General features: G+C 44.7%; 2 protein-coding genes and 1 long non-coding RNA gene across 6 annotated transcripts; all 3 read left to right on the forward strand.

Moving 5' to 3' along the window:
* The first annotated feature begins 1,453 nt into the window (after nucleotides 1-1,453).
* On the forward strand, nucleotides 1,454-13,223 carry LOC113425258 (uncharacterized). Of its 2 annotated transcripts, none has more exons than XM_087952961.1 (5): nucleotides 1,454-1,622; nucleotides 2,408-2,599; nucleotides 3,616-4,380; nucleotides 5,659-5,788; nucleotides 9,913-13,223. In XM_087952961.1, the coding sequence occupies exons 3-5, from the start codon at nucleotides 3,637-3,639 to the stop codon at nucleotides 11,286-11,288; spliced, it is 2,250 nt and encodes a 749-aa protein (XP_087809087.1). In that variant the 5' UTR covers nucleotides 1,454-1,622; nucleotides 2,408-2,599; nucleotides 3,616-3,636; the 3' UTR covers nucleotides 11,289-13,223. The 2 variants fall into 2 exon arrangements, with proteins under 2 accessions (XP_087809087.1, XP_087809088.1); XM_087952962.1 differs by having other exon boundaries at nucleotides 1,454-1,574.
* A 3,486-nt stretch (nucleotides 13,224-16,709) lies between these two features.
* Nucleotides 16,710-28,149, forward strand: LOC148131636 (uncharacterized). 2 transcript variants are annotated; one of them, XM_026687322.2, is made up of 4 exons: nucleotides 16,710-17,010; nucleotides 21,324-22,069; nucleotides 25,254-25,368; nucleotides 26,892-28,149. In XM_026687322.2, exons 1-4 carry the CDS (start codon nucleotides 16,914-16,916, stop codon nucleotides 28,007-28,009), a joined length of 2,076 nt encoding a protein of 691 aa, XP_026543107.2. In that variant the 5' UTR covers nucleotides 16,710-16,913; the 3' UTR covers nucleotides 28,010-28,149. The 2 variants fall into 2 exon arrangements, with proteins under 2 accessions (XP_026543107.2, XP_087809141.1); XM_087953015.1 differs by lacking the exon at nucleotides 16,710-17,010 and adding an exon at nucleotides 18,180-18,377.
* Nucleotides 28,150-53,820: 25,671 nt separating this feature from the next.
* On the forward strand, nucleotides 53,821-63,930 carry LOC113425268 (uncharacterized). Of its 2 annotated transcripts, none has more exons than XR_015747105.1 (3): nucleotides 53,821-53,945; nucleotides 60,522-60,647; nucleotides 62,193-63,930. It is a non-coding gene; the product is annotated as an uncharacterized LOC113425268 (long non-coding RNA). The 2 variants fall into 2 exon arrangements; XR_015747106.1 differs by lacking the exon at nucleotides 53,821-53,945 and adding an exon at nucleotides 55,523-55,594.
* Nucleotides 63,931-70,811: the final 6,881 nt, after the last annotated feature.

The raw sequence follows: 70,811 nt of genomic DNA on the forward strand, positions 1-70,811 counted from the left end.
TCCAACCCCCTGCCCAAGCGGGAGACCCTACAAATGGCAGTCCAATCTCTTCTTGAAAATCTCAAGTGATGACGGTCCCACAACTTCCGAGGGCAAACTGTTCTATTGGTTGATTGTTCTCACTGTCAGAAAGTTTCTCCTTATTTCCAGATTAAATCTCTCCTTGTTCAGTTAACATCCATTATTCCTTGTCTGGCTTTTGAGTGCTTTGGAAAATCGCTTGACCCCTTCCTCTCTGTGGCAGCCCCTCAAATATTGGAAGACCGCTATCATGTCTCCCCTGGTCCTTCTCTTCTCTTCACTAGACTAGTCAAGCCCAGTTCCTGTAACCGTTCTTCATATGTTTTAGTCTCCAGTCCCCTAATCATCCTGGTTGCTCTTCTCTGCATTCTTTTTCTAAAGTCTCAACGCCTTTTTTCTAAGTGTGGTGACCAAAAGTGGATGCACTGCTCTGGTGTAGTCTTACTAAGGCCTTAATTAGTGCCCTTTTTGGCTGCAAGTTGGAATCCACAACCGCTGAAATATTTAACCAGGCTGCTAGATGGACTTGACCTCAGCCCACTCAAGATAGTTGTTTTGGCTAGGGATTTGTGAGGTGTGAAACCCAAATTATTATTATATTAATCCTCACAACATGAAGACAAGTCTCTGGTTCACAATTTCAAAGGTTTATTGTAGGAAAGAAAAAGCGGTTGCAAGTGTGGCCTCCAAGACCCTTCCCCAATTGGATTGAGTACAAGGAGAGCAAATTTCACTACTTTAACAATACATTTTATATCCCTGCACAGAACACGCCACGCCTAAAAAGCCCTCCCGTTACACCTCCTTATTTTCTATATGCTAAACTACCAACTTGTTTCCTGGGCCTCAATGTTTTTTTATCTTCCTAGGCTGCCAAGTTTTACCTTTGATGTATGTTCTTATCTTATTTACCCTCCCTAGCCCGGTCAGATCTTCCTGTTGTTCTAATAATGTATCATGTCTTTGTGGAATGTATCGTCTATATGTGAATGACCAGGGCCAGGATGTTAGCTGCTTCTTTGCCTTGGCTGAGAACTTCTTTCAGTAGAAACAACAAAAAGGGAGGGTGTGTGTGTGTTTCATGCAAAGATAAAGGAAGCTAGCAAGGGCACATCAAAAAGGAACGAAAGAAAAGAATATTCTAGTTTATTTCACATACAAAATGAACCAAAGAGTTTTCTAATCTTGCTATATAATGTTCATTATAAAAGAGTAACTTATAATTTTCTCTCAGATTCACGAGAAAGAAACGAAGCCCGACCTGCTAAACTAAAGTCTGGCAATTTCAATCTTTGTTACATTCTTCCCCCCTCCCCTTTATCTCAGAGATTGAAGGGGTTAAAATGACAGAGCTCTGCTTCCTAGATGGAGCCAAAAAAAATTTTTTTTTCTTTCCCTCCAAAGCTGCAGCTGAATTCCTCTTCCTGTCTTTTCCTCCTGGATGGCTGGTTTGAAAGGAGACACCACCTTTCTCCTGTTTTTCTTTCTCTCTCCTCTCCTTTTGGCATTTTTATATTGCAGGTTTGCAAGACTGCGGAAGCGCAGCTGTGGAAGTGAGTCAAGGAAAAAGACGGAGAATTTATGGGGGAAAAGGCAATCAGGTGGGAAGGTGAGGCTCACAAAAGCAAAATAAAGAGGCACTGGGGAGGGGGATGTTACAAAGATTCTGTAAAGCTGATTAGGACGCACCCATCCTGCTTTCCTTTTGGATATTCGGACGATGCAAGAAAAATGCGGCAGCATCGAAGTGAGAGAGAGCTGAAGTTAGCAGGAAAAGCGGAAAGCTTTATTTAAAAAAAAAAATGGCAATGCAATTTTTTTTTTAAATAATCCAAACTCAAAAATTCTGCTGCAACTAATAGTCCTCTGTGCAATGCACTCAGCATTTCAAAGCACAAGGAGCCTTCAAAAGGGGTGGGGGCGGGTTGCACACTTCTTTGCATAGCTTTTCCCCAAACCAGGTTTCTCCAGTTGGACTTCAGCTCCTGTAATTCCTAGAGAGCAGCAGAAGGAAAATACTATACGCCTTTAAGGCTAAGGACTGCAAGAGTAGAAGGCTGCCTTTCTTTTATTTGAATGAGATCTCTGGTCCAGCTAAGCTCTTTTCTCTTACACCAGTCTTTCTTAACTTGGCAATCTTAAAAAGCGTGGACTTCAACTCCCAGAATTCTCACAGCTAGTGGAATTCTGGGAGTTGAAGTACAGACATCTTAAAATGGCCAAGATTCCAGAGACGGGTCTCTTGTACCTTTTCCAACCTGCTATTCTGCAAGCAGGCTAGGATAGAGCTCCCATCATCCCCAACCAGCTATTGCTGAGAATTGTAGTCCAACTCTCTGGGATGAGAATAATTATCCAAGAAGTTTTTTTGTTGTTGTTGTTTTAGCTGTTTTAGGAACGAGGACTGAACATTCACCAAGGATCTCCTGTTGCAGAGGGAACAGAAGTCCGTCTACAGTTTCAGTCTATCTGAAGTTTCTGAGAAGAACTGAGCTAATGTATCTTTAAGAAGGCCACAAATGAGGATCAGCATCAACAGTGGAGCTACATAGGAGCCCCATCCTGCAAAGCTGAACAAGTATGCCCTTTACGTTTGCGTGGTTCTTTGTTTTGTTTTCTTTGCCTTTCATTTCGGCCTCTGGCAAGGACAGCCTCCTTCTCCAGCACCTCCTGGGTTAGCTAGAAAGAAGGAAGCCCTGGTTGTGGGCTCATCCTGCCCATGATAATATAACAGATAATCAGAATTGGAAGGGACCTTGTAGGTCATCTAGTCCAACCACCTGCCCTATAACATTTCTGACAGATGGGAGTCCAATCTCTTCTTGAAAGTCTCAAGGGATGAAGCTCCCACAACTTCCCAAGGCAAAGTTGTTCCATTGGTTGATGGCTCTCCCTGTCAGAAAGTTTCTCTTTATTTCCAGGTTAAATCTCTCCTTGTTCAGTTACCATCCATTATTCCTTGTCCGGCCTTCAGGAGCTTTGGAAAATAGCTTGACCCTTTCCTTTCTGTGGCAGCACCTCAAATATTTCAAGACTGCTATCATGTCTCCCCTGGTCCTTCTCTTCACTGTAATTGTTCTTTATATGTTTTGGTCTCATCTGGTTGCTCTTCTCTGCACACTTTCTAGAGTCCCAGCATCTTTTTTATAGTGTGGTGACCAAAACTGGATACAGTACTCTAGGTGTGATCTTACTAAGGCTTTATAGAGTGGTAGTAGTACCTCACTTGATCTTGATTGTATCCCTCTGTTAATGCAACTTAGGATTGTGTTAGCTTTTTTGGCTGCTGCTGCACACTGCTGGCTCTTATTTAGCTGGTTGTCCACTAAGACTCCAAGATCCCTCTCACAGTTACTGCTATTGAGTCTGGTTTCAGCCAGTCTATATATGTACTTTTGATTGATAAGTTTCTTCCCAAATTTGGGCTCTGCCTTCAACAAGTACTTAGCTTTCCTAATGAATTTGAAGAAAATGTTACCCTAGACAAGAAAAAACGGTATTTCACCTACTCTAATGGGCTGGTGGAGCATAGTTGAGAAATTGTGCTGCATCGTGGTTATTAACCCTGGTTGTGTATATATTTTTCTCCCTGAGGGCCAACCAAAACTTTAAAAAATGGAAGAAAAAGACTGGGCAGGATCCAGAGAACCTGAGAAGAGATTGGAAGAAGTAGGAAGAGGCCAGGATATCTGTGTAGAGACCAGTGTGAAACCTGTGGCTAAGGCAACACCATCATTTCTGAAACAGAACCTAGCAGATGGACGCCAACAGGACTGGGAAGGCCAGTGGCCAAACTTCTTGACTTGCCCGCCATTTCCTTATCCAAGATGGAAGAATCGAATATCAAAGCCTGGCGGTCAAGAACACCCATCCTCCTTGGAAGGAGTGGAGGAAGGGTATCAGTGGCCTAGAAAAGAATATGCTCCTCAAACCAGGGCAGCGTTCTGTGAGAAGGCCCACGAGGCCTGTGCAAACCTGAACTTTTCTGTGAACACGAAGGAGGAGATTCTGGAGGGCATCCCTGATTCAGAGAGGCAGCGCCAATGGTTCAGGCGGTTCTGCTACCAGCAGGCTGAGGGCCCTCGAGAGGCCGCTAGCCAACTCCGGGAGCTCTGCCACCGGTGGCTGAAACCAGAGGAGCACACTAAGGAACAGATCCTGGAGCTGCTGGTTCTGGAGCAGTTTGTGAGCATCCTGCCCATGGAGATCCAGAGTTGGGTCCAGGAAAGCAGCCCCGAGACCTGTTCTGAGGCGGTGGCCCTGGCTGAGGACTTCTTAGAAAGACAACCAGAGGAACGCCTGCCGAGCTCTCCAGGGAGGGACCAAGGACGCAAAAGCTGCCGATCTCCTTGGAATAATGTTTGTGTGGGGACTGGATTTGACAAATCTAATATGATTTGTTGGTGGGAAGGAAATGGGGAGATCACTCGGGTTCAAATTCTGACTTATCTAACGGCTTGGGAAAGACTTTTGGAGATCTGTTGCCAGACACAGCAATTGGATTATTGGGCTGACATCACATAAAGCAAGAGCCTTCCTATAGCTTTCTCCTACCCTGGGCCTTTGTAGGACACTCCCGGCATTGTTGCTATTTATAACGTTTGCTGCAACGGAAGAGCAAATTTGTTAAACCCACGGGAAATGCCCATGGTTGTGTTTTAATCTGAAGTAATTTTGAATACATCAGCCATGTGCAGGGTTTTGTTCTATTCCCACCCATTTTGTGTAGCGAGTTCCTTGTGTACGCTTCTCCAAATGGGGGTTTGGCCCAAGGAAGGTTGGTGGCTGCTCTGGTTTAGATGCTGTGGATATCTCTATGATTGATGGGAACTGCAGTGCCCGGCAGCCAGGAGCACCCAGGAAAAGAAAGGGGCTTTTATGGTTGTTAGCTCACTTCCTGCTAAGAGGAGAGAGGCCTAAGTTAGAGAGTGGAAATATCTGCCCCATTGCTGGGCAACTTGCAATACTGGTAGTGCTCGACTTACAACCAAAATTAGCAATAACAGTAGCACTTAGACTTATATACCACTTTATAGTGCTTTACAGCCCTATCTAAGCGGTTTTACAGAATCAGCATATTGCCCCCAACAATCTGGGTCCTCATTTTACCCACCTCAGAAGGATGGAAGGCTGAGTCAGCCATGAGCCTGGTGGGATATGAACTGCCAAATTGCAGATAGTCAGCAGAAGTAGCCTGCAGTACTGCACTCTAACCACTGCGCCACCGAGGCTGAGTCAGCCTTGAGCCTGGCTGGATATCAACTGCCAAATTGCAGATAGTCAGCAGAAGTAGCCTGCAGTACTGCACTCTAACCACCGCGCCACCGAGGCTCTTTAAGCCAAAATTGGTTGCTAAGCGAGATAATTGTTAAATGAATTTTGCCCCATTTTATATCCTTTCTTGCCACAGGTGCTAAGTGAATGAGTACAGTTAATTTAAATTTAAGTATTCCCATTGTGATGGCTAATGGCTTTGTGTGTGGTTACCCAAAGAGAAACCACGGTTAATCCAATTTGAGGTAATTTATCCAGGTTTAGGAAGAATAGGAAGACGTCACATTTTCACAGGAAGCTCTGGCTTCATCTTGACCAGGGTCCTGTTTGAATCTTCCTTTGATGTCCTTATTTTGCTTCCAGGTGCCAGAGTCTTTGGGAAACCTGCCTGCTAAAAGCCCCACCTCAGAGCAGTTGCTGTCTGATGATCCAGGAAAGGGGCAACTAGTCAGCAGTGGCAAGTCAAAAAGTGATAAGGAAACCTTCTTACTGGGTAGGTCATAGCTTCTAAAGACAACAACGTGTGAAATAATAGAAAATACTTGTAGCTCGGGTTTTAGACTTCGGCAGTGGCTTGTTCTCTGACCTTGTTTTCCATTTTGTTCCCAAACGTACCGCTTTAGCTTAGATATGTCTTGTGTGCCACGTGGTCAGGTGGCCATGTGATTGGTTGTTCATTTGGAGCTACCGTGTTTCTCATATAATAAGGCCGGGTCTTATGTTTTTTTTTGAGCCCCCCAAAAATGGCTAGGCCGTCTTTTCAGGGGTGACTTAATTTTCCCCCCCCTTGCATCTTCGGGCAGGTGGGCGGTGACGGCTTGGATGTTGACCTCGGCATTGGTGGGGCACTTCGTATCGGGGTCAACGCAGGCAGCACCATATCCGGGTGTGCCACAAGAGTACTTCCTAATGGCGAGCCCCCCCACCATTCCCTCCCATTTCACATGTTTTAATATAGGCCTTAATTTGGGGAGAGGGGCTTAATTTCATTTCATGCCTATAAAACATGCTGGGACTTCCTATTGGGGGAGGCCGTATTGTTGGAGAAACAGGGTATATTTAAATGTGGACTATATCCCAACATATCTCTAATCCTAATCGTAACCATAGTGTTCCAACTGCCTTTTGTTATATGGTTTTTTGTTAGACTCCTTAAAAGAATAAGAGAGTTGGAAGGGACTTTGGAGGTCTTCTAGTCCAACCCTCTGCTCAAGACAGGAGATCCTATAGTACCATTTCAAACAAGGGGCTGCCCCCACAACCTCTGAAGGCAAAGCTGTTCCACTGGTTAATTGTCCTCCCTGTCGGGAAATTTCTCCTTAGTTCTAGGTTGCTTCTCTCCTTGATTAGTTTCCACCCATGGCTTTTTGTCCTGCCTTCAGATGCTTTGGAGAATAGCTGGACTCCCTCTTCTTTGTGGCAGCCCCTGAGATACTGGAACACTGTTATCCTGTCTCCCCTAGTCCTTGTTTCTGTTAAACCAGACCAATTCCAGCAACCATTCTTTATATGTTTACTTGACTAGGATTGGTCGTGTACAGATCATGGAGAAGGTGTTGTCCTTCTCCATGATGAAAATAAGGAGAAAAAGACGCCGTTTCCCAAGATAATAGGAAAAACAGTGAAGGATGTGGCTGGATCTTGACATACTGTCTGAAGCAGAAGAATGATGAAAGAATGGTCACAGCCTGTCTGAAGTTCAAAGTAAGCCAGTTCAGGAAACAAACTCTCATGCCCCTGTGGGAATCTGATTCCAAGGGAGAGGTGGAACAGCTGACAGGGAGTGGGAGTGTGGCTTCAGTGGCTGTGGAGGAAACTGGCGAAGGGCACAGTCAGGCTGGGCATTCAGAGGAAGACCCAGGCCCACCCCCTCTTCATCCTAGGGCATGCAGGGAGGAACGGATAAGGGAGCAACGTGAGTTGCGTGGTTTACAGGGGAGGAAAGGGCCCTGATCCCCTTCATTGGCTGCAGCTGGGAAGACTATTTAAAAGTACAAACTGCTCACGGCAAAGTTGCTGGAAGCAAAGCGTGAAATTATTCTGGTTTGTCAAGTCTTATCTGAGTTCTGGCGTCCTCCCAAGTGTGTGTGTGTTTCGTTATCTTTTGACGTCTTCAATCCCTTATCCTGCCCTGTCTTGTTATTGCTGCAGTGTGGATTGTGTTGGTTTTTATTTATAATTTATATGTACTTTGAGTTCGGACAGAATTTCTTCCTTTTAAAAACTGTTCTTGGGGGAGTTTTTTTCTCCAGCCAATGATAACTGGACATTGGGAACCAAGTTGGAGGAATTAAAGGGACTTTACCTATTTTTGTGACTTTGTTGCTTTTGTGCCACGCCCTGGGTCATCACACAAACTATGGAACTTCGGTGAGACAGGCTAGACTTTTCCCTTCCTCTTATACTCTAGTGCAATGTTTCCCAATCTTGGCAACCTGAGGAAGTGTGGACTTCAGTTCCCAGAATTCCCCAGCCAGTTATGCTCCCATCACCTGTGTTGAGTTATTTCAAAGTCATCTCCATGACTCTCTACACCAGTGGCCCCCAACCTTTTTTGTGCCACGGCCCGGTACCGGCATCACAAAATGATCCGCGGCCCGGTACCGGCATCAGCACGCATGACAAGGCAAGGCGAGCCGAGCGACCGGCCAGCCAGCCGTCCCCGCTTCTCCCCGCCACCTTCAACTCCTCCTTTGTACCTTTGTCGATGGGCTTCGCTTGGGACGGCTTCGGGATGGTCGCTTGCTCGCCTTGCCTTGGGTGCTGAAAGAATCCTCGCGCCTTAGTTTCGTTCAAGCCCCCCCTTCGATGAAAGTAAGGCGAGATTCCTTCAGGACCCAAACGCCGCTTTCCAACCGGAAAAGCTCACCCGGAAGCACTTTCTCGTCAAACAAGATGGCGGGGCCCGCAAACCGGCGGCCCGGTAGGAAATGTTCCACGGACCGGTACCGGTCCGCGGCCCAGTGGTTGGGGACCCCTGCTCTACACAACCATTGAAATGGGCCTTACGTATAGTCCTCCTGAAGATAACAAATTTTCACGTGTTTGTTTGCATGTACCTTTGAGTCTTAAAATTTTACTCTGACTTGTATTGTAAACCTGAGAATCTTTTTGATAGATATAGAACATTTTAGATCTTAAGTAAAGGTTCCCCTCGCACATACGTGCTAGTCGTTTCCAGCTCTAAAGGGCAGTGCTCATATCCGTTGCAAAGCCAAAGAGCCAGCGCTGTCTGAAGACGTCTCTGTGGTTATGTGGCCATCATGACTAAATGCTGAAGGCACACGGAACGCTGTTACCTTCCCACCAAAGTGATCCCTATTTTTCTACTTGCATTTTTACATGCTTTCGAACTGCTAGGTTGGCAGAATCTGAGACAAGTAACGGGAACTCATTCCATTATGCGGTGCTAGGGATTCGAACCGCCGAATTGCCGACCTTTCTGATCAACAAGCTCAGCGTCTTGGCCTCTGAGCCACCGCTTCCCTTTTTAGATCTTAGATATAGATATAGAAGATAGATATAAAGTTGGCCTTCCAAATTTCCCTTCTGCCAATTGTTAGCTTTTTAATATGGCTAAAATCAAAGAAGTGGGATTTATTTTGGCAGTGTGTAACAGGAAAGCACCAGAACTGGGTGAATTTCTTCTTTCACTTTAATGAAACATGTGTTCCTAAACTTGATGAATTACACAGAGTTTTGAAATTGGCATCTTATCTTCTTCACTTAATGAAGCGTAGATTACAGTTGTACCTTTATTTATTTATTTATTTATTTTGTCAGGCAATTATAAGATAACAGGTATAAGTATAAACATAGTTATGGATACATGAAATGGATACATATAAGAAAAAAAAAAAGAAACAATAGGACAGGGACGGTAAGCACGTTGGTGCGCTTATGCACGCCCCCTATAGACCTCTTAGGAAAGGGGTGAGGTCAATAGTAGACAGTCTAAGATTAAAGTTTTTGGGGTTTGGGGAAGAAACCACAGAGTCAGGTAGAGTATTCCAGACATTGACCACTCTGTTGCTGAAGTCGCATTTCATGCAATCAAGTTTGGTGTGGTTTACCTTGAGTTTGTATCTATTGTATATTCTTATTGTTATGGTTGAAGCTGAAGTATTCATTGATAGGTAGGACATTCCAATGTATAATTTTATACACTATACTTAGATCGGACCGAAGGTGGCGTAGTTCTAGGTTTTCTAGGTCTAGAATTTCAAGTCTGGTGGCATAAGGTATTCTACAACGAGTAGAGGAGTGGAGAACTCTTCTTGTGAAATATTTCTGGACTTTCTCAATTGTGTTAATATCAGATACGTAATGCGGGTTCCAGATGGATGAGCTGTATTCAAGTATTGGTCTAGCAAATGTTTTGTATGCTCTCGTTAGTAGTGTGATATTACCAGAGAAAAAGTTACATAAGATTAGGTTAACAACTCTTAATGCCTTTTTGGCTATGTAGTTACAGTGGGCTCTAGCACTTAGATCATTAGAGGTGAGTATTCCAAGGTTCTTTACAGAGCTTGGGTCATCAACAAGATCTTGACTTGGTAACGATGGACACTCCATGCTATTGGATTGTGACTCACAACTCTCTGTTGATCCTTGCAGGTAACAAAGACACAGAGGCAAAAGAAGATGGATTCCTTGAGCAGGAAACATCTTTGGCCAAAGGGACACTTTTCCCATTCCATGATGAGAAAGAGGCCGAGCCTGAAAATCAGCCGGAACTACAGAGCTTTCAAAAAGACCATCCTAAAAAGGCCAAGCTTTGCCAAGGAGGTGATGAACATGTTGTCAAAGAAGACCCAATCCAGAATAAAAGCAAAAGGAAATGCACAGAGTGTAGACACTTCTGCGAGGTCGATGACCTTCCTGCCAATCAGAAAATGAACCCGGAAGAATTTTACATCTGCCCCCAGTGTGGGAAAACCTTCCAGAACGGAGTGCCCCTAGCGTCCAGCCAGGGAACTGCGGCCAGGGCTAAACCCTATCCGTGCTCAGAGTGCAGCAAGAGCTTTGGCACCAAGGCGGCCCTCCTGAAGCACAAGGCAACCCACACGGGGGAGAAGCCCTACGTGTGCGCCGAGTGCGGGAAGTGCTTCACCACCAGCTCCAACCTGATCTACCACAACATCGTCCACACGGGGGAGAAGCCCCACAAGTGCGCCGACTGTGGCAAAGGCTTCCACTGGAAGTCGTCCTTGATCACGCACGAGAGGACTCACACGGGGGAGAAGCCGTACGCGTGTCCCGAGTGCGGGAAGAGCTTTGGGAACAGCTCCCAGCTCCTGAGGCACAAGAGGGTGCACACGGGCGAGAAGCCCTACCACTGCTCTGAATGCGGCCGGAGCTTCAACCAGATTGCCTCGCTCATCGCCCACAGGCGGATCCACACGGGGGAGAAGCCGTACGAGTGCCCCGAGTGCGGGAAGGGTTTCGGCACGCGGACCAACCTGATGATGCACCGCAGGGTCCACACGGGAGAGAGGCCGTATAAGTGCTCCCACTGTGGCCAGAGCTTCAGCCAGAGGACTCACCTCATCATCCACGAGAGGACCCACACGGGAGAGAAGCCCTACAGCTGCTCCGAGTGCGGGAAGAGCTTCAACGCCAAAGCGCCCCTGATCACCCACAAAAGGATCCACACCGGGGAGAACCTTTACCAGTGCTTCCAGTGCGGGAAGAGCTTCAGCACCAGCTCCAACCTCCTGAACCACAACATCATCCACACGGGGGAAAAACCCCACAAGTGCCTGGACTGTGGCAAGTGCTTCAATCGGAAATCCTCCCTGATTACTCACCAGAGGACCCACACCGGGGAGAAGCCCTACGCCTGCTTCGAGTGCGGGAAGTGTTTCATTTCGAGCTCAGACCTCACCAAGCACAAGAAAGTTCACCGGGGGAAGCGGGCCGCCTGCCCTGCAAGCTTAGCGTATAGCCCAACACTCGAAGGATCAGGGGATCCGGGACAACACCCTTGCTGAAATCTGATACTGGACTGACCTCTATCCTACACAGGTAGTGTCAGGTGTGGCTCCATTCACAATCCAAGAAAGAAAACCTTAGACTCCATTGTTATAGAGCTGCGATGGCGAACCTATGGCATGCATGCCACAGGTGGCACACAGAGCCATTTGTGCCGGCATGCGGGCTGCAGGCAAACTTACCTCACTGCGCATGTGCGTGCCTCACAGCTGATTTTCGGCTGGTTTGAGGCCTTTTTCGGCCTCCCAGAGGCTTGAGGAAGGCTTCTGCAGGCTTTGCAGGCCGAAAACTAGCCCCATTTCATCACTTCCTGTTTTTCCGACTATACCAGAAGTGACGAAACGGGGCTAGTTTTCGGCCTGCAAAGCCTGCAGAAGCCTTCCTCAAGCCTCTGGGAGGCGAAAAAGGCCTCAAACCGGCCAAAAATCAGCGGTGAGGCACAATGCAGGTAAGGGGGTGAGGGGGATTGCTTTCTGGGTGCTGGCAGGCGAGCGCGATCGTGCAAGCGCGCGCACAATTTTTGGCACAGGAGCCCAAAACAGTTAGCCATCACTGTTATAGAGAAAAGGACTTTTACTGAAATCTGAAGTGGTAGCATCCGTAGAAATAAAAGACCTGAGGCAATAGGCGCCAAAATCACCTATAGAAAGTTATGCCAATGTTCCCACCCCCAATAATTCAAAATGGCCGTCCAGTCTGAGGTGTGCATAATGTCATGTGGGGCATCTTCAGGTAGTGTTTCAGACATCTGGCTCGCCATGGCGGTTGACCTCTATCCAAGATAAGAAGCTGCAGCTGCGCAGTAAGCAAGTAAGCATAGTCAAGAAAGTTTTCCCAAGTTTTACAGTTTACCCTCTCAAGCCTCCAGCACTCTTCCCCCCATACCCACATAGCCTGATTAATCTTCCCTCCCCCGCCCGTTCCTATGGCAGCCAGAAAGACAAGCAGAAGAAGGATTCTTGAAGGCTGACAGGTAGTCCTCTACAATCGTGATTGAGCCGAAAATTTCTGTTGCTAAACAAGACGGTTAATGCCCCCTTTTTATGACTTCTTGCCACAGTTGTTAAGTGAATCTGGCTTGCAAAAAGTGATCACATGACCCATGTAACAATAGCATCTTACATTTATATATCGCTTTGCAGTGCTTTGCAGCCTTTTCTAAGCGGTTTACAGAGTCAGCCTGTTGCTCTCAACAATCTGGGTCCTCATTTATTTTACCGACCTCGGAAGGATGGGTCAACCTTGAGCCAGCGAGACTCGAACTGCTGGCAGTCAGCAGAGTTAGCCCGTAAAAACTGCATTCTACCCACCAGACCACCATGGCTAGATATGTGTCCAGTCACCAATTGTCTGAATTCGGATCACGTGACCATGGGGAATGCTGCAACCTCACAAGGATCGAAAACAGTCCTAGATCACTTTTCGGGGCCATTGTGACTTCAAACGGTCACTAAATGAACTGATGTTAAGTGGAGGACTACCTGTATAATGTGGGTCCTGGAGACAATGGCGTCAAAGTGTCATAGTTACCGTGTTTCTCATAAAACATGACTTACCCTAAAAAGAAGGCCCAAGCACTGTTTTGTGTGCATGCAGTAAAATTAAGCCCTTCCCCCGAAATTCGGTTTCATCACATGTATTTGTTGTAGAATTTAAATGAAATCTTTGAAATATTTCATGTCCTATTATTTGTCTCTCTTTGGATACACATTTGGCCAGTTTTCCTAATGGGTGTGCCAGCTTTCTTCTTTTACATTTGGACCACTTTAAACACCGGCACTCCCTTTTCTTCCTCTTGAAGCCATTTTCTTCCGTATTTCCTGATTGTTCTTTTTAATAGCCTATTATGTCTCTTGAAATTTGTGACTTTCTTAGTGTGGAAAAAGAAAATACAACCTGTTTTGTGATGTACTTACTAAATGATGCCCTGTGGATTTTTGTTGTTGCTGGAATTATTTGACTGTCAACTAAACAAAGAGATGAAACCTGAATAATCTATAAACGGGGAGCACTTGAGACTAAATACAATTCAAAATCCCTGCAAGCAGAACATTAGCATGTCAGAGAAAAGTTATAGGGTTGCTTTCCTCGAGTCCTGTTTTCTAAATGCAAGGAGCTGAGTACATTACACCTGCAAAGATAAGATTAAGGATATGCAAGAACTTTAAAGAGGTTATCAAAGAAAGGAGACGTTTTTTTGCTGTCAGGGAGAGGGAGGAGTTGAATAATTGAATTAGAATTGCAACACTGACTTTGCCTCAATATTAAGAGTAATATGGTAAAGCTGTCTTATTGAGTAAAGGAAGTATTTTGAGGCAAGAGATCTCAAATAGCTACATTTGAAAAGACGAAGTTACACAATAGATGCTCATTTGAAATGAGAGAGTCCCTCTCATAAAATGGCTGCTTAAGGAGACATAAACACCTGCAAATTATTTTGCCAGCCCAAACCTGCAAGGAGGGAGAAAGCTCTAAGGCCCAGAATAAGCTAAAACTAGCAACTAAAGTCAAAAATAATAAAAAGTTTGAATATATAAGGAATAAGAAGAATGCCAAGGGGAAAAAAAAGGTACACCAACGGTAGTTTTATGACCATTGCTGCTTTTGATATGTTGGGTTTTTTTTCTTCCTTCCTTCCTGCATACAAGTCAAAACAGGCAAGGAATTAGTAAGAGAATACCTACCTACCCTGGATGAGTACAAATCACCTTGACCAGATGGTTTACATGGGGGGAGGGGGGGTTGAACAAGCTAGCAGATACAATTTCAAAGCCAATGAATGTAATCTCAAAGCTCGTGTAGCACAGAGGAAATAGTTCCCAATTCCTGAAAAATTGCAGATTACAGGAACCAGGAGCACTACTCAGGGGACCCTGAGGATACAGATAACTTCCAAGTGCTTCAACGACCCGGCTTAAAAGGATGCAAATGACTAGCTGTCTGCAAGGAATATAAATCCTTCCATTCCCCACTATCCTGTCAGAGGTGAAGGTTCTTGGATGAGAAGCTAAACATCTTTCAAAAGAAAAACAAGGAAGCCCAGTTGCCTCCTGGAAAAAGCACCTTTGGGACGAGGTCAACCCCCCTCTTTTTTTGTGGCAACCCCTCAAATATTGGAATACTGCTATCATTTCTGCAGCTAATCTTCATATGTTCTAGTCTCTAGGTCCTTAATCATCTTAGTTTATTTTTATTTATTTATTTTATTTGTCAATCTCTTACAAGATAATAGGTATAAGTATAAACATGAGTAAGAATACAGGAAATAGGTACGAATAAGTGGGGACAACAGGACAGGGACAGTAGGCACGATGGTGCACTTATGCACGCCCCTTACAGACCTCTTAGGATTGGGGTGAGGTCAGTAGTGGATAGTTTGAGGTTAAAGGAGTGGCGGTTAGAGGATATAACAACAGAGCCAGGTAGTGCATTCCAGGCATTGACCACTCTGTTGCTTGAAGTTGTACTTTCTGCAATCGAGTTTGAAGCAGTTTACATTGAGTTTGTATCTGTTGTGTGCTCTTGTATTGTTGTGGTTGAAACTGAAGTAGTCGTTGACTGGTAGGATATTGTAGCAGATAATTTTGTGTGCTACGCTTAAGTCTACCTGTAGCCAGCAATAGTTCAAGGTTGTCCAAGGCCCAAATCTCAAGCCTGGTGATATAGGGTATTCAGTTGCGAGCAGAAGAGTGTAGTCTTCTCGTGAAATACTTCTGGACTCGCTCAATTGTACTAATGTCCCATATACAGTGCAGATTCAAGACTGAAGAGCTGTATTTGAGTATTGGTCTAGCAAAAGTTTTGTATGCTCTAGTTAACAATTCGATATTTCTGGAGGAGAAGCTTCGTATCAAATGACCTAAGTGCCAGAGCTCACTGTAACAGCATTGCCAAAAAGGCATTAAAAGTTGTAGATCTAATTTACAACTTTTAATGCCTTTTTGGCAATGCTGTTACAGTGAGCTCCGGCGCTTAGGTCATTTGATATGAGAACTCCAAGGTCCTTGACAGAGTGAGGATCATCAACGAGGTCATATCCGCCTAGTTTGTATTTGGTGTACTGCAAGAGGTGGTATCCAGCATGTTCTGACCAGTTCTGGAGAACCGGTAGTGGAAATTTTGAGTAGTTTGGAGAACCGGAAAATATCACCTCTGACTGGAGATTTTACAGTATCCTTCCCCTGCCACGCCCACCAAGCCACACCCACAGAACTGGTAGTAAAAAAAAATGAATCCCACCACAGGTGTAGATTTTTTTTACCAATGTGTAGGACAGAGCATTTGTTGGTTAAGATTTGGAATTGCCAATTGTCTGACAATTCAGACACATAATCAAGGTCGCTTTGAAGGACAAGTAGCATTGTCGCTGGTGTTCGAAGTCTCAACATCTTTTTGGTAATAATGTGACCAAAACACAATGCAGTATTCAAGGTGTGAACTAACCAAGGTTTTATAAAGCAGTACTAATACTTCACGTGATTTTGAAGTATCTATGCTTCTGTTTATATAACCAAGGATTGTATTAGTTTTTTTGGCTGCTGCCACACACTGCTGGCTCATATTTAAATGATCGTCCACTAGGACTCCAAGGTCCCTCTCACAGTTACCATTTTTGAGCCTGGTTTCAGTGAAACTGTACTTATATCCTTAGTTTTTCCTGCCTTGGTGTAAAACTTGGCGTTTCTCCACCTTACATTTAATTTTGTTAGATGGGGCCCATTGTTCAAGACTGTCAACATCTTTTTGGATGCTGAGATTGTCTTCTGGGGTGTGGGTTATTCCTGCCAGCTTAGTGTCATCTGCAAATTTGGTGAGTTCCCCAACGTTGGTCTCAATTGTGGTTGCAAGTTGGAGGACAGCCAGTATTGCAACCTTTTGTGATTTGTGACCTTTCTGAACAAGCAAAGCCAGATTCCCTTAGCCATCGCGCTATTTAACTTCGCCACTGCAGCATTTTCGCTTAAAACCACTGTGGCAAGGCAAATTCGTAAAACGGGGCGAGGCTTGTTTAACCACCGCCTTGCTTAGCCACGGAAATGTTGGTGGTCGTAGGCCGAAATTTGTGGTCGTAAGACGAGGACCACCTGTTAACGCAACAAGCGCTGAGTTTAATCTAATCTAATAGCTTTAAGAGTTGGAAGGGACCTTGTAGGTCATCTAGTCCAACCCCCCCCCCCACACACACACACACAAAGCAGAAGACCCTGTCTACACCATTTCTTTGGGGCAATGCTCCTCCGCCGAGATTTAAGGAGACTTCCCCCACAAACACGTGGCCAGACCACGCAAACTCGTCCCCCCCCCCCCACTTCGCGCGTCCGCCAAAATCCGAGCACGTGTCAGCCCTTCGGACTCGCTCGCGCCTCCCGTCCCCGCGGGGCTCCGCTCGGCCGCCCCTGGAGCCCGCGCGCTCCCGCGCCTGCGCCGGTCCCTTTTCGCAAAAGGTTAAAGGCACCGAGCTCTCCTGCCTAGAAAGGTCCAGATTTGTGGCGGGAGGAGGGGGAGGCTGGGTGGAAATGGGTGGGAAGGGTCGTCTCCTCCTCCTCCACCTCCTCCCTCCTCCTCCTCCTCCTTCCTGTCCTGGCTTCGGCTCCTTCCTCCCTGGGTGAGAAACTGCCCTTTGTATGCTCCTCCATCCCGGGTGCCATGGAGAGGGTCACCGATCCCTGAAAGTTGGGATGCAGCGGCGGAGAGGCGCGATGCAAAGGCTGCAAAGGGAAGGTGAGTAGCCGGCCAGGAGGGGAAGCCCGGGCTGGGGAGAGGCGGGTTGCAAGGGAAAGAAGATCTGGGCTGGGCACCATAGGAGTTGTAGTCCGGCCAGCCGCTCCAGCAGGCAGCGCGCTTTTGCTGCTGGAATTGTTCGGCTGCAAAGCCGCCCTTGCGCGCAGGAGCGTCCCAGTTGCTGGAAGACTCCTCTAAGTAGGCGATGAGTATGATTTGTGATGATGTGACCCCCCCTTTTTTTTTCCGGAGCAGGATCGCTTTTTCTCCCCGTGACTTGCGGTGTGATTTATCACCCCCCACCCCACCCCCACGGAGAAAGTAAGAAACTTATGATCCGGGATCCTTGATCAGGAAATAAGATCGCACTTAGGAAGGGGGGGGGGGAGAAACTTAGGTTTAGTCCTGCCCTTGGCTGTCCAGAAGTAAGTTTTGCTAATTGCTTCGTGATGATTTGAGGTTGAATGATATATAAACAACCAAGTTTCCCATCTGCTCAGTAATCCGAGTTTGGTAAACAGATGACTTGGCTATTAAGGAGTGAAAAATAACAAACAAAACATTAAAATACCTAGGAATGGTACTATAAAGCACAGGGGAGGTATTATAAAACCATGCAAAAGCAGCTATCCCAGAATATTTCTAAATAAAGCTTTGGTTTTAACTTGGAATGCATCGCTTTATTCAAAAGGTAAACTGGATCAAAATAAAATGAATTGTACACCTGCATCCAGTGTAACATTCAAAATAAAGACAGCTGTAATTAAATGCAGTAATGAAAAGTATCAGGAGTCTAGTTTTTATTCCACAATCTATCCGGTTAATTTTCTCCAACTTTTTGGAGCTTCCCTAGATTGCTTTTAATAGTTTTGTAAAAAGACTGACACAACTATTTTATTTTTCATAAGCATCTCCAGACTGAAGAAACAAAACAGCTGAAGTGCCTGCAGTGAAACTGATATAAAAAATAAAAAAATGATTCCTGATTCCAAATCACTGCTTACCCTGTTGTAGAAATGACAGATCCAAAATTATTTTGAAAGGAAAAATGACTTTTGGGGGGCAATTATTTTGAAGAAACAATCAGGAATGGGGCACATGCATGTTTTAAACCCAAGTCTTGTTTTTTTCCTCTCTTTTTTTTTCCTGAATTTTTAAAATTAGGTTGCCCATTGAAGAATGTTGGAAAGTTGTAAAGTATTTTGGAAAGTTTCAGTTAGTCTAATAAAACAGAAATGGCGACCTGCAGCCTTCCAGATATTAATGTCCCACTACAACATTCAGAATCCCTCACAATGGTCAGGTTTCCTGGGAGTTGCCCTGAATAACTCCTAGAGTTTTGCTGATTCTCCATCTCTACAATAAAAGTATCCTCAGAATTTGGATTAACTGGCCTGGTTTTTACTTCTTAAGTAGCAATTGGAGACCCCTGCTGATCTATTCAAACCCATCCAATAGTAGAATAATAGATCCTAATCTACTTTTTATCCACCCCAGGTTACACTGATTATACAGTGATGAGGGATAAACTGTAGGGTTTTTTCCCCTGAGTTCTCCCAAGATCTTCTATTCAAAGATCTATTTCCATTTTTACTAAATCCTCAAGGCCCATCCATTGTTAATAGTAAAGCAATACTAATTCCTGCAGCTGTCCCTCAGGTAGCCTGTGTCATACAACCACAGAACTAAATTGGAACTATGGTTGTATGAAGATGGAATTAGTTTTAACCCCCCAAACAGCTCTGGGATTCTAGGTGGTTGCACTAAACATCAATCAGTCAACCTGCTAGTTAGGTCAAGAAAATTGGGACAAGAGCATTAACAGCGGATTAATTTCTTCCTCCTGCTGCCAATGCAGCGATTGACCTGGAATGGCCCTGCAAAAATCAGGACCACTGTAATGTAGGACCTTTGCCTCTCTTTTCCTTTTTTTTCACAAACACAAATCCATGGAAACAGCAGAGGAAAACGGGATGAAAGAAATAGGATTGGTAAATTTCCCCCAGTTTTGTCTGCAATGGTACGGACCTCAATCGGCCCCCTGCAGGATCTAGACAGGAGATATGCCATCCCGTGTACTTCTATGTGTATGTGTAAAATGCCCTGGTTTGAGTGGGTTGTCTGACAGCTTCGTGCCAGCTTCCAGTGGCAGCTATTTTCTCTTGCACAGTAACTGAGTTGGTTGGGCATATTATGCAACTGTAATCTTAGAATTAAAGACTAGGATGCTTCTCATCCCATTTGAGTACAAGTATTATTTTTTTTCCAGTATCGGAGGAAAAAAAACCTTGAAATTGTACTTTTTCCTTCCTAAATGCCATTTTTTGGCATTCTAAATTGAGGGGTGCAAATTTATTATTGCTCTGGCTAAAAAAAAACAGGAGTAATCTCAAGGGGTTAGCACCTCTTACAGATTTTCAGGTAAATTGGAATAGATTGTTTGACAAAACATTATTCTGATTTCTGTAATTTAGAGACGCCAGTGCAATGTTTCTCAACCTTGCCAACTTCAACTCCCAGAATTCCCTGGCTAATATGCTGGCTGGGGAATTCTGGGAGTTGAAGTCTGCAAGCCGGAAAATGGCCCAGATTGAGAAACACCACATTAATGACTAGACCTGAAAGGTTCTGTTTTGCATAGGCGAATCATAGAGTTGAAAAAGTCCAACTTCCTTCCTGTGCAGGGACCTGAATTAAAACGGATACACAGGTAGTCCTCGACTTAACAACAGTTCATTTAGTGACCATTCAAAGTTACATTCAAACGGCACTGAAAAAAAAGTGACTAATGACCGTTTTTCACACTTAGGACCGTTGCAGCATCCCCATGGTCACGTGATCAGAATTCTTGTCAACGGATTCATGTTTATGGCCGTTGGAGTGTTGTGGGGTCATGTGATCAGATTTCGTGACCTTCTGACAAGCAGAGTTATTATTGCAACGCGGTGCACATGGGGCTGCCCTTGAAGAGCATCTGGAAGCTCCAGTTGGTGCAAAATGCAGTGGCCTGCATGGTTTTATGCAGACCCCGGTGTGCACATGTGTCACCTCTCCTGCAGGAGCTGCATTGGTTGCCAATTTGCTTCCGGGTACAATTCAAGGTGCTGGTTGTCACCTTTAAAGCCCTTCATGGCTTGGGACCAGGTTATCACTCTTGCCAGTGACATCTACCCGACCCGTTAGAGCGAGGAGGCCGGGAATGTTGCGGGTCCCACCCCTGAGGGAAATACACCTGATGGGACCCGTCTCTCTGGAACGTCATTCCCCCAGAGATTAGAATGGCCCCCATTCTAGCACTCTTCCGGAAGGCACTGAAGACCTGGTTCTGCCAGTGGGCCTGGGGAACCCAGAGCGGGATGGAGCCCATCAAATGGCTAGTGTGACCTGCTGTTGTCAGGGAGGGGGTGGGAGTTGGTTTTCGTTTTTTTGTTTTCCCAGATTTTCTTCTATTGTACTTTACTAATTTATTTGATTCTTTTTGTCGATTGTTATTGTTTTTATTATTTTTTTGTTTTAAATACGGTTTTACATTGTGTAAGCCGCCTCCAGTCACCATGGGCGAATAGGCGGCAATATAAATTAAATAAATAAAATAAAATAAAAATAAAGTCAATGGGGAAGCCAGATTCACTTAAACCATGTTACTAACTTAAATGCAGTGATTTCACTTAACAGTTGTGGCAATAAAACCTCATACACTGGGTCAGAACTCACTTACCAAACGTTTCACTTAGCAATGTAAATTTTGGGCTTTTTGTAGTCGTAACTCAAGGACTTACCTATAGGTGGGCGTCTTAATATGTATTTAGCTGCTGAAGTACAAACAGAAAAAGCAGGCGAGAAAAAGCCTTGAAATAATCCAACCAATTTTATGCAGTGATTCCCCCCCCCCCCCCTTCCATTTATCAGAATAATGAAAATTGTCCCAGAAGAGAAGGAAAAAGTATCTGAAACATTTATATTAAAACAAATATTTAGAATTCAAGATTCCTGTGGAATTTTGCTTTTTTTTTTCTCAGCTAGCCACAAACTTGGCAGGCTTGCTTGTGCAAAGGGATAGCAGTGAGTTGCATTCCCACAATCTTCTCACAATCCTCATAATATCCCATAGAGAGAAGATTCAGCTTCTCCTATTCCTAATCTTACGTATAGCCTGAGGATAAAACTAGAGTCTTTGTGGTCAATCTGCCTGACATTAGCTGCCCCCTAAAGCATTTAGGTTATTTTAAAAGCCACATTCAAGTACAACATAAGGCTGAAATGTACAGTAGACATTAAACTGAATTCATCATTGGGCAATTTTCTTTTTCCAGTTCAGATTGTCCAGCCAGCAACTAAGATGGCGTCATGTCACCTGTGGGGGCCAAATCCCTTTGCAAACCAAGGGGAAAGAAACTCTCGTATTTTCCGTGGGGAAACAGCAAAAAACATCCTGACAGGGGCAGCTCTACTGCAAAACAAACAGGGACTGGGCATAGGCCTGCAAGAGAGCCAGAAAACTCAACAGCAGAAAGGATTGGCGATGGTGCCTTCTCTTTACTCTGTTTGGAGACCATCACGGTTGTTTGAGTCGGTCTCTGAGGAGGACATGATGGCGTTCAAGGCTTCCTATCGGATGATGAAACAGCCCAACCAGTTGTCCAAGGAAGGGCGTACAATGGGGAGGCCCGTCGTGCAGGGTATCAGCAGGGAACCGCAGAAAGCCCCCGAGAACTTGACAAGATCGGGGCCTTTGAAAGAGCAGGCCTTGACCGAGGTTGACCCGGACAGCTTGGAGATAAAACGCCAACATTTCCGGCATTTCTGCTACCAGGAAATCGAGGGGCCCCGAGCGGTCTTGAACGAACTCCAAGAGCTTTGTCGCCAGTGGCTTCTGCCGGAGAGGCGCACCAAGGAACAAATTGTGGATCTAGTGATCCTGGAGCAGTTCCTGACCATCTTGCCACTGGAGATGCAGATCTGGGTCTGTAAAAGTGGTCCGGCCACATGTTCTCAGGCCTTGGCCCTAGCAGAAAAGTTCCTCCTTCGCTTGCAAGAAACGGAGTCTTGTAAACAAAAGGTAAGAGTGTGGTTCATAGGCTCTTCCAGTGCCACAATTTTGAGGTGCAACTTCAAAATGTGGCCTTTTTGCAAGTCTATAAAATATCGCCAGGTATTCTCACTAGTGGGAATTCTCACAGTGGCTAAGATGCTGAGCTTGTCGATCAGAAAGGTTGGCAGTTCAGCGCTTCGAATCTCTAGCGCTGTATAACAGAGTGAGCTCCCGTTACTTGTCCCAGCTTCTGCCAACCTAGCAGTTCGAAAGCATGTAAAAAATGCAAGTAGAAAAATAGGGACCACTTTGGTGGGAAGGGAACAGCGTTCTGTGCGCCTTCAACATTTAGTCATGCCGGCCACGTGACCATGGAGACGTGGCTCTTCAGCTTTGTAACGGAGATGAGTACCGCCCCCTAGAGCCAGAAACGAGTAGCACGCATGTGAGGGGAACCTTTACCTTTATTCTCACTAGGGCATATCATTTAACAACCAAATGTGACACAAATTCAGCCAATTCTTGTGGCCCTTAATTTCTAAATGTGAACGTCCCTTTTCTGCATTGGCTACAAAAAAGCCAAATGTCTATGGAGATTCTCAGTCATTCAGGTCATAGTTGTCCCAAAGGTGCTTTTTTTCAAGAGGCAACCGGACTTTCTGAAAGAAGAAAGTCCAATTGCCTCTTGAAAAAGCACCTTTGGGAAAAAGCCAGATAGAGTTTGAGGTTGCAGCAGTAGGAATATTATTTCCAAATCATGTGAATTAATACAGTAGTTTCAATCTGTTTTGCACTGAGGAGGTCCTTTATAAGGTTGGCACGATACACAATATGCTCAGTCTGTTTTTTTTTTTTTTAATCAGCCCACTCTCTGGATTCAGTTTAGGCCGAAATAACAATAATTGTATGAATTATAATTGTATGAATTATATGCAGCATGCTTTTAAGTAAATTGTGTGAACCCAGCTACCAAGACTATCCCTGAATTTCATCCCAAGAAACTGGAATTTGTTCAGAGAAAGGCATCCAGTGAGGTTGATTTAAGGTGAAACATCAAGGAGAGGATGAGAGAACTGGGTACATTTAATCTAAAGAAAAGAAGCCTTTTGCGATGACAAAATGTTGATGTAACGAACCTCCATTTTGTGGGTTTAAGAGACAAACACATTTCAGTGCAGTTATTCCACCTATGCACTCTGTTGCATTCACTTAAATTTATGTTAATGCTATGACATCTGTGGTGGTTTATACCAGCGGCCCCCAACCTTTTGGGCACCAGGGTCTGGTTCTGTGGGAAGAGGTTTTTCTGCGGACCGGAGGGGGCCTGGTTTCATGGGCTCCCTGCATCCCATGGATGGGGCTTCGCTTGTTTGTGTGGCCCGGCTTCTGTCATGCTGCGGCCTAGTGCCGGTCCAAGAGCCAGGAGTTGGGGACCCCTGGTTTATACCATTTGCAGGATGACGTAGGTAGGCCAGAATCGTACATTTCTGCAATATGTCTTTTCATGTGTGTGTGTGTGTGTGTGTGTGTGTGTATTTCTATGAACTGCATATAAATCTGAGCTGCGTTGACAGAAATGACGACAGAACATTGAGGACTCGATTTACCAGCATTTTTAGGGCACTTCAAGGAGAGTGAAGCAATTATTTGTCTGTCTGTTTTGATTTAGGTGTCCCTCAACTACAGTATCAGGGCTGCCTCCATTCAATCCCCAGGAAAGAAAACCCCTTCATAGATTAGAGAAAAGATACTCTTACTAGGAACTAACTGAATGCAGCAAAGTTAAGACAAGAACTAAAGAAAATTCGTGCAAAGCAATAAGCTAAAGCCAACTCCAGAGACGTCTCACTCCCCACCCCACCCCGGTAATCAGGCAACCAGAGTTCAATCATCAGTCAGAAAAATGTTTTGGGAAAGTCTCTAGTCCAGGTGCATCGTTCCTCCTTCGTACACTCCGAAGCCTGGACGGTTGGTCTTGAAAATTGCTAAAAAACCCAAGCTGGCCTTCCTGAGACCAGACCTTCTCACCGCTTCTCAAAAATTTCACTTCCACTTCCTGCACAGCTTTCCATCCCAGATACCCAGTGCTCACACACACACACACACACACACACACACACACACACACACACACACACACACTGTTTCCACGGCAGCTGGCAGCAAGCTTGAAAGAAAGCAAAGATGCAGGCTGACATAAATCAATGAACAGTCAAAACAGAAATAAGCTGGGATCAATACAAAAAAACAGATGCCAAAAGGGCACATGTAGAAATAGTGGATGCGAGGCTTGATGTGGCATAGTAGTTACTGAACGTTATTTTGGAAATTAAAGTACAGATTGTCCTTGACTTACAACCATTTGTTTATCAACTGTTCAAAGGTATGTTTTGGTGAAAAAAAAAGGACTCTTGTTTGTTCGATTGTTGTAGCTGCCCAACTCAGCCAAGTGACTCTGGGTGACTTACAACCACCGCAGTGTTTCTGCAGTCACGTGATCAAAAATGAGGCTCTTGGCAACTAGCAGGAATTTATGACATCCTGGGGTCACAGAGATAGCCATTTGCGACCTACCCAGGAGGCTTCTGACAAGTAAAAGTCAACGGGGAAAGCCAGATTCACTGAACTTAACAAATGTAGTAAAAAAAAAAAAGGTCATAAAAATGGGCAAAAAATCATTTAATGACCGCATTGCTTAGCAACTGAAGTTCTGGTCCTGACAATGGTCGTAAATTGAGGACTTACTGTAGAAAACCGAACGACACCCCCACCCCCAAAAAAAAAAAAAAAAAAAGAATATCTCCCTGAGGCAATTTTCTGATGAGTTGGAAAACAAGCCTGGCTATGACAATGGAAGTTTGGTCCATTTGACTAAAGCAGGGGTCTCCAAACATGGCAGCTTTAAGGCTTGTGGACTTCACCTCCCAGAATTCTCCAGCCAGCTATGCTGGCTAGGGAATTCTGGGAGTTGAAGTCCACAACTCTTAAAGTTGCCATGTTTGGAGACCCCTGGACTAAAGGAATTTGGAGATACGTAGAGGAGTTATATGATCTTCCTTTTTTTTTCCCCCCATTATAAAAGTCTGAAGAAGGATCCTTGATTCTCTTCTTCCAAGCAAACTTGTTTAATTTCTTTAAGGCTGCCGACCGTATCAAAACCGTCTGCCTATATGTTGGCTAACCAGGCATATGGGTGTCTTTTGTTCTTCAGGTGCCTGGACTTCTAGAGGAGGAATTGGTGAATTCCCCCACATCTGAACGTGATCCCTCAGACGCTGTGGAAAGCTGTATCTCCATAGATGAGGAAGAAGATGAAACCATCTTGGGTAAGATTGAAGCGCTGTGTTCATCAATATCTTCTTCAAGAAAACAGGCCCCAGAAAGACAAAGGGAGGACTGACCTGCAGAAACGTTAATTCAAATCCAGAATTTGCCACTATAAGTTGTGGGTAATAGCGCCTGTTCAGTTTTTGTGCAGTGGTTGATCTCTTTTGCTCAATAATGAAAACTGATCTGTTCTGATGAAATAATTCAAAGGAAAACAATGGGACACAGATACTATTTTTCTTCTTCTTTGGAATTACACACACACACTAACAAATTCGTCCCTTTGCTCTTGCAGAAAGTGGCTCAGGGCTTTGTGATGTTGGAGTTGCTGTGTGTGCACACATATATATCACTTTTCTTCGAGACACTTCATGGCATCTCCCTCAATATACAGTCCTATATACCATTTTCCCAAGTCTTCTGCTGGTCAGATGCCTTGACGGAAAATTCCTAGGTTAAATAGCCAGCATGCCTGATGCATCTATGATACAGTGGAGTAGAGAAAGACGACCATTTTCAGAGCAAACAAATAACCAATATAACAAAGGTATCAGCTGGCTTGGGAGGTTGTTTAATATTTGCAGCTGTACTCCCTACCCATCCCAAAATATTCAGCAGGAAAAGTCTTAACCAACTAGATTACAAGTAGTGAACAGGAAAAGTAAAATAATACAGTTGTGGGGAAATTATAGAACATTGGGGGTAAATTAGAAATGGGATGTTTTGGAAATTCTGGGAAGCTTTTGGGGAAGAAAACAAGAAAAAAAAATCTGCCTCTGCCTTCCAGCAATTTGCCTCCTTGCAGCAAACAGCCTGTTTAGCACAAACAGCTGATTGTCGGTTGGATCAGCCTTCTGATGATCAGCTGTTTCAGGCTGCATGGATTGCCACTGCCTATTGCCGCCTCTGCATACCCCATTTTTGGCCTCTGCACACTCCATTTTCGGCCCGTTCTGGGCAGTGGGGATTGGAACGGGAGGAAAATGGGGCGTGCGGAGGTGGAAAACAGGGTGCACGGAGGACAAAAACAGGATGCGGAGGCCGAAAATGGGGTGCACGGAGGCAGCAATAAGTGATGGCAATCCCTGCAGCCTGAAACAGCTGATCGTCAGGAGGCCGATCCAACGGACAACCAGCTGCTTGGGCTAATCAGGCTGTGTTGAAGCTGACCGGGCTGTTTGCTGTTTACTGCAAGAAGGCAAGTTGCTGGGAGGCAGAGGCCAAAGGGTGGGTTGGGCTTTAGCAACATTTGCTGAACAAGATGCACAGACGTTTCCACCCACTTTTGGGGGTGGTATGTTATTTAACAAATTACAAAATCCATTTCATTTGCCCCTCCTAATCAGAAGCTTGGGCAGGCCTGCTGCATGTGGCCAGGGGTTTTCCATCTGTTACAGCTTAGCTTAGGGTGAAGAAGATCTTTTGACCTGTCCAGCAACTTGAGTTTGAACACGATGAAGGAATCTAGCCAATGAATGACTCCTTCATGGTTTTTCATGGGTCGTTTGCTTGCTTCTTTCAGAACCTAAGGAGTCTGCCCAGGACAACCAGAAGCAAAACCCCCTTCTGCTGGGAATATCGGAGCCAATGGAATGGGGTATCCCCTTGGAAAAAATCACAGGGAAGTTGATATCGAACCCTGAGCTAGAAGAGGTTCACAGGAGCCACCAAGTACACTATCCAGGGAAAAGTATAAAACAGGCTCGCTCTTCGGGTGAAAGTGAGAGGAGCAGTCAAGAGGCACCCGTCAGTCAGAAGAAGAAGAAGAAGAAGAAGGCGGCGGCGGCGGCAGCAGCCAAGGCCCTTGCTGAAAATGGCCTCTGTCCAAGCCTGGGTTTCTTTAAGAATCAGAAGGTACAGACTGAGAAAGTGCAACGATGCAGCCCCTGTGAGGAACGGTTGTCTAAAAAGTCAAGCTCAGGGACGCAGGAGAATGCCAGTGCTGGAGAGCAGCCGTGGAAAGGCTGGCCACGTGAGAGCGACTTGCCCAAACGTAGCGCCGCCCTGAGAAGGGACGAAGAAGGGCCCGAAAACCAAGATATGGTCTGCAAGTGTAAGGCTAAGAGGAAAAGCCCTGAAAGCAGACGCTTGCCTCAACCCAGCTCCGCTCACTTGGGAGCGCTGCCGAAGGGAGAAAAACCGGCCAAAGGCACCGCCTGCCGGAAGAGGCTCTCCTGGGAATCCCCTTTTCCGAGCCTTGACAAAAGTGATCCGGGAGGAAAACCGCACCACTGCTTTGAATGCGGCAAGAGCTTTAGCCAGAAAGGCAACCTCAACATCCACAAGAAATCCCACACGGGTGAGAAGCCGTACCCCTGCTTGGAGTGCGGGAAGCGCTTCGTGACGAACTCTCGGCTGCTGACCCACAAGCGGGTGCACACGGGCGAGAAGCCGTACAACTGCTCGTACTGCGGCAACAACTTCAGCCAACTGGCGCACCTGGTCCAGCACCAGCGGAGGCATACTGGGGAGAAGCCGTACAGCTGCCCCTACTGTGGGAAGAGCTTCAGCGTCAAAGCCAACCTGATCACGCACCAGCGCACCCACACGGGGGAGAAGCCGTACGAGTGCTCCGAGTGCCCCAAAAGTTTCGTTTCCAGCTCGGATCTTAAAAAACATAAAAAGGTGCACACTGTATAGGTGTGTCCATGAGTAGACCTAAGAATGACCACCCTTGTTCTCCCCTTTATAGCAGGTGGAGAACCCCTCCCCCCTCCTTGAGTATTTTTAGTGCACTGTGAGGATTATAATAATAAAGGCTCCTTTTTAAAAAAAAAAAACATACAAAGAGATTGATCCGGCTTGTGCATCTTACATTTTTGTAAGATGTGTGTTTTTATTGATCCCACTGTGTATGTTGTGGTTTTTGTTGTTGTCTAACTTTGACTCATTCTGGGAAAGGATGACTTAATCATTAAGTGGGATTTTCTGCCATCAGATGCAAATGTCCACCTTTAAAGGCAGCTGCACAAATGGGATGGGGGAGGAAAGGGGTGGAGTGGATCTAGCTATCAGTGGCTGCTTGATGGCTCTTTGCTATTTTCTGAATCACCAGCAGCCTCTTTTAAACACCAGTTGTTGGGGAACCCCAAGATGAAAGATTTATGGTCCCTCCATTCATGTTGGTGAATTTTCCAGATTGGCCGCTGCATGACATATGTAGAATGTTGGGCTAGGCCCCCGATTTATTATTTTTAAAACATATTTCTATCCCACAAAGATAAGTTGAGTGCTTAAAGGTAAATGTAAAGATTCCCCTCGCACATACATGCTACTCGTTCCTGACTCTAGGGGGCAGTGCTCATCTCCGTTTAAAAGCCGAAGAGCCAGCACTGTCCGAAGACGTCTCCGTGGTCATGTGGCTGGCATGACTAAACGCTGAAGGCGCACGGAACACTGCTACCTTCTCACCAAAGTGGTCCCTATTTTTCTACTTGCATTTTTACATGCTTTTGCTAGGTTGGCAGAAGCTGAGAGAAGTAACAGAAGCTCACTGTTACACACCGCCGAACTGCTGACCATTCTGATCGACAAGCTCAGCGTCTTAGCCACCGAGCCACCACGTCCCACATTGAGTGCTTACATAGAAATTTAGATTTATCTGGTCCAGGACACATTTCCAGAGCTAACCATTTGCTGGGAATTTGGGGGGGACCTGGAATCTACAGAGTCTACTAGTTATCAAAGTTGGGGATCATTAACCTACATTAGTGTTTTCTAACCGTGTGACTTGAAGATGTGGAGATTTTAGCTGCCAATTCCCATACTAGCTGGGGAACTCTGGGAGCTGAAGTCCACACATCAAATTGCCACGGTTGAGAAATACTGGTCTACACAATGCACTTTCTTAAAGTGCCCTTGAAGGTGGTGTAAGATTGCAGTTCCCATCAGCCAGGTCGAGCTTTGAATAGCACGTTGGGAATGCATCTAGTTAGGCCCATCCTGGCAGCCATTTTGGGATGACACCATGCAAGGTTTAAAAACGGGCACAGCAGAGTTTGCCTGCTTCTGATCTGGCGCTCAACCTGTTTTCAGAAGCTGAGAGAAAAAGAATAGATATCTTTCCTAAACCAGAGGGAGCATCACAAGTACAGGTATTCCTCAACTTACAAGAGTTCATTTAGTGACTATTCGAAGTTTCAAAGGCACTGGAAAAAATGATATAATAATCTTTATTGTCATTGTACGTATATACAACAAAATTGATTTTTCTCCTGCTGGTGCTGTCCATAACATAAATAGAATACAACATAAATAATATAGAAAATGGTTCTTCTACAAGAAATCAGTCATATGTATGCATGGAGTGATTGTAGTTGTATTTAGGAGTGACAGCCCATGGATCAAAGCTGTTTTTAAACCTGTTTGGCTGGCTCTACTGTGTCTTCTGCCTGATGGTAAAAGTGAGAAAAGACACCGACCAGGATGTGAATCATCCTTAAGTATCTCCCTTACTTTGCTGAAGAGACCTGGCGATGTCATACAGTGGTGTTAGGCAGCAACAAATGGTTTCTTGTGCCAAATTTATCCCTCTGTAGTACTTTCCTGTCCGCGGCTGTTGAACCAGCGTACCATACTGTTATACAATATGTGAAGACACTTTATCGTGGACCGATAAAAAGAAGTCATCAGCCTTTATCCCACCTGATTTTTCCACAGGACTCTTAAGAAAATGAAGTCTCTGTTGAGCCTTCCTAACCACCAGCAACATGGTGTATTTCCAGGTGAGGTCTTGACTAATAAGCACTCCCAAGAATTTAAAAGAGGAAACCCTCTCCATACAGTCCCCCTTGATATACAGTGGGGCAAGTTCTTCATTTTCCACAGGTATGACTTGCAGCCTCCCCGTAGTCATGCGATTTACATTTGGATGCTTGACAACTGACACATTTACGAGGATTGCAGTGTCCCAGGGTAATGTGATACCTTTTTGTGACCTGACAACCAAAGTCAATGGGGAAACCAGAATCATTTAACCGTGTTACTAATTTAAGAAGTGATTCACTTAACAAAGAAGTGAAAAAAAGTCCTAAAATGGGGCAAAACTCACTTAACAAATTTCTCACCTAACACCATAAATTTTGGCCTCCATTGTGGTTTTGAGAGCTCTCTGTACTTGGTCCTGCCTTGTGGATAAAGAGGAAAACTCCCAACTGTACTGTCAAAAAAGGATCTTTCCCCGGAGCTGTTTTTTCATGATCCACTTAAATTCCCCAAAACAATATTATAACCCAGCACCAAGTTATGTAAGATTGTGTTTTGCAAATCCAGAAAGTTTGGTTTGAGTTCATCACACAAATTCCTTGTGTGTCCAAGCACAGTTGGCCAATAAAGTTCTATTACTATTCTATTTTAATTCTATTCTAATTTCTATTCTGTTTCTCTATTCTATTTTCTACTCTATTGTTGCTATTTTATCCTTTCTATTCTATTCTCTATTTTCTGTTATGTTTTCTATTATATTAAGTGTTGTACCTTAAGATTCTTGATGAATGTATCTTTTCTTTTATGTACACTGAGAGCATTTGCACCAAAGACAAAGTGTGTCCAATCACACTTGGCCAATAAAGAATTCTGTTCTGTTTTGTTCTGTTCTGTTGTTCTGTTCTATTCTATCCTATCCCTATCCCGAACGCCAAATAGCAATAAGAATAGGAATATAGGAATATTCTACTTCAATATTGTGTGAAATCTTCTCAACCACATGCAGCACTTATAGGGAGACCTTGAAATCTTGAATTTGAACAAAATACACAAAATTATACCCACGGAAATTATGTAGTTTCTCCCTTTCTCCTCCAACCCCCCAATCCGCACTCTCGCAACCACGTTCGCCTGAAAACTATCAGCCCCCAAAGGGTTTCTTGCGCCTTGAGGGGAAATGATCCCCCCTGCCCCAAAAAACTTCGCTCCGCTCGGTGGATTCGTTTCATATCCCGCCTCCGCCTGTCCTGGATTCGCAAATGCTGCGAAACGGGCCGAGTTCTCCCCGCGCGCGCGCGCGCAAGCCTCCCCACGGGACGACAACCGCCGTCTTCCCCTCCCCCCCCCGTCCCCGCCTCTTTTGAACTCAAGTTTTTTTTTTTTTAACCCAGCGCAACCGCGGCGCGCCAGCCTCGAGGCCTTCCTCGCGCGCGCGCGCAAGACGCGCGTGCTCGTGCGCGCGCGCTCAGCCCAAAGCCGGCGAAACAGTTAAAGCCATAGAGAGAGCCGGCGCGGTCCCAGACAGGCCCTCAACCCGAAGAGGCGCCGCTCGGCCTCTCTCTTTCTCCACCACCCGCCACCCCCACCCCTCCCGTTCCGAAAAAGAACGCGGATCGCCCGCGAGGCTGCAGACCGGATCGGGAAAGGTAGGCGCATGGCAAAAAAAATATAAATAAATAAATAAAAGCAAACGCGATCGTAATGCTAAAGCGACGGGGGCAAATCGTATCAGGGAAGCAATAACGGGTGCAAATGCAAAGCGAGGGAAACAATTCCCCCCTCGTCCCCCAGTTATTGCAAAATCAGTTTCTCCCCCCATAGAAAAGTAATGCGGAAGCGGCGAACAAATGTTCGCGGCGGCGCAACCTTCTGATCGTATATAGATCGCTGGGTGGTGTTTTTTTCCCCACTCCCCCCGCCCCCGATCTCGAGGAAAAAGAAGAAAGTCATTGAACCGGCAGTTTCAAACCCCGCTGGGGTGGAACCACCAGGCCCGTAAAAGTCAATCGCTCGAGAAAGGAAGGAAGGAAGGGAGGCTTTTTTTTCTTCTTCTCCACCCCCCACCACACCTTTGAAAAGGCCAGATGTCCCTCTCCCCTTCCCCCACCCGCCCCCAAAAAAAGGAGGGGACAAAAGAAAGGGAGCTCCGATCGCGGGGCTTGGCCGGACTTGGCATGGAAAAGGGCCTCTTCACCCGGGAAAAGGCCCCGGATCCCCTCCGCAAGGGAGCTCCGGGTGGCGGAGGGGATCGTGGGGGGGAGAAAGAAAGGCCTCGTGGGACCCTGGAGGGGAAGACCCGGGATCGGCGGCCCACGTGGCTTCCTCGGCTCGGCTCAGAGCTCGGCCCGTTTCTGGACTTGTTTTATTGCAAGTTGGGTTAAAGCAGCACCTAAGAACCCCATCGGAGGGGAGGAAATCTGGCTTTTGTTTCAACCAGGGAGTTAATTTTGCCAAAAAAAAAACACAAAAATCCTGTTCAAAGAGGTGGTAAAAAAGGGGGTCTTTTTTCTTTCTTTCTTTCCTTCCTTCCTTCCTTCCTCACAATCGGGTGGCCTCCATGACTCTTCTGTGTAAAAAAAAACAAAACATGTTTCCTTCTTCCTTTTCTTTTCCCTCTCCTGGAACTGGCAAGGGAGGAGGAACAACTATGGAGGAACAGGAACTTGTGGTGCACAAGGAGGAGGTGGTGGAAGAAGAAGAGGAAGAAGACGAAGAAGAAGGAGGAGGAGGAACGGAGAGAGAGCAAGGGGAGCCCATCGTGGTCCAAGTCAAGACCATCGAGGATTTTATGAACAGGGGCAGCGGCCTGACCCACATCAAGACCGAATCTGAGGAGGAAACCCACCGATATTGGGACTCGGAATGGCACGAATTCTTGAAGAGCGTGGCCTGGCTTTCTCCGGGACCGCCTTCATCGGAGGAAGAGGTCCGAGATTTCCAGGCCTCCTTGGAGAGAGCCAGGGAAGAGGCGCGGGAGGGGAGCTCCGGAGAAGCCACGCCGGATGCCAACGTCCGCGGGAAAGCCTGGATCGGCAGGAAAAAGCTGGATTCCTGCAGGAAGATGAAAGAGACGCTGGAGAAGATGGGAATGGAGAGACAGTGGCCTCTGCACCTCAAGCCGTTCTGCCCACCAGATGTGGAGAGAGCCCGGGTGAGAATCTGGTCCCTGAGGCTGAAAAGTGGGGGGAGGGGGAGGTGTGAGACAGGGGAGGAGGAGAGAATAAGAAGGTGGTACAAAAAAAAAGGCAGGAAAATTTATTAGTTCATTAGTTTACTTTATTGCCATTGCACCTCGTACAATGAAATTAAATCATTATTATCACCTTTATTGTCAGAGTACAACATGTGTACAAGGAGATTGGCTGAGCCTCCCTTCGTGCACGCCCCCCACCCCAACACAACTCACAGTGAGGACAGAAGTCCCTTAACCCAGTCCCAATCTTATTACACTATGTGACCTTGTTGCACAACGTGGCAGCCCCGCAAGTCTATCATACTATGCCATCTTCAGTGTACATTGTAACCATAAAAATAAAAACAAACAAGCATCCTTCTCATTCTGTACCAGGGATCCCCATACTTGGTAACTTTAAGACTTGTAGACTTCAACTCTCAGAATTCTCCAGCCAGCAAAGGTTTCATTACCAGAATTCTGGGAGTTGAAGTCCACAAGTCTTAAAAGTTGCCAATTTTGGAGACCTCTATTCTGTACAATTGAATTGAAACCCCCTGATATTGCATTAATATTGCACTATATAGTAGAATTCAGTATAGTTACTGCTCTGGGATAAAAGCTGTTTTTGGGCCCATTTGTCTTTGTTTTTATTTTTCCTGTACTGTCTGCTAGATGGCAATAGGTTTAAAAAAATGGGTGCCCAGAATGCAATGGATCTTTAAGAATGTTTTGAACTTTTTAAATAAAGTTCTTAAGCTTAATAAAGCTCTTCCAAAGAGGGAAGAGGCCAACCCGTGAAATATGTTACTAGTTAGTTGTAGTAGCAGAGTTCAGGATTTGGGTTTGACTGTGTGTTGGTGGGAAAGTGAAGCTTTCTGGTGGGAAAATGAAGCTTTCCATTGTTTTATTATTGTACTGTACAAGTAGTCCTCAGCTTACAACGGGTTGCCAAGTTAAAACGGCACTGAAAAAATGTGACTGATGACCGTTTTTTGCACTTAAAACAGCCATTGCAATATCCCCACGATCCAAATTCAGATCAGGATTCATGTTTATGACCATTGCAATGTCATAAATTCATATTTATGCAACGGTCATAAATATGAATCATGAACTGATGGTTGTTAAGTGAATGTGGCTTCATTGATGATCGCATGATTCCCCCCCCCCAACAGTCATAAATTCATATGACCGTAGGGGTCACGTGATCACCTTTTGCGACCTTCTGGTCAGCAAAGTCAATGGAGAAGCCATCTTAACAATTGCTCAAGTGATTTACTTAATTGGCAAGAAAGGCCATAAAATGGGGGAAAACTCACTTAAAAATGTCTCATTTGCCACAGAAATGTTGGGCTCAATTGCAGTTGTTAAGTCAAGGACTGCCTCCTTATTTTCTTTCTCACTTTCTTTTTCCTTCCCTTAATTTCCTATTTTTGTTATTTTATTTTATACATGGATAGAACAATCAAAGTCAAAGTCGACTACCTGTATTTGTGAACAGTTGCTTACTGAGGTAGCAGCTAAATGAGAACTGGCTGTATTTTGGCTGGTGAAGCCAGGGTTAGGCTTATTTTGCAAAAAGCCAGCCAAAAGTTTGTATCTGAAGGCATGATCTGCTGTTTTGCAGGAAATTGTCCAGAATGAGGTGCAGCCACTCCTGCTTAGCAACTACTTTGGTTAATGACCATTCAGAAATACGATAGCACAATGGTTCATTTAATGACCGTTTGAAGTTACAACCAAACTGAAAAAAGCGACTTATGACTACTTTTCATACAACTATTGCAGCATCCCCATCATGTGATTAAAACCCGAATGCTTTACACCTGACTCATATTTATGACAGTCACAATGTCCTGGGATCACATTTTTATGACCTTCTGGTAAGCAAAGTCCATTGGAAAGCCAGATTCATTTAACCACCGTGTTACTAATTTACCAGCTGGAGTAATTCACTTAACAATTGTGACAAGAACAGTTGTAAATTTGGGGCAAAATTCACACTACAAATGTCTCGCTTAGCAACAGAAACGTTGGACTCCGTTGTGTTTGTAAGTTGAGGACTACCTGAAATACCAAATTAATTTTGTGACCATTATGGGCATTTACGACTTCACATCTTCACTCTCCTCTCCGTCACTTATCTGCTATTAGAGTTAGCACCACACATATATATCCCGCTCTTATTTTTACTTGCTTATTTACATGTCTATATGTTTTATATCCCATACCAAGCTACCTGCGAAGAGAAAGAACGCCAACACACCAGAAGGAATAAGAAAGAAGCAAAGAAAAGTCATCAGTCTCAATTTGAAGATGAAGATCATCAAAGCATATGCTGATGGGAAGAAAGTGACTAATATAGCTCGAGAAGAAGGTCTGGCCCATTCCACGATCTCCGCCATTTTGAAGGACAAGGAAAGGATCAGAGAAGCCATCAAAGGATCATCGGGAATGAACGTAAGTATAACAAGGCAGCGAAAAGGCCTCATCCACGAGATGGAAAAACTCCTCATCCTCTGGATCGAAGATCAGATACAAAAGAGGCTTCCGATGAACCTTCTCCTCATACAGAATAAGGCGCGCAGCATTTTCTCGACGCTGAAAGAACGAGCAGGCGAGGAATGCACCGAAACGTTCACGGCCAGCCGCGGCTGGTTTATTCGCTTCCAGCAAAGGTTTCATTTCCAGAAAACTCATACCTCAGGGGAAACAGCCACTGGTGACGAAGAAGCTGCCAAACGTTTTCTGAACGAACTCGATGGGATCATAACAGAAGGGAACTATTTTCCCGCCCAGATATTCAGCATGGACGAAACTGGGTTGTACTGGAAAAGAATGCCAGAGCGAACCTACATACACAAAGAGGCCCAAGCAATACCTGGTTGCAAATCATTCAAAGATAAAGTAACTGTACTATTGGGCGGAAATGTTGCTGGATTCAAGCTGAAGCCATTTGTAATCTACAGATCAGATCACTCCTGTATGTTCAAAAACGTTAGCAAAACCGCCCTGCCCATTCATTACCGATCCGATCCTAAGGCCTGGATAACGCCCATCCTCTTTGACGATTGGTTTATGAATTGTTTCATACCCCAAGTAAAGGAATATTGTTGGCAAAAGGGGATTCCATTTAGAATTCTTCTGCTCTTAAGCAAAGCACCTGGGTATCCCCCAGATCTTGAAAGTCTCCATCCTCATATAAAGATAGTTTATCTGCCCCCAAACACCTCTGTGCTCTTACAGCCTATGAGCCAGGGAGCTATCTCAGCCTTCAAGGCCTACTATTTGCATGAAGTGTTCGTCAAAGCCTTAGCCACAATGGAAGACGAGAGTATAACACTGAGCGAGTTTTGGAAAAGCTACAATATCCTGGATTGTATTGAAAACATTGTAGCAGCCTGGCAGGGGGTTAGCGTGAAATGCATGCAAGGCATTTGGAAAAAGTGCTTGAAATGTTTTGCTGCTCTGGCAGACAATTTGGAGGAATTTGACCCGCGCCGACATTTAGACGAAATCAATAAGAACATTTTGACGCTCACGAAATCCCTCGACTTAGAGGTGGATGCCGAAGACGTGAAAAGCTTGATAGCGTACACCGAGGGAGAGCTTTCCAACGAAGATTTAATTGAACTGAAAGAAGAACTGGAAGAACAGAAGGTGGTGGAGGAAGAAGTCGAAAAGGAAGAAAAAAAAGAAGAACGGAAAGAAGAAGTGAAAAAAGTCGTAGAAGTCCAGCCCAAAACGTTCAGTCTGAGAAGATTGGCTAGTGTTTTCTCAGGTGTTAACAAAATTTTATCAGAATTAGAAAGTATGGATCCAGACGTGGAACGTTTTAGGCGGGTACACTGGGAAATGCGTGAAATACTAAAGTGTTATCGGGAAATATATGAAGAAAAAAGGAAAGAAAGCGTGGAAAGCAGACATGGTGGGTTCCTGAAGAAAGTTACTACTTCCCCAGTTCCAGTCCCTTCCCTCTTACCCTTCCGATCCACAGTAATAGAACACCCGGATGACCCTCAGCCATCAACTAGCTATGCCAGGGGATCCGATGTCCCTGAAAACTCGGAAAACCATGAATCTTTCAAAGGATATATATCCGATTTGATGTTTACAGGTATTGTAATTTTAAAATCTGATTTTGTACTATTATATTTATTTTCGTTGTTATTATTTCATCTTGAGTGACATTCACAGCCTTTGGGGCTGGTTGGTAGCTCAATAGCTCGAGTCCTAACCAAGGACCTAGGAACTGTTAAGGTAGCGTCGGAGGATATAAGCTGTTCCAAGTAGAGTGGCTTTTTTTTTGTAGAATCAGGGTATTCAAGTCTGATAAATTCAGAATTTCCAAATAGTGAGGTAGCCCTTTAGGTATTGCTCCAAGGGCTCCAGTTACAATTGGGATAATACACAATGTCTTTTTCCAAAGTCGCTCAACTTCAATTTGTAAGTCCCAATATCTTCTTGCTGCTTGTCTTCAGTTTGTGCATCACCAGGTATTGCGATGTCAGCGAACCAACCCTTTTTCTTTTCAACTATTGTTATGTCAGGTGTGTTGTAGGCCAAGTGCCTGCCTGTCAGTCTGAATTCTGAAGTCCCTCAAGATCTTGACTTTTTCATTCTCCAGAACCTTCTCAACCTGGTGTTTCCAGTAGTTGTTACTATACTCAAATCCAAACTTTTGGCAGTTTCCAGTGAATGATCTTAGCAACTCGGTTATGGCGTTCTAGGTAGTCAGTTTGTGAAATTTTGCTGCACCCACTTACTACTACTACTATTATTATTATTATTGTAACAATACAAATAAATAACTTTTTTGGTGCCTTCAAGTCTTTGTTGACTTGGACTGGCACCAATAAAGGAAAATACTTGTAGCTCAGGGTTGAAATGAGGGGTCCTTGGTGCTCTCTGAGCTTGCTTGTTGCATGGTTGTTATTAGTTCCCTAGTTTGGGCAATGAAATGTCTGCAGGAAAATAACCAAGCTCAGAGACCATCGAGGACTCTTCATTCTTGGTTTGGTCTGCATTTTCTTGGCAAGATTTCTTGTTTAATGCCTAGGGCAGAACTAGAATTTAGATTCTCTTGGTTTTTTTTAACCGGGACCTTAAATACTACAGGTGGTCCTTGGATTAGGGCTATTTAGTGACTATTCTAACTTGGGGTGGTACTGAAAGAAGGGGCTTAAGACTTCTCCTTGGAGTTCTGGTGATTGTAGTGTTCCCGCAGCTTTGTGATTACACTTTCTACCAGCTTCCCACAAACAAAGTCGATGGGGAAGCTGGCAGGAAGTTAGACGTTGTAATCACGTGGGGTCCTTGGTTAATGTTGGCAAGTTGGACTGCCAGAATTGCTGTTGTTGAGCAGCGCATTCACGTGACATTTGGCGCCATGGTAATGTGTAAACCAAACGGGCTCTCAACACAATCTAAAATTTGGGACTTAACATAATTAATCAACTTTTCATGCACTTAGTTTTTTCATTTAACCTTTTTTTCAATTGCACAATGTCCTCTTTTGTTACCAGCATCTCTGTTGGGATTGGTGGTTCGGCTGCAGAGTTGCAGTCAAAAAATTTTCTGTACTTCTGTGCCATTTATTTCATCTACATCTCCTTGCAAAACGGTGGCCCAAAAGAATTTAGTGCTGCTAACCACCCTGACGGAGCTAACTGAGGCTACTTCCTTTATTTTGTCATATTACGTGCAGAAGAAATAAAAAGTATTTTTATTAAAGGCATGCAAATTGGATCTATAAGTACTCCCCAATTGGAACCATCCAATTTATGGTCATACGTTGAGGGGGTTGTCGAAATGTTTTCTTTTACCTTTTTTTTTTTTTTTTTAGCGGCCATTAAACAAACAACACGGTCATTCAGCACACGGTTGTTTTGCTGAGTTTTGACAAAAGATCCCCACTCAGGTTATTTGTTAAGTGAAGCCATTCTTCTGAATGGGGATTTTTTTTGTCAAAACCCAGCAAAACTGGGAAAAGTTTCAAATTATAGTCATTTGACTGCAAGATGCTGCAACCTGTCACAATGATGAACCCATTGCCAAGCAGCCCAAATGCAGTCAACCCAGTGCCCAGAGGGAACCACAACATTTTACTGTGGACACAAGTGCTTTACATAAAATGACCATAAGTCAAGAAGGACTCGTTTTCCAATTCTGACTTAGCATGTGGTTTTATTGGCGAATACATACTTCAAAATGGCCTCCGGAAAAGTAACTGTTGTGCATTAAATCTCCAAGCTGGGATCTCCTCTTCCCGACGGGTTTTGAGGGTTACTCATCTCGGAGAGAATAAAGAATAAGCCTCATGCAGAACTCCTGCAGTACTATTTTTGTTGTTGTTGAATCAAGTTTCTTTTTTATTTTCCCTCCCCAGTCATCCCAAAGAATACGATGCTAAAATCTCCGAAACAGGAAGAAGAGGCCTTTGAGATTGTAAAGGTGAAGATTCCCATGGATATAAAGCAAGAGAGTGATGGGGAAGCCAATTAATGAGGTAAGGATGCAGATTAGTCGATCATTGGAAACATTCGTGGGACGCTTTGAGCCAAGGTGCACTCTTTTGGAAGCCCAGAGAAAGGGCTTCAAAATCCTTCAACAAGTTGGTCATGCAGTCTTTCACCTCTGATGGTTCACCAAGCCAAATGCCATTTTCTTGAGAAAGGAAGAAGGTTCCAGTTTCCATCGTGGAATTTTTGGTTCCTGGAATCTTTGGTTGAAAAGGTCAGAGGTGCAGAGGATGGGAAAGACCTGGCTCCTAGAAAAAAAAAAGCAAAACTGCTATAGACTTTGCTGCCAGTTGAATGTGTAAGTTCCCTAAGTCCCCAATTTCGGTCAGGTGGACCCATAACTTGATGGATTGATTATGTGCCATCAACTCAATGTTGAATAATAGCAGCCACATAAGATTTTCTCTGTGATAAGATCTATAACCTCTTGGTAGAGATGATAAATTCTTACGTTGGAGGAAGCCAGGAAATAGTTGCATAGGGTGGGAATCCAAATTCAGACACACACACACACACACCTATCTAGTTTCTGTCTGATCTTAAGGAAGGGGGGCCCTCCCACCCTTCTGGCCCATTGCTTTATCTGTCCTTTGGCACAGGTTGATCAAAAATGAAGGATGGCCATCTACCGTGTTTCTCATATAATAAGGCCGGGTCTTTTTTTTTTGAGCCCGAAAAAATGGCTAGGCCGTCTTTTCGAGGTGACTTAATTTCCCCCTTGCATCTTGGGCGGGCGGCGACGGCTTGGATGTTGACCTCGGCGTTGGTGGGACACTTGTATTGGGGTCAATGCAGGCAGCACCATATCCGGTGTGCAACAAAAGTACTTCCTAACAGCAAGCCCCCCCCCATTTCGCATGTTTTAATATAGGCCTTAATTTGGGGGGGAGGGGCTTAATTTAATTTCATGCCTATAAAACATGCTGGGACTTCCTATTGGGGGAGGCTGTATTGTTGGAGAAACAGGGTAGAGAAGGCTGAGCTTAGTTATAACCTACTTTGATTGGCTTATGCCAGTGGTAGCTAACCTTTTTGGGGCTCCTGTGCCAAAAACTGCACGCACTCACGCATGCGCACTTGCATGCCAGCATCCAGAAGGGAATGCACATGGACACACACACCCCACGCCCCCTGTGCATAAGCACATGATTCCCTCCCACCCCCTTATCTGCACTGCACTTCCCAATTGATTTTCAGCCCATTTGAGGCTTTTTTTGGCCTGCCAGAGGCTTGACGGAAGCCTTTGCTGGCCGAAAAATGGGCCATTTTGTCACTTCCGGTATTTCCGGAAATACAGGAAGTGATGAAAAGGGCCTATTTTTAAGCCTGCAGAGGCTTCCCTCAATCCTCTGGCAGGCTGAAAAAAACCCGAAAATCAGCTAGGAGGCGCGCGCATGCGCAATGAGGTAAGTTTGCCTGGGGCTCACGTGTCCGCGTGCTACCCGTGGCACGCGTGCCATAGGTTCGCCATCATGGGCTTAAACTGTTGCATGTACTCAGCCATCATGGCTGTACATTGTTAGTGAGTAAGCCCACTAGTATTCAAGGAGAAATATATTTCAGTGAATCAGTGGCTTAGTCCTAGAAGAGGATTTTATTAATGATGAAGTCCTCCCAAACTAGAGTGTTGCAAGCTACAATACAAAATGTTAGTGAGTGAGCCTATTCATTCTGTTTAATTAAAATAAATATTAAATTGGTGGCTTAGTGACATGTTAACTATTCTCTGTTGCCCCAGAAGAGAATATTCTTGATACTGGGGTCCTCCCAAGCTGGAGTCTTCATCTAGTGTTGAACATCATCAAATGAGCATGATTGAAATTAAGGTTTCTTAGATAAAGCAGGAGGGGAAGATTAGATCAGGGGTCGCCAACCTTTTGGACCTCAGGGACCACCAAACTCATAATTTTAAATCCCGCGGACCAGAGACCCTGGGAAAATCCCCCCAAAAAGTCTGCAGGAAAATTCCCCACCCCGTGTTCCTACTAATCGATCATTCTTTATGTGGGATCGCAGGATACCGTCTCCAGCTCCGTTCTCAGGGGGAGAGAGAGAGAGAGAGAGACTTTTGGCTTCATGCAAGGAAAGCAGCAGAAGTCTTTCTTTCTCTCCGTCAAATTCCACCAGAAATGAGTCTTTGCCAGCGCAGCCTCTTGGAGCAGGATGCCTTGCAGGGTCCCAAAGACTCATTTCTGGAGGAGTTTGGGGGAGAGAAAGAAAGACTTTTGCTGCTTTCCTTGTGTGCAGCCAAAAGCAGAAGAAAGAAGTGGAAAGAAGCAGCCAGGTGGCCAGGCCAGGCGCGTGAGTCGAGTGGGGCAAGTTCCCCCTCCGCCCTTTCCCCCTCCCCTCACTACCTTGTGTTGTTCACAATGCAAGCAACGCAAGCCTTGTGTTCCGCAGGCATTGTGGGCGGCGGAGCCTTATGTTCCCACACAGCCTGGATTAATTGCTTTGGGGGTGACATTTCTCTGCGGACCACCAAAATTTTCTTGTGGACAAACCAGTGATCCCCGGCCCTCTGGTTGGCGACCATTGGATTAGATTGTCTTTTAGAGCAGGGGTCCCCAACCACCGGTACCGGTCCGTGGAACAAATCCTACCGGGCCGCTGGTTTGCTGGGCGCCGCCATCTTGTTTTGATGAAAAAGTGCTTCCGGTGAGCTTTTCCGGGTAGAAAGCTCACCGGAAGCACTTTTTCATCAAAACAAGATGGCGGCGCCCAGCTGATGCCGGTACCGGGCCGCGGCATAAAAAAGGTTGGGGATCACTGTTTTAGAGACAAGGTCAGGAAGGAGGAAGCATGTGGGGAGACCCAGGAACACTAGAACGCACAACAGAAATTGTTTGAAATACCTTGTTGGGAGAAAAGCTACATAAATATGTTTTTCTCTTTCTCTCAGAACATGGACCGATATTAAGGAGAAGACTTTCCGGGTGGGAAGATCTGAAGAAATAGACATTTGCAAAGAGTTTGGAGGGAATCAATAGCTTGTATTTCTGGGGTTCTGGGGTTAAAAGAAAAGTGAATAAATCCACCAGGAGCACAAAGGCATTTAGGAAAGAAAGCCAGCGAAGCCTGAAGATGATGATCAAAAGTTACAACCACCAATTTTCGATTCGGAATTTAGAGGAGCCAGAGGTGTGCAACCAACAGTGTTCCAGGCGTGCAAGGGCAAACTGCACAAATATTTACACTGTTAGAAAAGGAACAGCAAGCCTCCAGGGGACTGTTTCCTCAGCAAGAAAAAAAAGATACATTTGCTCACAATATGGGAAATTTTGGTTGGAAAACAAACCTCATGAAGAACAACAGGATCCATGCAAAGAAGCCATATATATGTCCAGACTACAGCAAAAGCTTCACTGGTCAGATGCCCTCCTCAAAGACAAGAGGATCCATTACAGGAGGGAAGCTGTCGGAAGTGTGGGAGAAGCTTCTGGATCAGTTGCCACCTAAAGCTCCATAAAAGGATGCGCACAGGTGAGGAAACTCCAGCAGTGTTTGGAAAGCTTCAATGAGAGAGCATCGCCGGTGAAATGCAAGAGGACCCACAGGGGCGAAAGCCTTACAAGTGCTCCGAATGTGGCAAAAGCTTTCGGACCAACTCCCAGTTGAAAATACACAAAAGGACACCCACACTGGCCAGACGCCATATCCGTGCTTAGACTACAGGCACTGATAATGATCCCCGTTGAGGGTCAACACAGTAGACAGACTGTACAGGTGCCCGAGTGTGGGAAGAGCTTTGTTTCTAGCTCACATCTCAGGAAGCTTAGTATGTAGTATACATGGCCAAGAAGCTGCATAAATGCTCCTACTGTGCGAAAAGCATTAGTAGAAAATCCCAACTTGGTGGTCCACCAACAGGATTCATATCAGAGTTCTTCCACATTTCATAAACACATGAATATCCACCCAGGAGGAACATGCTAGAGAGGGGGCAGAGTTGGTGTTCAGGTCTTAACATGCAGTCTCAGAGATAGCGATAGTGACATTAGCATTGGAGTAAAAGAGCAGACAGCTAAGAGTCAAGCACAAGGGGGGCATTGGTGGCTTTTAAACATATTGATACATTAAAATGTTATAAAGAAGTCCTCGTTTCACACTGAAGTTCTTTGTTCTCTGGGATTGCAGGCAGGTTAGAAATGGCCCTTTTTTCTGAAATTTCAGAAAAGATTTCTGAGCCGAGATTAGGAAACCGATTAGATTATCTGCAAGGGCTGTTGCTATGTGAGGTGTGGCTCCTTTCTGAATACATTTTGGCTTCTGGAGATTTTAGGAAAGGAGCTGCAGCTTAACACAGTACAGTGGGACTTTTTTAGCGGGTGGCAAAAACAGGTTGTTCTTTTCTCTCGAAATGCCCTCATAGGCTTATACCCATTCTTCAACCTTCAGATTTCACCAAGCCCTGCTCTACTTTACCACTCCTGTGATTACTACCTTAAATCAAATCAAATAAAATCAATCAATCCTATGATAACATTTCCACTCTTGAGTCTTTGGGAGTCACTTGATGCTTTACCGTTGTTTATTTGAACAATTTATATGGCCGCCCTTCCCATAAACAATGACACTGGGCAATAGGCACAGGGTTAAAATGAAAATTATGTTCAGTAATCCTGATCAGTGTTTCAGTAGACGAGAATACCTGCAGCTCAGGTTTGAACTGTTGTAGCTCTTGGCGCCCTTTGAGATTGGTGGTTTGCAGATGTTTCATTACCCAACTGGGTATTCTACCAAGGAGAAAACCGTGCCCCCATGAACGTTTGTCAGGCAAGCTACTGTATGTAAACTGGGAGAAAAACCCCTTCCTGTTTCACATGGAATTATCTAGTTGGCAATGAAATATCCGCCAGCAAATCCCAAAGCTCAGAAAGCATCCAGGACTCCAGGGACCTATGTTTTTTTCAACTTTGGCAAGGCTGATTGAGGAGTTCTGGAATTGAAGTGCACACGGCTTAAAATTGCCAAAGTTGAGAAACACCGATCTAGATAAATGAGATTGAGGGGATGATGTAGGCACGGAAGAGTCTTCTGAACACACTGAATGAGTAGTGGTGGAAACATCCGAAGTGTGGAAAGGAAAATCAAAGAGAGGCATGAAAGGAAGGCTTGAGTTTCCCAATCTTGTGAAAGGAGATGCCTGTAAGGGGTAACAGAGTATTATATCAATCTTAAGAGAGTAGAAATCGTGTTCCTAAACGATGTTCTATTTTATTTTGTTATTTATTAAAATTTGTTTACCTCCCAGGGATTCACGGTGGTCCCCATCCCCTACAAATAGTCAAATAACAGATCCCTGTGCAAAGTTCCCTTCTAGTCCTTTGTCTCCTCAGTACAATTGCTGAAGTCCATTTTAGTCTACGCTACCCTGTTGTGCGCAGTTTTTCTCCAAAATGGTGCGGATTTTCACATAAACCCTGTAGGAAAATGATTCCCCAAATACAACAATGCACAAAATTTCCCCCCCAGTGATATAGTTCCTTTTCCCCCATCTCCCCCCCTCTCCCGGTTTGTTCCATGTTTCAAAGTGCCCATAATCATCCAGTTCTAACAGGGGATCTTGCACACCAAGTTAAATAGCCTTAGGGGTTTTGAGGTAAAAAGCTGGAGGCATAGCCAGCTGGTGCCCAGATTCCTCAATTCCTTCACCTGAAGGATGCAATACCAACACCTAAAGATAATGATTTCCAGAGTTGTTAAGTCTCATAGCTACAAGTATCTTGAGCTGCCTTTGAGCAGCAGTTTGTACGTTAATTTGCATCACTGACTCTTTCTCTGCTTCTTTCAGATTTTTAAAAATCCTTTGGGTCAAGGCACATTTTTATGTTTTTGACCGACCTCATGCAGGTTAATAATAAAGAGTTGGAGCCCTGCGAGCCACCTCAGATGTTTTGAGGCCAAGTTTCAAACAGGAGCATCTTTTGTTACATCTGGCAGAAGAGGCTGCTCCAGGTTGCCATCTATTAGGGAGAGCCTTCTGGCAGGACGCAGGAAGACAGCCGCTTCTGTCCTGAGGCCCACCTTCTGGAACACCATCCCTCAGGATGATCAGACTGGCCCCAACCCTGCTTGGCTTTTCTTAAAGCCTTTTTTGTTATTGAGCCCGGGGCCCTGGTTGTATGGCTGAGCCAGAATCATAGTTAACTTTAACAGTGTTGGCTAGATTTTTTTTTATCTTGGTTGCAGACTACGTCATTTATTATTTCACTGTGCTGTTTTTGTCTTTTTATTTGTTCTCAAGCTGTCATATTTTGAGATGGGCAGTGGCCTTGAACGAAGGACTGAACAAAAATGAATGTATGAATGACACCCTTTCTGAATAAAATTCATGATCGTAGCGGGGTGAGATTGGGGGAAGAAATAGGCGCATGGCTTTCAGCAATTCAATTTTAATCAAAAAGCCCCTGGAGTTCTCAATCATAAAATCCCATAGTGCAGGCTTCTGCAAGGTTAAATACATTTCTTAGCTTCTGTTTCTGTCCCGTCCCCCCGTTGAATTTTCTTCTCAAGCCCCAGGCATATCTACTCTTGGGAAATCCACCCAAACTGCCTTGCGGAAATTCACAACGGAAGTGCAACTGCCATCAGCTTGGGCGCTGTGGGTTAGGGTATGAGGCTTTACCTGCTGTTTTTTTTTTATTTTTCCACGTTTGGGTTATTTTGTAAGGCGGGAGGGCTCTCTGGATCAAAAGCACAACACGCATTATTAGCCAGCAAGCAAGCAAACAAACAAACAAACCAAAAAGTGCATTTGACAGGTGTTTGGAAAAGTCGGTCCTTAAGTAGCCAGCGTGGCCCCGATGGACCTTGGGCAACCAGGCATCTCTGAATATCGGCCAGGAAAGGAGGAAGCCATGGCTTTCTCCCAAACACGCTCTCGCGCCTCTCCAGAAACAAAAGCTTAGCCTGTGCAAAAGCAGCCTGAGCTCCGCTTCCCAAGAGGCGTCCTGGCCTCTCTCCTCTTTCAGTCCGGACCGAGGGAGGGTGGGATGGGCGGCGGACCCCTCTAGGCTGCAGTCCCACCAAAAAGGGAGGCCGGCCGGAGCGAGGAAGAGCGGCGACTCTCTTCCCGCGGGCAGAGGGAGGCGTGGTAAGAAAACGCGAGACTTCCCGGGGAAAGAAAGTCGGTTCTCCTTCTGGTCTGGGATCCGCCGGATCCGCCGGCGGGATCCTCTCTTTCCTTTTACCCGCCTCCCACTTCTGGGCAGGGCAGCCCAGAAGCTGAGCGCTTTGCTCCCCAGGGGCAGGTCGGGAAACACTTTTTGCACTTGGTTTTTGTTTGTGGTTTGGTTTTTTTTGGGGGGGGCATGTCTCCATTTGGCCCGGATCTGGGATCTCGGACTTTTATCCCACTGGATCCCTGATTATTGGGGAATCCGGTTGAGGCTTTGAGAATCAGGCTGCGAAAGCTTCTCGGCGGCTGCTTTGCCGCTGGCCCGTTTGCGCCCACCTAGTTTTGGGAGTAGTGAGTGAGAAGATGCAGGAGTGTGATAGTAGTAGGCCTTGTTGGTTTGTGGCAGAGGAGCTTTGTAGCGTGTGGCAGAGCCTCCCCCCGACTCTTCCGAATTAATTACATGGATTATTCTATCGCTATCAAAGATAACACTTCATTAGAGTTTTATTTCATACATCTGTTGGGCATATTTCAACTTGGAGGGGTGGGAGTGTTGGGCAACATTTTCCAGCAGAGGATGCTTGAGTTGTGGGTTGGGCTAGGTGACCTGCAAGGTCCCTTCCAACTCTTGTTATTCTATTCTATATACAAGATAGACCTCACTTACAAATTTCTTCATGACGGGGTCTGGAAAGAAAAAAGTTTTCAAATTATTTACCACCTTTGACGCAACCCTCAGTCACGTGATCTCCGTTATTATCATTATTACAGTTCGTTACCGTAATAGTGCCTCCCATCTTAAGCAACTCTGGGGAGCTGTCAACAAGTAAAAATAGTTGCTTAAAAAAATAAATAAATAAAATTAGAATCAGCCCCTGTAAGAGCTTCCCACCAATACCAGACTCCCAGGCAAGGTGGCACAGCCAGGTCTTTAGACTAAAGTCCAAAATCCAAGTGCAGTGACCATTTCAAGTTAGGACTGGGGGGGGGGGGGAGGAATGCTTTTCTGATCAGTTCTTGAATTTACAGCCACAGTCATATGATCACAACTTATCCTCTTTACAACTATGACAAGCAGAGTCAATGGAGGAGCTGGCAGTAAAATTATATGTTGCGGTCATGGGACATTCTGCTTTGCAGCCATGTGTCTCCGCTTAACAGTTGAAGGGAAAGTAATTTTGTAACTCTTTTAACAGTTGTAATTTCCTGCTTAGTGACCGTGATACTTAACAACTGAGTTTCCAGTCCAAACGGCGGTTGCTAAGCGAGAACTACCTGCATATCTATATAGTTCTCAATGTAAAATTAACAAAGCTGTTCATTTGCAACATGTTATCTAAACAAGAGGAGGCTGGTGAAATTCAATGTAGAGAAAAGTAAAGTCCTACACTTAGGCAAGAAGAACCAAAAGTACACATATAGACTGGGTGAAACCAGGCTCAATAGCAGTAATTGTGAGAGGGATCTTGGAGTCTTAGTGGACAACCAGCTAAATATGAGCCAGCAGTGTGCAGCAGCAGCCAAAAAAGCTAACACAATCCTAAATTGCATTAACAGAGGGATACAATCAAGATCAAGGGAAGTACTAATACCACTCTATAAAGCCTTAGTAAGATCACACCTAAAGTACTGCATCCAGTTTTGGTCACCACATTATAAAAAAGATGCTGGGACTCTAGAAAGTGTGCAGAGAAGAGCAACAGGATGATCAGGGGACTGGAGGCTAAAACATGAAGAACAGTTGCAGGAACTGGGCTTGGCTAGTCTGGTATAAAGAGAAGGACCAGGGGAGACATGATAGCAGTCTTCCAATATCTGAGAGGATGCCACAGAGAGGAAGGGGTCAAGCTATTTTCTAAAGCGCCTGTAGGCCAGACAAGGAATAATGGATGGAAACTGAACAAGGAGAGATTTAACCTGGAAATAAGGAGAAACTTTCTGACAGAACAATCAATCAATGGAACAGCTTTGCCTTCAGAAGTTGTGGGAGCGCCATCACGGGAGGCTTTCAAGAAGAGATTGGACTGCCATTTGTCAGAAATGGTGTAGGGTCTCCCGCTTGGGCGGGGGATTGGACTAGATGACCTACAAGGTCTCTGTTAGGAATGTAAGTCACCTAACAACTGGAAATATATAAACCAGGATAGACATTTTAAAACTGTATCTTTAAGAGAATCCTAAAATTGTAATTGGGTGTGGTTTCTCAAATGGCCATAAGATGGAGCCAGAAACCTGGGTTGTTTTGTCTTCGTTTTAGTCTCAGAAGTCTCAATGAATTTCTGTTTTCCTTCTGTTGGAGAGTATTGCCGTTCTTTCTAATTGACTGCTATTTTTGAATTTGATGTAAGCCTGATACTAAACTGTTTTTGACACTGGGCTTCGTTATTGTATTATCCCTGGACTGAAAACTGATTTAACCTGTGAATCATTTTGGACTGCTTTTTTTGAACTTTGCTTAAACCTTTATGGGAAGTAAAACCCTACATTTACTGTACAGTGTATCTGTGTGCTGTGTGTATATTATTCAACACTTCTCTCAATACGTCTCCCTGTATGCGCTCATTCTCCTAATGGGGAATTACCTCAACAGTCCCTTCCAACTCTGATTATCTGTTATCTCACCAGGCCCCAAATTAAATTACTGAGCAAAGAAAAAGGGTTTTATGCCCCTATGAGAAGCCACTTTTCCCCAGAGACCAAGGAAGCTCATTCCAGGTTCACAGGATCTTGTACAAAAACTTATTGAGATATGACAAGTCACTTAATGAATGCCTTGAAAGTTATGATGAATATGTAACATATTATATACAATGAGAGGTGGGCTGCTGGGGGTTTGCAGGGGTTCAGGGGAGCCCCAGCTAAGATTCTGTGCCATTCAGAGAACCCCCAAATCCCACACCTGGCTGGCCCCGCCCAGCCCACCTTGCCCCTCCCAGGAGTCTCCACGCAGCCAGTTTTGGGTGCAGGTAAGGGCAGGGTGCACGCGGAGGCTTGAGGAGTGAAAACAGCAGATGACCAAGAATCAAGCACAAGGGCATTAGCTTTTAAATATATTGATATATTTAAAAAAAATTTAAAGTAGTGCTTGTTTTGCATTGAAGTTCTTTGTTCAAACTCTGGGTTATCAGGCAATTTAGAAATGATCTTGGTAGTTGCTTTCACCTGGGATGGGTAAAACTGAATAGATCAGCAGGTCGATATCTGTAAGGGATGCTGCTTTGTGCCATGTGGCACTTCCCTGAATATATTTGGTCTCTGTAGAGGTTTTGGGAGAGGAGCTACATCCTAACATAGGAAAACTATTATTATTATTATTATTATTATTATTATTATTATTATTATTATTATTATTATTATTATTATATTTGAATGGCAAAAAGGAAAATTTTCTAGAGGGGCCTTCATAGGCCCACATCCATTTTTCACCTACCTAATTTTATCTTGGTCCTACGCTTTATATCTTTTGTAATTTTATTAATCAAATTTGTGATTAAAATACACCCATGCCATTGAATGTCAGGCAGCATGCATATATTTCCAAATAAGAATAAGAATGAGAATGAGAATAAGAATAAGAATAAGAATAGAATAAGAATAAGAATAAGAATAAGAATAGAATAGAATAGAATAGAATAGAATAGAATAGAATAGAATAGAATAGAATAGAATTCTTTATTGGCCGTGTGATTGGACACACAAGGAATTTGTCTTGGTGCAAATGCTCTCAGTATACATAAAAGAAAAGATACATTCGTCAAGAGTCAAGAATCATAAGGTACACTACTTAATAGTCATAGGGTACAATTTCTATATCCATCCATCCATCAATTCCATTTCTATCTTCAATAGAAATTAAAATAATTATATTTGGTGATATTTTATGTTTCAGTTGTATGGCTGCCCTTGTCATAACAGTGACTAGGTGGTGGGAAATTTAAATCAATAAAGCAAATAACAAATCTTAACAAGAAATGCTTACAAACCAGGCAGGACGTTGATATTTTGTTGTTTTGCTGTACTAAGTCTATATACAGGAGTTAGAATTCCCATTGCTGCCGAATGAGAAATATGCACTTTCATTCTTTTTCTCCTCAGTTCTATTAATTTTTTTTTCCTGGGGCTTCACTAAGTATTGGAATGAATGACCATCATGAAACCCTTTAGAAAAGTCTTCACGGAAGAAGCCTGTAGCAACTTCTCTTTGTGTTACCAGGAAAGCAAGACCACTGACATTGTAGTAAACATTACATTCAAACGTGAATTTGACAAGTCCTTGGAGAACTTGCTTTGGTATTGTTAGGAATAACATGGTTACCTAACGTAGTTTGGGTAAAATAATATATATAGACTATGATAGTGAATTTAAGTATGTGTCACTTTAATTGCAAAGCATGTAATTTTGGGTGCGGTTGTCAAATCGCCATAAGAGGGAGCAAGAGAACCTGATTGACTGCTGGCTTACTGGATTGCTTGCTGACTGATGGATTGATGGTGTGATAACTGCGTGTTCTTTGCTGTTGCTGAAGGAAGAAAAGAGGTTTTACTTCTTCATATCTCTACTGCGAAGAGATATATTACTGGACTGATATTAGTAAGTTTACTGACCTCTTTTTCGACACTGGACTTTGCAACTGATTAATCCCCGGACGGACTGAACTAGTGTATGATATATGGACTGTTTGACTATGCTATAAATCTTACTGGAATAAACTATTTAACTAGCACATTGTATCTGTTTTACTGAGTGTAAGCTACAAAAACGTTTGTCTCACATATTTGCCTGCCTGCCTGACTGCCGTGCAGGTTCTGCTAGGGTGTATATCCCTAACAGGTATGGCTCATACGAGTCTTGAGCAGCCAGGCATTGCTAAATACCAGCTGGTAGTAAGTACAGGTAGTTCTCGACTTATAATAGTTCATTTATTGACCATTCAAAGTTACAACGCTGCACTGAAAAAAGTTACATCGTTTTTCAGCTACGACCCCCCCATGATCATGTGACTGAAATTCAGATGCTTGGCAACTAGTTTCATATTTATAACGGTTGCAGTGTCCCAAAGGTCATGTGATCACCTTTTGTGACCTGCTCAGAAAAGTCAGCAGGGAAGGTCATTTAACAACCAGGTTACTTAATTTATTAAGCATGACGATTCACTTAACAACTGTGGTAAGAAAGGTCATAAAAGAGGGTACAACTCGCTTAACAACAGAAATTTTGGGCTCCATTTTGTTAGTAAGTTGAGCTGTAATGGATTTCTCAACAAGCTATCACGCTTTTCCAAAAACCAAACTTCCCCGCTTAACCTGTGTAAATGAGTCCTGTGGTGGGATTCACCTCTGGGCGGGGGGAAGAGTCTGCTTGCGGAGATGAGGTGGACCGGTTGCTTTCGTGGTGTGGAGACAATAACTGGGTCCTCAACACCAATAAGACCAGTGGTGGGATTAAATTTTTTCTACTAGCGGTTCTGTGGGCGTGGCAAGGGAAGGATATTATAAAATCTCCAGTCAGAGGTGGCATTTGCCGTTTCTCCGAAATACTCAAAATTTCCGCTACCGGTTCTCCAGAACTGGTCAGAACCTGCTGAATACCACCTCTGAATAAGACCAAGGAGCTTTATGGTGGATTATAGAAGGAACAGATCAGACATCCAGCCCTTGCTTATCAATGGAGACCGAGTGGAGCAAGTGGCCAGTTTTAAGCTTCTGGGTGTTACCCTAAAAGAGGACTTGACCTGGGATGCCCACATTGCAGCTCTGGTCAAAAGGGCCCAGCAGAGTTTATACTACCTGAGGCTTCTCAGAAAACAACAACTGAATGAGAAACTGCTGGTGACCTTCTACCGCTGCACCATAGAGAGCATTTTAACATACTGCACCTCTGTATGGTTTGCACAGTGGCAGATAGGAAAGCACTCCAGAGGGTTAACATCATTGCCCAGAGGATCATTGGTTGCCCTCTCCCCTCTTTGGAAGAGCTTCATAGCTCCAGCTGCCTTAAGAAAGTTCAAAACATTCTCAAAGATCCATCTCATCCTGGAAACCCTTTTTTTTTTTAAACTATTGCCATCTGGCAGACGGTGCAGGATAATAAAAACAAGGACAAATAGGCTGAAAAACAGCTTCTATCCCAGGGCAGTAGCTCTTTTGAATTCTGCTGTATAGTGCAATATTAATGCAATATCAGGGGTTTTCAATTCAATATATAGAATGTGAAGGATATGTGTTTGTGTTTATTTTCATAGCCATAACGTACACCGAAGATGGTATTTAATTTCGTTGTATGAGGTGCAATGACAGATAACAGATAATCAGAGTTGGAAGGGACCTTGTAGGTCATCTAGTCCAACCCTCCGCCCAAGCGGGAGACCCTACACTATTTCTGACAAATGGCAGTCCAATCTCTTCTTGAAAGTCTCAAGTGATGGCACTCCCACAACTTCTGAAGGCAAAGCTGTTCCATTGGTTGATTGTTCTCACTGTCAGAAAGTTTCTCCTTATTTCCAGGTTAAATCTCTCCTTGTTCAGTTTCCATCCATTATTCCTTATCTGGCCTACAGGCGCTTTAGAAAACAGCTTGACCCCTTCCTCTCTGTGGCAGCCTTTCAGATATTGGAAGACCGCTATCGTGTCTCCCCTGGTCCTTCTCTTCACTAGACCAGCCATGCCCAGTTTCTGCAACCGTTCGTTGTATGTTTTAGCCCCCAGTCCCCTAATCATCCTGGTTGCTCTTCTCTGTACTTTTTTCTAGAGTCTCAACATCTTTTTTATAATGTGGTGATCAAAACTGGATGCAGTACTCTAGGTGTGCTCTTACTAAGGCTTTATAGACTGGTATTAGTACTCCCCTTGACAATAAAGTAAAGTAAACAAATGCAACCTGAGCTCCGCCTCTTAAGGCGTCCAGGACTCCCCCTCGCGGATGGGCTGCAGCCCCATCTGGAAGGGAGGCGGGCAAAGAGGAGCGCCGGGGGTGCGAGAAGAGGGGGCGGCTCTTAGGGCGGAGGGTCGCTGCCTGGAAGGCAAGTAGGCAGGCAGGCGCGGGGCTTCCTAGGAAAGAAGGTAGGTTCCCCCTTTTGTTTTGCCTTCCGCCTCCTCGTGCATGGCAGCCCAGAAGTTGCTCCCTTTGCAGGTGCAGTTCAAGAGGCACTTTTGCCATTGTTTTGAGGTGGGGGGGAAATCCCTCCTGGATCTGGGATTTCGACCTTTTATTCCGTGTACCTGATTACTTTGACCCGGTGGTGGAGTTTGAATGAGGCAGCCGGAACTTCTCGCGGTTACTTTGGCGCTGCCGGTTTTTAGCTAGCTTAAGTTTTCGGAGTTGCATTCGGTGCAACCTAATAAGATAACCACAGCGTGGTGGAGGCCTCCGAAAATAATTATATCAAGGATGCTATCCCTTATCAAATGTAACAATTTGCTAGGCTTTTACTTAATAGTTGTTTTTTAAAAAAATATTTGTCTCTTGAGGATCGGACTGTTGGGCGGAATTTTCCGTCAGAGGATGATATACGTACAGGTAGCCTCTTTGTAGCGACCATTCTGGAAAAAGAAATATATTATTCAAAGTGTAAGGGCTGTCTCATCCAGAGAAATCTGGTCAGCTCTCAGAAGGTTATCCACAATAAAAAAGCAAGTTACAAACCAAAATGCAAACGTTTTAAAACATTTTTTGCTACATGCTTCAACACCTCATGTTGTTGTTATTATTGTTGTTGTTGTTATTATTATTATTAGAATCTCTCATCTGAGCAATTCTGCACCTCTTAAGTAAAAAAATAATTAAAAAAAAAACAAGTTAAAAAGTAACAAATACATAGAAACTATGCACAATCCATTTAAAAATTAAAAACATCACAATCAGCATCCTCAATGCAAGCCCTTTAAACGCCACTGCCCACAAACCACCTGGCAGGGTGGTGGCAGAGCCAAGGTTTCAGGGCCTTCCTAAACGCAGAGAGTCAACTGAAGGTTTAGGAGGGATAATGCCTGGAGCAGCAACCATTCAAAATGGTGCATTATATCACAACGATTTTTGAATGAAGGCCACTGCTACCTTAATGCATTAAAAATCCAGGATCAATTATTTCTGTGAAATTGAAATTTCCAGGATCAGGTTTATTCACAAAATTATGGCGATAACAGTGTCGTTTTCCCACCCACCCACCCCCAGTCATGCGACATGATAGCAGTATTTGAGGGGCTGCCACAAAGAAGAGGGGGTCAAATTATTCTACAAAGCACCAGAGGGCAGGAAAAGAAACAATGGATGGAAACTAATCAAGGAGAGAAACAACCTGGAATTAAAGAGAAACTTTCTAACAGCGAGGACAACTAACCAGTGGAACAAACAGCTTGCCTTCAGAAATCATGGGCACTCCATCACTGGAGGTTTTTAAGAAGAGACTAGATAGTCACTTATCTGGAATGGTATAGGTCCGGGGTGATGAACCTATGGCACACGTGACGGAAGTGGCATGCAGAGCCATTATTGCCGGCATGTGAGCACTCGCCCAGAAAAGGTCTGCCCATGCGCGCTGCCCGCCCGCCAGCTGATTGTCCGGTATCTGGCGCGCATGTGTTCTATTCCTATTCTCTCTGCCAGTTTTCCCACAACCAAAGTCAGTGGGGAAGCTGGTAGGAAGTCAGAAGTCCCTCCCTGTCTCACTGCTTTTTTGGCCTGCCTGTGCTCATTCGGTTTATTTCTTTGGGTAAGTGAATATTGACTTATTTTTATTTGCTTACAAGTAGTCCTCAACTTACCACAGTTCGTTCGGTGACCTTTCAAAGTTACAATGGCACTGAAAAAAAGTGACTTGTGACTGCTTTTCACACTTATGACCATTGCAGCATCCTCATGGTCCGATCAAAATCCAGACGCTTGGCAACCGACGCATATTTATGACGTCTGCAGCGTCCTGGGGTCATGTGATCACTTTTGACAAGCAAATTCACTTAGCAACTGTGGCACGAAATGTTGTAAAAAATGAGGCAAAGTTCACTTAAGAACTGTCTTGCTTAGCAGTAGAAGTTTGGGGCTCAGTTCTGGTTGTAAATTGAGGACTACCTGCACATTTTTTTTTCTCTATTTTATAACATATAAATCTCCTTAGGTGATGACAGCCGCATCCAGCTTTGGGATAAAAAAAAAATATTGTCCGCCATATTATGCCGCGTGGAAAGAGAAGACGAAAGTCATGGTCAAGAGATGGCTACAGATGTCGTCACGCAGCAAGGAGGAGGCGAGAACAAGAATCGGAGGAGGCTAGGGCTGCTCGACTCCTGGATCAGAGACTCAGGACAAAGAAAAACAGAGAAAAGGAGACGGAGGAGGAGAGGCGCGCACGCCGCCAGAATGACAAGGAAAGACAGAGAAGGAAGAGAAAGAAAGAGACAGAGGAAGAGAGAGATGCCCGCCTCCAGGATCAGAGAGAAAGAACAAAGAGAAGAAGGTACGAAGAAACAGAGGAGGAAAGGGCTGCCCGTCTCCAGAAAGACAGAGAAAGGCACAGAATGAGGAGACAAGCCCAGACGAAGACGAAACAGGAGGATCCACTTGAGAATACGTGGCAAAGGGAAATTAGCGCGAGAGTTGCAGAACCCGACGCCTGCCTTCGACTACAAGGCCTCCACAGAGTAAGAGCAAAGCAAAATGGACAACTCATATGGTGTAATGTTTCTGCCGAGGTTGGTGCAATGATTAAAGTCTGCCCTGGCTAACCACCTTTCTTTCAAAGGATGACCCCAATGAGTCACAGGGCTGTCTGGTTTATTCCGTCACTCAAATATGTCCGTTTGCTGGAGTTTAATAGGTTTGTCTGAAATATTTGACTTCGGGTGAGTGAGAGTGTTGGGCAGCTTTTTTTTCATCAGAGGATGATATATAGGTAGACCTCGCTTACCCACTGGCCTCATGCAGCGACTAATAACTTGGTGGCCAAAGCTTGCATTTATAGCCTTTCCCCCCATCCCTCAGTCACATCATTGTGATGATGACAACGATGATAATTGCATGATTTGTAGGTCCCTTATCTAAGAAACCGGGCAGCTCAGACCAGGTAAAACAAAAGTTAAAAACCTGTTTGAAAACATGGAAACAGTCCATAATCAATTAAACAAAAACAAAAACAAAAAAATCACATTCAGAAACAATTCACCCTACAGTAGGTCAATATAGCCCCTTTAAGAGCTCTTCGCTATTGCCAGATCGAGACCTGAATGGGAAGCCATGTCTTCCGGGCCTTCTAAAGGCCGATTGGAGTCCATGGCAGGTCCTGGAAGATAATGCAACAACCATGAAAAATTATGACAGTGACAAAAAACTGGCTTTGCAACTTAATTCTCACATGAGCGGCACAGTGCAGTGGTGGGATTCAACATTTTTTGCTACCGGTTCTGTGGACGTGGTTTGGTGGGCATGGTGTGGCTTGCTGGGCGTGGCTTGGTGGGCATGGCAGGGGAAGGATACTGTAAAATCCCAATTCCCTCTCCACCCCACTAACCTGCTTTCCAGCTCCGTTCTCCTGTGCAGGGCAACAAAAGGAAACCCATCCGATCAGCTGGGACTCAGGAGGCAGAGAATAGATGGGGATGGGGCCAGTCAGAGGTGGTATTTGCCGGTTCTCCAAACTACTCAACATTTCCGCTACCGGTTCTCCAGAACCTGTCAGAACTGGCTGAATACCACCTCTGCCACAGTGTTCTGTGGCCACATAATCACCATTTGTCCTCTTCCCAACCAGCTTGTGACAAGCAGTCAATGGAGAATCTGACAATAAAATTGTAAGTTGTGGGCATGTGATATTCTGTTTAGCATCCATGCCACTTCGGTTAATGATTGAAGGGGAAATGATATCTAACATGATCATATGATTTTTTCACTTAGTGTTTAGTACTTAGCAACATTTTCCAGTCCCCATTGTGGTTGCTAAGTGAGTACTTACTTGTATATCTATCTCCACAGAAAATAATTTAACTTACTTGTTCACTTCCAACTGCCATCTAAAATAAGAGTGGGGCAGAATGACCAGGCCCTAAACTGAATCACTAATCAAATAAAGAGTTTTTTAAATACCCCTTGGAAAGACCAGAATTTCCCAGAGACAAGGGAGCTCATTCCAGGCTCGGAGGACCTTGTACGTAAAGGCCCCAAACCTACAGGCTAAAACCCCCTAGCAAGTGGGGCTCTGAGGATTGTGGGGAGACGGAAAGACCGAGGGACATCAAAAGGGGACTGGGAGGCTCAAAGAACCTGAAGCTTCAATGGAGCTCAGGCTCTAATTTATTTATTTTTATTCTAGTTATATTAAGGAGCTACCAAGCATCATCTAAGAATCTTTAACAGCAGCAAATGGTCTTAATTGTAAGAAAAAGAATATTTTTCAAATCATAAAGAGGGATACTACAAACACAGAAAAAGGGTCCTTCTATGTTGCTATTTACTACTACTTATTTTTCCTTTCTGTGTAGCTGCGAGGAGGCCCAACTATGGAGGAAGAGAAGGGTGTCGTGGTATGCAAAGAAAAAGAGGGAACTGAGAATGGGGGAAGAGACCCTTTCATTGTCCAAGTCAGGACCATCAGGGGCTTTTTGACCAAGGGTGGCCCATCCCACATTAAGATGGAGTCAGAGGACGAAATACACCAGTGCTGGGATTCTCAAAGGCAGGAACTCTTGAAAAGAACAGCTGGGTTTCCCGCAGCACCATCTCTTTTGGAAGAAGATACGAAAGGTTTCCTGGCCTCCTTGGGAAGAGTCAAGGAGGATCTGCAGGAGGGCAGCTCTGGGAAGACCAGAGGGAAGGTTGTACCCCAAAGAGATCCGAACATCAATAGAAAAGTTCGGACGGGTAGGAAAAAGCTGGATTTCTGCATGAAAGTCAAGGCTGAAGAGACTTTGGAGGAAGTTGATCTGGAGAGCCAGAGGCTCCTGCACCTTAGGCAGTTCATCCCACAGGATGCCGAAGAGGTATTCAGTCCCCAAAAGCTTTAAAAAAAGGAGAAAATTGGGCGGGTGGGGGAGATGGTAAGGATTTATTATAAAGATACTTTTTCATTATTGTCATAACTGTGAATGGTTGCTAAATGGGGACTAGAGTCACCGTTTCACTGACCTTATTGCCAGCCCCAATGATGGTCTATCTTTACTCTTTCATTTCAAGTAATATTACAATACTACTCTGCCTAGTTTTGTACTTATATAAAAACAACTAATCCTCGGATTACGAAGGTGTTTGGAACTGGAATTTCTCTTTTTTCCCCTTTGTTCAGTGCCGTTGCAACTTTGAATAATTGCATGTGAGGACTGCAGTACTTTGTAAACCAAATTGCATGTGAGGACTGCAATACTTTGTAAACCAAATTTTCATACAATGCGTTTCTATTCAATCCATTTTCCCCCTATTTACGCTACTTGCAAATACTGGAGCCAACCCCACATGATATTAAACCAGGGGTCCTCAATCTTGGCAACTTTTAAGACTTGTGGACTTCAACTTCTGGGAGTCGAAGTGCACATGTCTTAAAGTTGCCAAGTTTGGAGACCTCTGTATTAAACCAAGGCTTTAAAATATTTACTATGTTATAAATTCTAAGAATGATATCCAAAGATTTAAAAAGTAATAAAGGATTACAATGGGAAATATATATTAGAATTAACGTCTTTGCAATAGAATGTACAAAATGTTGTTAAAAACACCTACTTCAGAGAGGATAACAAAAATTGAGTCTGGAAGGCTGAAGTTGCAAGCACATTCACAGTCACATCTAAACTGCTATGATATTCATCTACTGATCATTTCACTTAATGATCTGATCCTTGGAACAGAACAAGGATTGGTTGCAATCAGCCAACCCAAAAAGGCTTGTAGGAGGCAGTTGCACAGGATTTGCTCCGAGTGATTACTAGAGCCAGGAGACATTTGATATTTTTAATAGAATGTTTATTAAAACTTTTAGTTTAGAAGAAAAAATCGGATAGAAAGTGAGGAAGGGGGAAAGAAATAGAAGAGAAAGTGTGATAAATAGGAGGGGAAATTCAAGAAAAATGGAAAGAAAAATGATACAAAGAAAGTGGCTTCGGATATTTTTCACAGCAGTCCACAATTGTCACCAGTGCACAATTGTAATTCAGATCCTGACTTACTTTGCTCCATACAAATGGATAAACATCCATTTCAGATAGCTAAAGTGGAAAAAACATTGACAACTGTCCCAAAGGCGCTTTTTCAAGAGGCAACTGGACTTTTGTTAGTCTTTGAAAATGTTTTGCTTCTCATCCAAGAAGCTTCAGCTGAAGAAGCTTCTTGGATGAGAAGCGAAACGTCTTCAAAGGATAACAAAAAGGTCCAGTAGCCTCTTGAAAAAGCACCTTTCGACAACCATGACCTGGATATCTAAGAAGTTCCATAATAGACATTGACAACGATATTTTGAGACCTTTCAGTTCTGATTGTTTTAGAATTGTATAAAGCCCATTTTTCTAACCAACATTTCTGGTGGAGTAGAGAAGAACCTTTTGGTTCCATCTCCCTCAACTGGTTTGAGCATTACTCATCTTGGAGGGCATGGAAAGCATGCCTGGTGGGCACCTTCTTCAGGACTTCTTTGAGTTGAATCAAAGTTGCTTTTCCTTTTTCAGATGCCTCGAAACCTAGAGGGTACGAAGCTAAAACCTCCCAAATTCGAGGAAGAGGCCTTTGAGATTGTGAAGGTAAAGGTTCCTTGGAGATAAATCAAGAGAATGATGGGGAGGCCAACTGACCAGGTAAGGATTCAGAATGTCAATCCTTACAAACGTTCATGGGGTGCTTTGAGCCAAAAGAGTTCTTACTATTTAAAACCCAGGGAAGTGCCAGCATCTTGCAGAACAAGTTGGTTGCTCAGTCCTTCACATCTGAGGATCCATCAAGCCAAACGCCATTTTCTGGAGAGGAAGAAGGTCCCAGTTTCCATCATAGAATTGTTGATTCCTGGAAAGTTTGGTTGAAAGGATCAGATTGCAGAAGATGGGGAAAAAAAACACTGACTGCTAGAAAATCTAGTGACCTGCTGCCAGTTGAGCGTATAATATTGAACTAGCTGCCCCCCCCCTATGTTTCCAACTTCTGTCAGGTGGACCCATAACTTGATGGATTGATTATGTGCCATCAACTCAATATTAACTATTAGCGGCCAGATAGATTTTCTCTTTGACAAGATCTGTAACCTTTTGGCACAGGTAATGTAGTCTTACATTAGAAAGAGGCCAGGAAATCTAAACCCTTGCTTTGGGTGGGAATCCAAATTCAGCCACCCCCAGAGAGCTACCCTAATTTCCGCTTGACCATAATGAAGGGAAGCCGCCCACCCTTCGGGCCCATTGATTTATCTGTCCTATTGCACAGATTGATCAGGAATGAAGGATTCTGGGAACTGAAATGTGGCCATCTAGAGAAATTGAACGTAGTTCTAAAGTGATGTGATGGATCAAATGGTATTTAAAAGGTTAGTGAGTGAGCCCATTAGTTGTGTTTAATTAAAAAAAAAATGTTTTAAGGAAATCAGTGTCTTACTGATATGTGAACTATTCTCTTGTTACTTTAAAAGAGTAGTAATATTAAGAGCAATATTCTTAATCATGAGATCCTCCCAAGCTGGGGGTGTTCAGAAAACCACCAAATGAGAATGCTTGAATGTGGGTGTCAGGTGAGGCTCCATTCAAAATCCAAGAAAGAAAACCTTAGACTCCATTGTTTTAGAGAAAAGGACTTTTACTGAAAATTGATAGGGTAGCATCAGATCTGAGGCAAATAGGCGCAAAAATCACCTAGAGAAAGTTATGCCAATGTTCCCATCCCCAGTAATTCAAAATGGCCGTCCAGTCTGAGGTGTGCGTAACGTCATGTGGGGCATCTTCAGGTGGTGTTTCAGACATCTGGCTCGCCATGGTGCTTGACCTTGACCATGGATAGATAGATAAGAAGCTGCAGCTGCATAGTAAGCAAGTAAGCATAGTCAAGAAAAATTTCCCAAGTTTTACAGTTCACCCTCTCAAGCCTCCAGCACTCTTCCCCGCCTCCCCACATAGTCCAATTACTCTCCCCCCTTTCTATGGCAGCCAGAAAGACAAGCAGAAGAAGGATTCTTGAAGGATGACAGAGGATTTCTAGGGTCAAACAGAAGGGGAAGATGAGGTAGTCTTTTAGAGACAAGGTCAATTGGAAGAGGAAAGAGGAGACCAAGCAACACTAGAATTCGTTGCAAAAGTTGTTACGATGGGAATTCATTGTTGGAAGGTAGCATGACATAAATGCTTTTCTGTTTGTCTCAGAATATGCCATTTGACAGATGCACAAGAAGACCTTCCAAGTGGGAAGATCTGAAAAAGCGAATGAATTCCACTGAAAGGAGTCAATAAAATATTTTTCCTCATGTTCTGGAATTAAAGGTAAAGCCATAAATCCAACAGGGGCTCACAGGCACTCAGGAAATAAAAACAATGAATCTTTCCTGCCTGAAGAAGGCGACCAGAACTCAAACGAAGTGAATTTCAGTGTGGGGGGGAAAAAGTCAGAATTGAGACAGAGATGTATGCAACCATCAATATTCTGGATATTCAACGAGGGAACATTCCCTCAAGAAAAAGAAATATATAACTGCTCAGAAACATGGGATGTTTTGTTTGGAAAAACAAACCTCATGAAGAACAAGCGGATGCATATAGCAGAGAAGCCATATAAAAGCAGCAAAGGTTTCAATGCAAAATGTGTGAGTAACCTTGTTATTAAATGAATCTGGCCTCCCCATTGGCTTTGCTTGTCAGGAAGTCACAAAAGCTGATGATCACCTCAACCTGGGACACTGTAACCATCATAATAAGTACGAATCCGTTGCCAAGCACCTGAATTTTGATCGTATGACCAAGGGGATGCTGCAACAGTCATAAGTGTGAAAAATGGTCATAAATCATTTTTTTCCCAGTGCCGTTATAACTTTGAATGGTCACTAAATGAACTGTTGTAAATTGAGGGCTAGTTGAGATGGGCACAAGTGAATAGATCAGTAGATCGATATCTGTAAGGGATGTTGTTCTGCGATAGGAGCCACAACCTTCCTGAATACATTTATGGATCATTCCTGAATATATTTGTCCTCTGTAGAGGATTTGGGAGAGGCACTGCAGCCTTACAGCAAACTTATTCAGTAGGAAATATGGGTCGCCAAAAGGGATATTTTTTTCCATAGGCAGTTAAGCTCTGATGATGTAGTGGTTAGCATGCCGTATTGCAGGCTAACTCTGCCCACAGTCTGGAGTTTGATCCTGACTGGCTCAAGGTTGACTCAGCCTTCCATCCCTTCTGAGGTTGGTAAAATGAGGATCCAGTTTCCCTATATAAGGGAGAAATATGCTGACATTGTAAACTGGTCAGAGTGTACTGAAAAACGCTATGGGGCAGTATATAAGTCAAAAGTGCTGTTGCTATAGGCCAGAGGTCGCCAAACTTGGCAACTTTAAGACTTGTGGACTTCAATTCCCAGAATTCTCCAGGCAGCGTCGCTGGCTGAGGAATTCTGAGAGTTGAAGTCCACAAGTCTTAAAGTTGCCAAGTTTGGGGACCCTGCTATAGGCCCACACCCATTCCTCTTCTTTGCCACTTTATCAAGGATTGCTCCTACACGTTATCTATCTCTCCTGTGATTAGATGAGACTGCCCAGGTGTGACTTTTTTGACTACACCCTGTTTTCCATGAAAATAGTTAGCAGTCCTAATATGCTTCAAAGTTTCTAAAATGGAACTAAGGGTTTGTTCTAAGAGCAAAACTTGTTAAACTTGTAAAAAATGTTGGAAACAGCTCTAAAACCACGATGTAGTGCTGGAAATATTGTATATTTTACTATTTTGCTGCACTGAGCTTGTAGGAAAAAGAATGTACATTGTAGAAATAAAATTATCGTTACCACTGCTGTTCAAGAAATGCACACTCTCATTCTCTTCCCCCCCCCAGACCCGTTCATTTTTCTCCCTTGAAAAATCCTCCAGATCCCCCTTTCAGCCTCAATCGGCAAATTCTCCTCAGATGAAAAACTCAAGCTGATTTGGGCTGGATTGAGAAGCTAACCATAGTGACTTGGCTTAGAATTGGGATGGGAGACTGTTGAGGTAATTCCCCGTTAGGAGAATGAGCGCGCACAGGGAGACGTAGTGAGAGTAGTGAAGAATAACACACAACTAGCACACAGATACACTGTATAGTAAAATGTAGGTTTCTACTTCCAGTAAACGGTTAAGCAAAGTTCAACAAAACAGTCCAAGTCATTCACGGTTGTAGCAGTCATTTTTGTAGTCCAGGGATAATCCAAATATCAAAGTCCAGTATCAAAAACAGTTCAGTAACAGACTTACATCAAACCCAAGAAGAACTATTATCAGCAACAGGGAAAAATGTAGGAAAGGCAACACTCTCAGCAACAAGAGAACAGAACAGGACAACCCAGGTTTCTGGCTCCATCTTATGGCCATTTGAGGAACCACACCCAATTAAAATTTTTAGCATTCCCTTAAAGAGACAGTATTAAAATGTCTATCCTGGTTTATATATTTTCCAACCCAACTGTTAGGTGACTTACATTCCTAACAGAGACCACTAGGAATCCCTTTAGAAGAATCATCCCGGGAAAACCAGTAACAATTTATCTTCCTTTGTATAGTCAAGGAAGCAAGGTAGACTTACCTTGTAGCAGACAAACAAAAATTGGCAGGTTCTTGTAAAAGTTGATCCATGGATAAATAGGCTGATCCATATGGACCTTCTGTAGGGGAAAGAATGGCAGAATCTGGGGGCGGAGTTAAAAGAGGGATCAGACTAGAATCACTACATCTCCACAAGCAAACTAAGTCCAACCTTCCTTGAATTCTGTTATCTAACTCCTAGCGCAGTGGTAGCTAACCCTTTTGAGCTCCTGTGCCGAAAATTGCACTCACGAGCCAGCACCCAAAAGGCCATGCGGGCAGAGGGGTTCCCCACGCCCCCTGCACATGTGTGTGCAACCCCTGTGCACCGCACATGCGTGCAAGATCCCCCGTGTACCATGCATCTCTGTGCATGTGCTCATGTCTCCCATGCACCTCCGCCCTCTGCGCATGCACAACAGATACCCAACAATCAGCTGTCGGGCGCGCGGCACGCAGTGAGGCTCTTCCGGGTGACCTCTCGCATGCCGGCAGAAGTGGGTCTGCGTGCCACTTCTGGCACGCGTGCCATAGGTTTGCCATCACGGTCCTAGCGTGTGCTAACCGTTAGTTGAGAATTTTCCCGTGGAGAGGCACAAGCAAGAAATCAGTTTCATAGGATTAATTTGACTTCCCTGTGCCTTTCGCACCTGACACCTTCATCAGCCAGGCATCTCTGGATATCACCTGCTAGAGATGGATTTTTCTCATCATACCCCTCCAGAAACAAAGACTCCCACGCTTAACCTGTGCAAGTGCAGCCTGAGCTTTGCTCCGTAAAGCTGTAAGATGAAGTCATGGGATCCTGCGCTTAGCAACCGGCCCCTTTGCTTAAGGATGGAAGGGAAAGTGACATCACAACTGTGATGTGGTTTTACTGCTTAGCGACTGTGATGCTTTTAACAACTTGGTTTCTAGGCTCAAAAATGGGTTTTGTATCTTTTTTAAGAGGCTAGATTTCCCCAGAGACAAAAAGAGCTCATTCCGTGCTCACAGGTCCCAAACCTGCAGGCTCCAATTGTATTACTACCAACTAGTTCAATTTTAAGTTGGAAGCTATAAAAAAGTTGGAAGCCCTAGGCAGGTAAGCGTCTGCCTCCAGGTGGAGAGAGAAACTGAGGGGATATGTGCCAATGTGGAGGAGAGGCCAGGTGGGTTGGGAAGCATACAGGTGTGTTCTGTCTCACCTGTGACCACGAGGTGAGAGTCCAAGTTTTCAAAGGAATATAAATAAATAGACAGGACCAGAAACGACAGAATTAAATTCCTTTGACTGGAGGAATCCTTGGCAGTCTTCCAAAAGCTGCCTGCCAAGTCCGATAACAAACAAGACCATAAATCAAGAAGCAAATGCCGCACGGAGAATTTGTCCAAGCTGCTATCCCGAATAAACAAATTGTCCCAAACAGAGATTCAGAGCTAACACGCCCTCTTTTATTTCCTGAGGGGTGTGTCAGTCTCTCAAGTCAGCCCCTGATTTGACATTTCCTTTTACGTTGTATTTCACGTCGATGTCTACCTCTTTGCCTTGCATCAGACCAGCATTCCTCGGCTTGATCCTCAGCCAAGGACTCTGGCACGCTCTCCTGATTATCTGCCGACACCTGAGGCACAACCAGGGAGGAAGGTCCCGGGGAGGGAGATGATTCTGAATCCTCCAGCAACGCAGGCTCAAACCTCAGAGCCAAGTCCTCCTCTTCCTCCTGGCTCAAGTCTGTGTCTTCCAGCAAGGCAGGCTCAAATCTCGAAGCCAAATCCCTCTCTCCCTCATTACTTAAGTCTGTATCTTCTAACAAGGCAGGTTCAGACCTCCGAGTCACAACACAGGTGTACGAAGTTGGGTGCAAGGGTGCAAAGGAGAGCGGCAATGGTCAGGGAAAATGTACGGCAGCGTGGGGAAGGTGTTGTGTGGATCAGGGAAGGTGCATGAGAGATGCCACCTGGGTTACGAAGGGTGCGTGGGATTGTGAGTGGGTATAAGGATGCAAGGAAGGCTGGCAATGATCAGGGAGACAGTGCGGGTATGCAGAAATGGACTTGCGAGACAAGACCGAGTAAGTCCAGAGAAGGGGAACAAAAATGGGGCAAGGTCTGAAGGACAAAACGTTATCAGGAGAGATTGGAGGAATTTGAATATGTGTTGCCTGGAGAACAGGAGGGAAAGAGGGGGCACGATTGAAACTTTTAAATTTATTAAAAGGTGTGAATAAGGATCTAGACGGCAGTATTATTAATATTAAGCAAACATCCAGAACACGGGAATAACCAAGGTGGTTTGGGGACTGAAGGCTAAATAACGTGAGGAACGGTTGAAGGAATTGGGTATATGTTTGGTTTATTGAAAATAAGGTGACATGACAGCAATGTTCCAGTATTTGAGGGGTTGCCACAAAGAAGAGGGAGTCAAGCTATTCTCCAAAGCACCTGAAGGCACAACAAGAAGCAATGGATGGATACTAATCTAAGAGAAAACCAAACTAGAACTCAGGAGAATTTTCCTAACCGTGAGAACAAATTAACCAGGGGAACAACTTGCCTTCAGAAGTTGTGGGCGTTCTAACACTGAAGGCTTTTAAGAAGAAACTGGAAATCCACTGGTATGAAATGATACCGTTTGTATGAAATGGTACAGGGTTGGGTTAGCAGACTTCCAAGGTCCCTTTCAACTCCGTTATTCTGTGGTTTCTGTTATTCTGTTAACCTCAAACTGATAAGAGGGAAGTTCAAAAGTAACGTTAGAAAGTATTACTTCACAGAAAGAGTAAGGGAAGCTTGGAACCAACTTCCAGCGGAGATAGTGGGTCAACAACGGTAAACTGAATTTAAACACCTGTCCATCACCAATAAAAAATTTAAAATAAAATAAATAATAATTAAAATTAATTAAGACATTAATTAAATAGAAAACAAAAATTCAGAGGGCAGACTCGGTGGACCACTCTTTTTTTTTTGCCTGCCGCCAGTTTTCTGTGTTTCTATGTTTAATGGTCAGGATGGTGTGCGAGGATACGTGAGTGATACCCTGTTTCTCCAACAATACGGCCTCCCCCAATAGGAAGTCCCAGCATGTTTTATAGGCATGAAATGAAATGAAGCCCCTCCCCCCCAAATTAAGGCCTATATTAAAATATGTGAAATGGGGGGGGGGCTTGCTGTTAGGAAGTACTTTTGTTGCACACCTGGATATGGTGCTGCCTGCGTTGACCCCGATACAAAGTGCCCCATCAACGCCGAGGTCAACATCCAAGCCATTGCCACCCGCCTGCCCAAAAATGCAAGGGGGGGGAATTAAGTCACCCCCGAAAAGACAGCCTAGCCATTTTTTCGGGGCTCAAAAAAAAAAAAAAGACCCGGCCTTATTATATGAGAAAAACACGGTAGGTAAGTAAATTTATTTACAGGTAGTCTTCGACTTAACAAGAGTTTGTTTAGTGACCGCTCAAAGTTACAACAGCACTGGAAAAAAAGTGACTTATGACCATTTTTCACATTTACAGTGTGGCAGCATTCTAATGTCAACACCATCAAAATTTGGATGCTTTAGCAACTGGTTCATATTTATGACGGTCTCAGTATCTCTGAAAGGCTGACCCAATGGATCATGGCCTGTCTAGTATACTATTCAAATTCTCATTCAGAGTATTGGTTTGTCTGTTTATACCCCTCAAGTTAGACCAAGCAGTATACACCACATGGTTCTGGTGTACATTCCACATATTTTTCAAGTGAAAAAACCACCTCAAGGTATTTTAATTACATTGACCTGCTGTAGTTTGTGCCTTTTTACTCTCTAGGACAGGGGTGGGCAAACTTTTTGGCTCGGGGCGCATTGACTTTTAAAATTTGACAGACGGGCCGGGTCAGCACAAGATTTTTTGGGAATCGCCCCCTTCCCCCCTCTTCTCCTCCTTCCCCTCCCTCGGAGGCCCCTGAGTCAGGAGTTGCTACCGCCGGCGCGGCTCTGCACGGCTCCAGTCCCGCGTTGCCTCGGGAAGGGAAAGGCAAAAAGGAAGAGCCGCGGCGGTGCTTTGCAACGGGAGCAGTGGCACCGGAGGCTCAGGCTCAGCGGCTCCTGGTTTTGCCTTTCCTTCCCAAGGCAATGCGGGACTGGAGCCGCACGGAGCTGCGCCGGCGGTAGCAACTCCTGACAGCCCCAGCTGGACACCTGAGCGGAGCCCGGGCGAAACTGCCTGTTGCTGCTGCCGGAGCACCGCCGGTCGCTCCTCCAAGCAGCCCGCCCGCCCGCCTTCCCCTCTGCCGCGCGGCTCGGGGCCAGGCGCGAACGCCGCGAGTTAAAAGGAAGCCGAAAGTTGCTGGGAAGTTGCTCGGGTGCTGGGAGCAGGCTTTTAAAGTGTCGCCCGAGCAAAGTTTAAGCAGCCCGCCCGCCCACCGGGCGGAACCCTTCCCGCTCCTCGGCGGGAAGACGCTCCAGCCTGCAAACTTTGCCTTTGCAAAGCCCTGAAAACCAAGCAACTTCCCAGCAACTTCGGCTTCATTTTAACTCGCGGGCGCCGCGCCTGGCGGAGGGAAGCCCAGAGCCTCCTCCAAGCAGCCTGCCCGCCCGCCGGGCTTCCCTTCCGCCGCGCGGCTCGGGGCCAGGCGCGAGCGCCCGTGAGTTAAAAGGAACCCGAAAGTTGCTGGGAAGTTGCTCAGGTGCTGGGAGCAGGCTTTTAAAGTGCCACCTGAGCAAAGTTTAAGCAGCCCGCCCGCCCGCCGGGCGGAACCCTTCCCGCTCCTCGGCGGGAAGACGCTCCAGCCTGCAAGCTTTGCCTTTGCAAAGTTTAAGCCTGGAAGCCCCGGAAAAAAGGAGGATCGGCGGGGACTCACCTTCGGAGAGGTCGCACTCGAAGGTGATTTCGAACTCCCAGCCGAGGCCTTTGCAAATTTCTTTTCTTTCCTACCCCTAGATCGCTCCACACTGTTTTGCAGCTTTGGGGGCCACGTGGCACAGGGCAATTATGCCACGCCCAGCGATTTTTTTTCAGGGGCGGGCCGGATTGGACAGACCAATGGCAGCGATTTTTTTTCAGGGGCGGGCCGCATTGGACAGACCAATGGCAGCAATTATTTTTCAGGGGCGGGCCGCATTGGACAGACCAACGGGCCGGATGTGGCCCGCGGGCCGTAGTTTGCCCACCCCTGCTCTAGGAGCACTGTTTGGCTCAGGGCAAAAACCAAAAAAATATATTTAACCCTTACCTCGATGAATGCCATCAAGCGTTTCTTTTACCCTGGCGAGGACAATTAGTCCCTGCAGCTGTAAAACTTTGTGGAGACAAAACATGGGCTCGAATCCTTTATGTGTGTTTGTGGGGACAAACAGAAGTCTATTTGAAGACGGAGCCGCAGGAAACGGTGGAAATAAAAACCCTGCAATAAATTCTAGCTGCACCCCAATGGGGATCAAATGCCGAATTAAGACTTCAAACAGGAATGCTTTCGATTCAGTTTAGGGCCTGGAAGATGATGATAACTTACAGGCCCCAAATGCAATTCTTCCCAGTTGGATTGATTCCTCTGGTTCTAACAGATATTCATTTATTTTTATTTATTTATTTGATTTGATATGTCCGTCGGTTACAAGTTACTAGGTATAAGTATAAACATGAGTAAGAATACAGGAAATAGGTATGAATAAATGGGGACAATAGGACAGGGACGGTAGGCAGGATTGTGCACTTATGCATGCCCCTTACAGACCTCTTAAGAATGGGCTGAGGTCCACGGTACAGTTTGAGGTTGAATCTGTGAGGGGTTGAGGCTGTAACAATAGAGTCAGGTGGGGCGTTCCAGGCATTGACCACTCTGTTGCTGAAGTGGTATTTTCTGCAGTCGACTTTGGAGCAGTTTACCTTGAGTTTGTACGATTGGTTGCCCGCGTATTATTGTGGTTGAAGCTGAAGAAATCGTTGACGGGCAAGATGTTATAGTGGACAATTTTGTGAACTATACATAAATCGGACCGTAGGCGGCGCAGTTCCAGATGGTGCAGCCCCAAAATTTTGAGCCTGGAGGCATAGGGAATTCTATTGTGAGTGGAGGAGTGGAATACTTTTCAGTGCGTTTAAACGGTCACTAAGCAAACTGTTGTGAGTCAAAGACTACCTGTATTTGCTTCACTCTGGTTTTGTTCTTTTAAATTTTGTTAGTGATCAAATAACTCTTATTGATTGATTTGACCAAATGGGACATTATATCACTCTTTGTTCCACTGCTTG

This window comes from Notechis scutatus, chromosome 2 (assembly GCF_049901735.1).
Source record: "Notechis scutatus isolate UNSWTSFEM ecotype Mainland chromosome 2, rNotScu1.2, whole genome shotgun sequence".
Taxonomy (NCBI): Eukaryota; Metazoa; Chordata; class Lepidosauria; order Squamata; family Elapidae; genus Notechis; species Notechis scutatus.

Excerpts from the sequence above, each read along its gene's own strand:
- LOC113425258 (XM_087952961.1), top strand. The coding sequence starts at position 3,637 with ATGGAAGAAAAAGACTGGGCAGGATCCAGAGAACCTGAGAAGAGATTG. Across the intron at positions 4,381-5,658 it reads GCCGATCTCCTTGGAATAAT|GTGCCAGAGTCTTTGGGAAA; the intron begins GTTTGTGTGGGG and ends TTTTGCTTCCAG. Across the intron at positions 5,789-9,912 it reads TAAGGAAACCTTCTTACTGG|GTAACAAAGACACAGAGGCA; the intron begins GTAGGTCATAGC and ends TGATCCTTGCAG.
- LOC148131636 (XM_026687322.2), top strand. The coding sequence starts at position 16,914 with ATGCTCCTCCATCCCGGGTGCCATGGAGAGGGTCACCGATCCCTGAAA. Across the intron at positions 17,011-21,323 it reads GCAAAGGCTGCAAAGGGAAG|TTCAGATTGTCCAGCCAGCA; the intron begins GTGAGTAGCCGG and ends TTCTTTTTCCAG. Across the intron at positions 22,070-25,253 it reads CGGAGTCTTGTAAACAAAAG|GTGCCTGGACTTCTAGAGGA; the intron begins GTAAGAGTGTGG and ends TTTGTTCTTCAG.